We start from the raw sequence: 72,089 nt of genomic DNA, 5'->3' as shown, positions 1-72,089 counted from the left end.
TTCATGAATAGATAAAATAGAATATGGGTTTGTTAATTTTCCCAAGTTTTCTTAATATGTTGTAACTTGTAATAACACTTATAAAATTTATGTGTTTTTCAAGTTACTACTTGAATGTCTATATATGTGATATATAAAGAGGCATGTCTCTTGTTAGTATATTAACTTACATTAGTTGTTGTTATATCCCAAATAATTTAATTTATTTGGCATAATTAGATCATTAACCCTCCCTCTTAATGAAGAAGGATAAAACACATAGATATTACACCATTGGTAATATTTAAAAATAACACATTCAAGAAATCTTTGATCAGAATATTTCCAATCTATGATATCATATAAGTATTGGCCTATCAAAATATCAACGCATGATATTCACTAATTACTATTTGATATCATATTAGGTAACATAAGCATTGGCCTATCAGAACATCAGTCCAATGATATTCACCAAATACTCTAAGTAATGACCTAAATGATATTCACCAACTAAATGATATTCACCTAACTAAATGATATTCACCAAACATCAACTAAATGATATTCACCAACTACTCAATGCAATAATGTCCTATCAGAATATCAAGGCAAGATATTCACCAAGTACCTATCATATATCTAAACAAACAACTTATAGACAGTCACCTTAGTTTTTGATTTACAGGATAAAGTCTTTCATGATCTATTTCAACATTTACAAAAAAAAATGTATGTCATGATTTAAGTTATTGTAAGATCATCACCTTCCAATAACTTATATAAATACAAGTGATGATCATTTAAAAGTAGTTACTCTCTCATGATGTACATAGGGGGCAGGCATGTCATCAAAATTTCACATGAAGTCTCCATGGATATTATAATGTGGCATTATCATAACATCCATCATGAAACATATCCCAGAGAATAAGGTTTTCACCTCAAACTTATCTCTCATAGAAAAGAATGTAATATAAAGGATTGCACTTGGAAATTCTTCTTCATGAAGAAACACTAACCTTTTGACCTCCTTGTCAAGGTTACTAATAAAGTGTCAAAACTCTCTTTGAGTTTGATATCAACTTTTCTGACCTCTTAGTACAAGGTTATCTCTAATGAACTGCAAACTACCTCTGAATTTGTTATCATCCTTTTAACCTCCTGGTAGCAAGTCATGCCATGCTTCCCTGGTTCAATAGGTATCCAAATAGCATAAGGCCTTCCAACTTACATACATGAAACTTTATCCCATGAATCATAGTCCTTTAATTGGTATAGTTTCTTATTATTGGAGATTAATCCATCTTGACATGGTCTATCCCTCTGAACTAAGATCATAAAAAGTTTGACTGGAAAATATTTTTTATCTACTCGCTCTCTTTGTCCAAGGTTTCCTTTAATGAACTATCAGACCCCCTCTTGATATAGAAGGATACTTCATAGTTTTAATCATCAAGAATATTTTCGTCAAGATCCTCACATTATCCAACATGCTCATTAAATGACTAATGAATCCTAGATTCAAAACCATTTTGGATAAGTGATCTTCCCTTAATCCATTCCAACTATTCCTATCATAAGCATCTCATTGTCCTCGAAGCCCTCGATGCCCTCCTTGCTCCACTATTAAAAAATAGAATCCAACTCTTTTTACATACACCTCCTTTGTTGATTACATGCTCATATAAGATCTAATATTAAAAGTAAGGAATGACCCAACAATAGATTGAAGAATCTATTTAAAGTTTGAACCTTGGTTGTGAGCTCTACATGTAAGAAGCCCCACCCTACTTATTCACCAAGGATTAACGTAAGGGCTCTTAATTGTTAATACACTAAAGAGTGATCCCATCAAGATTTAAACCTCAGTTGTTGGCTCTATAAGCAAGAAGCCCCACTATTTCACCTAAGGGTCGTATGCAATTCGGTAACATGTTGTTTAACTAAGAAAAATGTTATGGATTTTACTAATTGAGAGGAACTAGATAAAATGCTTCTTTTGTTTACTTACCAAGGAAAACATTCTATGTTTTGACATTTAAATGTAAATAATTCACAATTAATTTTTTTCTTATTGTTTTTTGTCAAGATCACAATTCACCTTCTAATGTAGGTCCTATTAACACAAGATAGAGTATCAATTTTTAACCTATTCAAAAGATGTGAATAACTTGGAATTACTTCTCCCTCATTTATACAAAGAGAGAGTTTTATGCAATACAAATCTAAATCTAAAGGAATTGAAATATGTATTGAAATAGAGAAAGGAAGAAAACTCACTTTGAGGAATACAAACCTATAAATATGTTGTTAGATGATGTTGGAAACTACTAGAACTCAAATTCTAGACTTGAAATTATGAGATCTACAAAACCTATAAATCATTTAACTATAGGATAGAGTCAACCTGCAAGGAAGATGTCAATCTACAAGGATGGGGATGAAATGTGTCCTTATCCTTTTGTATCTGATTGTAAAATTGATTTTCGATCTCATAGGTTCGAGAAAGTGGGTATGTGGATCCGCACTCTATTCCACTTTTTGAGATAAGTAACTTGCAAGAAAACACATTTCCTTATTGATGGGGATGGGGGGAGGGGTTGCCTTGGTTAAACCCCAATTTAGGAATTAACATTGAAAAAGAAAAAGAAATGCTAGCAAGTAATATAAGTAGATCTAAATAAAGCAATGTAAATCTATGGTTATGCTCTTGAATTTGAAGTGCAATCAAATATGTTGATGCAATAGCCTTGACTCAACGTTAACACCATAGGAAAGGAAATAAAAACCTTCATGGGTGAATGTGCTTGAAATTTTCCTTAGGAATGAATGTAGATCTTGGAGAGATGAATATAGAAGATGCAACAAAGGATCAAGAATGTACGAAGGGAGATCTTAAATGTTGAAAATTCTATGAAAGACCTTGTGTAAATTCCTTCAATAGCTTGAATGCTTGATCATCAATGGAGAATTCACTTGATCACCTATAGTGCTTGAATGCTTGATGTGTGTGGATGAAATCTTGGTTATGGAGAATGATTGAGAATATGGAGATGTGTACATGGATGCAAAATGAGGCAAATGAGTGTTCTTATAAAGGATTCAAAATAGACTTTCTCCCATTGACCAATTAGGCAAAGAAATAATGCCTTAGATCAACCCTGACATAAGGGTCAAGAAGGGGACCCAAAATAGATCTCGGGATAGGGACACATGTGTCCTAATCCTATGATAGGGACACACTACATCCCTATTATGGGTCAAGGACATATTACGTCCCTATCCCAAGGCCTAGAAAACTCTAGGATTCCCCCAAGATCCGAAAACATGCACTATTTTGAGAGATACAGTGCAAATTTCAAGAAAAGCCCTATTTCAGTGTGGAAAAGGGAATTTTATGCTTGGAAGATGGAAAAGGATGAAACCATATGGATAGTCCTACCTCAAGATTCGCACCATAGAATAGGAATACCAAGGAAGATTCATTAGATCCCACCCTAATTCCATCTAGGAAGAATAAAAAAAGGTGAGGAAATTTGTGCAAATGCAAATTAAATACTATTTATGATGAAAGCAACTAAACCATCATTAAATTGAAGTGTTTCCACTTGAAGATGACACAACTATATTATTACTAAAATTATTATTCAAAAACTCTAATTTATATGTTAACGATATCAAAAATTCTAATATTGTTACTACAATTTACAATAGTTTCAAGTTTAATAAAAAAACATTATGACAGATCTGTGTCCTCTCATTTTTTACTTAAATTTATATGTGTGTGTGTGTGTGTGTGTTTGAGAGAGAGAGAGAGAGAGAGAGAGAGAGAGAGAGAGAGAGAGAGAGAGAGAGAGAGAGAGAGAGAGAGAGAGAGAGAGAGAGAGAGAGAGAGAGAGAGAGAGAAACATTGTCTATTTAGTTTTATCAAATGAGTAAATCCTTGCCATCAAATTCAAGCAATGTCTAAACATCAAATTCAAGAAAGGTCTAAATATCAAACTAAAAAGTACATCTTACCAAGGGGAGTGCTTTGTTTTACTATTTAGCCAATTCCTCAAATTTTATTTTTAATATGTTTGCTTAAATATAGCATTTTATTTTATTTTAGCTAATTAGGCTATTTACTACGGGATTCTCCATCGAAAAGCCATAAAATATATCGCATCAGTAAATACATCATACTGTTCATCAAAATTTCTTTACGGCAAATGGGACACCAAGCTACTTGTAGAGCAAAGGGTTGCCATTGCCATGTTTCGACACTGAGCTATTTGTTGAAGAATATTGACACTATGCTGCTTGGTGGTAAATTGTGTTTCTTTTATGGGACATTATTGTGGCTCACCATGAGAATATGGGTTAAGAGATAAGCATCATAATTGTTGGGGATTTACCACAACCAAGGTAAAGGAAAATTTGCAACAATACAATACTCATCATTGTTGATCTGAACATGTGTGAGCTATTATAATTTGGAACAACATTCAATTGTATAATTTGGTCAAACTACTATTTCAATTAATTGTGGTATGCAGTTGGGCCTTTGCGAGTTAGTCTATGGTGGTCAGATATGTAAGGATGAAATATTTGTAGATAGTTGTCATAAACTTGATTGCTTGGAGATTTTTTGTTTGTCTCAGGGGTTGTGAAAAAGAGTAAAAATTAGCTAAATTACTTTTCTTCCTGATTGTGTGTTGTAAATGTTGTGTTATTTCAATTCTTTGGTTGAAGTGTGGATAGAGGGAATAAAATGGATTGTCAAGAGTGCAGGGCAATATCATTATAGAGCTACTTTTTTCTTTCCTTTTCAATTTTCAAAGTTTTGTGCATCTTTTTTTTTCTTTAGTAATTTTTCCAGGGAACAATTACCTATTTATTGATTATGGTGAAATACCAATCAACAATTGTCTCTGTAGGTTTTTCCTGTTAAAGGAGTGTTGTTTAAATTCTCTTGGGAAATGATCTTAATGTTTTCCCTTCTATTCCAAGGTAATTGGGTCTAAGTATTTAGAACATATTTACGAGTGGCTTGCCCTCTGTATACCAAATGTTTCTTTCTATGATCATGCAAATTTCATTTTTTAAACATGCATTTGCACTCTTTCGATGTGGCTATTTTGATGGTCATGCAGTTTTAGGCATCTATTTTTTTATGCTCTATGGTTTTGGAATTAGATTTTGTTGGAGAATTTTCAGACTTTCCTTTGCAATTTGAGACATTTGGATTTGCATACTACATAAGACCTATTTTATTGTAAAGTTTGGTGAGGGATTCATTATCCTCATTTTAATCTATATTTAGGCTTTGAATTTGGTATTTAAGATCTTGTATATGCAACAGACCCTGATAAATCTTGTAAATCCTACATAGCCTACGAAAAAATAACATTATATGGATATTATGATAATATTAAGAAGTTCTCTGTAATTTAGTGTCGTGTCACTTGACTTCTAGATTTTTTTGTCATCACCAGTATTGCATTGCCTCTGCCTTCCACCTGTCTTTCCATTATTGTCTTGGCCAGACAAAAGTTGTATGTAAAACAAAGGATCATTATTGTCTTCTAGCTATAAAGATTGTTAGATCCCAAATTTGATTAAAAAGACAAAAAAAAAATTTGGAAAGGCAAGATGAGGTAGCTTTATACTATGATAGGCTAAGACCCTATGCCTGCAAAAGGTGAGGATGAACATAAGTACCAACATGATCAAAGTGGTGTTATCTAAATTAAATGTATAGGAGGTTTAACTAACCTATGGCTGTCTAACTTTGTCTCTTTCTTTTAAGGCAAGAAGAGATTTTAGTGCACCCTAACACTGAAATGAATACATGAATGGGGAAAACTGGAGTACAAGAGATATGTCTTTTCCGTCCTATGGTAATCCAAGATAAACCATTTTCATTGTGTTGCAAAAATTATGTGTTTCAAGTTCCAAATAAACTTTAAGACCTCTAATTTGTTTTTATTGAGAAATTCAAGTGGCTTAGTAAAGTACGCATGCACTTTTTATATTTCTACTATAGATTAGATGAAGCAACATATACCGAGCTTTGATATGATGATAGACCTTGCATGATTTAGAGTTAGACAATGTCAAAGATGTGAAATGGGGAAAACAGTAGTAGAGGTTGGGGTAGAATGATTATTGCATCTCAGTATTATCACAAGAAGAAGAAGCTTACAAGTCTCTTTGATAAACTTGCAGAGCATGTTTTCCTGATTCTTTATATAGCATAATATGTAGATGAAGAGCACATGAGTCCTCACTAATATGCTTAAACTTTGTAAAGAATTTGCAAGTCAAATGCTGTGAAACTAACATATTTTTAGGATTAAAATAACCTTAGCAATCGTACAAACTATGTAAGGTTATGATTAGTAATAGAGCACACCTTTCTCCAAACACATCTCCTCTCTTCAAATCTAATGATTTGAAATGGTAACATCAACATTTCTATTTTAATTAATTCCTCCACCAAATTTGGAAATTTAAGATTGTATGTGAAGAGTTATCCACTCTTAGACTCTCGAATATCTCTTTTGTTGTTACTTTTATAACAATGCTTCTAGCTTTTAAATAACTATTAAAGATCCTTACTTAATAGTTGCAGTGCAAACTATTTAAGATGAAACAAATTAGACAATGATGTTTGAATTTGAGCCTTTTAGTGTGAAGCCGACTATTTGGGTTTTAGTTGTTCTTTTGCAATCTTTGTCTATATGTATAGTGTTAGTAAAATTATACAACCAGAAATGCATCTTATTTTGCTCCAACATTGCTGGAAGCCTATGGTTAGGTGAACATGATTTGCAATCATATCGAGATGTGTGACAACTTAGGCAATGTAAGTCTATGTTATAGAGACCTTTTAGGAAGATGATTATGAAGTACATATTGGATACAAAAGTAGGGAAGCACACATTTCTAGGATGCTTAGTCATTAGATTGACTTCAACATTTAAGTCATAGAAAAATGGTAAATTACTGAAACATCTTCCACAGTTAATGTCATGAATTGAAAGATGACCTCATTTCCCAGTGATGGGATAATTTTATTACAAAATCTATTGTGCATCGATAACTCTATTCTTCTCATTTTTGGGCTAGAAAACAAGCATGAATATGTCACTTTCCTTCTAGGATCACTTTTCATTTATAAATATTAAAGAATTCTAGGAGTTTATTAGTATCAAGGTTTGAATATAAGTATTCTAAGGGCATAAAAAACACTTTGAACTTAGAATGCCTCATAAACTAGAAGAATTTCTACACATTGATCCTTTGACAAAGGGATGTAACACTTTTAGATAAACTCAACCTAAATGTAATACATATTTCATAGACATGAATTTTCCCACACAAGGAAGTGATGTATACAATTGATTAAATGTATAATGAACGAAAGAAGGCGTCTCTAGGTCAATTGTCAACTTCTTAGTGGTCGACTATTACAACAACATCACAAATAATGTTGATTACCCATCTCAGGGAAGTTGTTCATTTTATGGTGATTATCTATGATAGTTGACATTTTTTGCAGATTTCTACTTCTATGCTTTCAACTGCCCTTTTCTGATATGATGCATAACACATAGTAAGATGGATATGAAATTTCATCCATTTGTCAGTTCCTCTTTGTTGTGCTTCCTACAAATTTTGAGCTCAAACTACTCTAAATCCTTTGATACTCTACCTCTTGAATGCATCTTCTTTAGAAAATATTTTGCAATTACTTTTATGGATTTCTTCCTATTACCCATGTGTTCAAAGTTTGTTGCCCATGCAGCTTATTTTGTTTAATATTTACATTTTATTCTATCAGATGGTGAATTATTCTGAAAGATTATGCTTCTTTGTATTGGCTAGTATTAGCTTAGATTAAAGGTTTTTAGGAAGTCTTATTTTCACTCAGAAATAATCCTAAGATTATTATAATTTATAAACTATTCTTTTTGCCTTCATAAGGAACTATCTAGCTTTAGCTAAAGATTATCTTGCCAACTGAGGAGCACACATTTACTCCTCTTTAAATCTTCATGATGCCAAAATAAATTCTAGAACTAACACACAATGCTATTACCCACATTCTGTCTCACTCCTTCCAAGTTCCTTGCTAATGACCATAGCTCCCGTATTGTAGCTGAAGCATATGCACACTAGAAATTTAGAAACAAATGAAATGTAAGCTCAAGATTGGCTATTTCAAATGCATGTCTCATTCTCTTTGACATTGTCAATTTATTATATTAGTCATTCACAGTTGCAAGATCATAATAGGACTACTATTTGGTTAGTAAATTAGGAGTTTTTCCCCTTTTCTTTTTGGCACTAGTGCTTTGTTCTATTTAGCTTGGATTAATGAATTTTGAGAACTTTTATTTTCTATCTCAGCTTGAGAAATAATTGTTAATTAGCATAGCTAAATTAGGAGCACATGATACTAAAATATGCTTTTATTGAAGAGAAAGTCACTTTCATGAGGATGTTCTCACTCACAAATAATCATGGAAATGGGTAAACATGTGTTTATTGGAGAGAAAGTCACTTTCATGAGGATGTTCTCACTCACAAACAATCCTTGGAATGGGTGAATTGGATTGAGACCATTTGCCCATAAACAATCTTGTACATTTTCTAATGAATATATCGCCTCTGCTTTCAATCATGGATGATTTCTTCTTATGATGCAACAATCTCTATACAATTTTTGATGCTTTATTCACATTCATAAATGTATTCAAATTTAATATGAAGAAATATCACTTACGAAACAAATTATTATTGTTACTTTAAAATTTCCTATTAGATATTTATGTTGTTGACATCTTTTATTTCAAATTGGATAAATATTTCAATTTGAAAATCTAAGTTTTGTCATCATTTAATAACATTTCAAATTAGATTTCTGACAATTTTTATATAACCAACAACTTCTAAACTAATTAAAAAACTGTATAAAATTATAGATTATGTCAATTTCATTTTCTTCCAAGTAATGTTGATATAAAATAACATTTATATCTGTGGCACCTAGAATATCCATGCCTAAGGCTGCTTCATCACAAAAATGATACTAGGATCTATTGCATCACATGTGCAAAACTCTCATTACTACTTTTAGTGTTAGATGCCTATGAGGGATCCTTTTTTAATATAGACATCCTTAAACAATACCTTTATGAGTTTTCTGCTACAATGACTCACCCTTTTGTCAGATTAGTGGATGGTTCATGGATTGGAACATTGGTTTCTGTTTTCATTCTAGCTTTTCCTCTTTCTTCACAAACTCTCTACTTTCTCTTTTTTAGCCTCTCTTAAATTTACTTTCACTTCATCAAAAGATTTAGTCACACATTCAATAGAATGTTCCATAATAGATGAATTGGTGGTACATTTGGACCCACTTTTCGACCAAGGTTCGTCACTATTTTTCTCGTCGAAATTTCAACCAAATTGCAGGTTGGTCGAAATTTCGACGAATGTATTCATCAAAATTTTGACTAACTTGCAATTTATTTGTCAAAATTTTAACCAACCTACAATTTGGTCAAAATTTTGATGAGAAAAATAGCGACGAACCTTGGTCGAAAATTGGGTCCAAATTTACTAGTGGTACCTCTCATAAATTATGTGCCAAGAAACATAAAATATTACTCAAAATTACCTCAAAAATAGTTGGGATTCTTCCATGCTATTTACCACTTTGATGATTATTTCAAACTCCATGTTCACATTTATAGTTATTTATTTTGAAGATTATCACAACAACTTTAAACATGGACATGGATTAGACCTATACCAAAAATATATAACCTAGTGGGAAATTAATGATTTTTATTGTATCAGCAATATGGTTATACCATTCAGTTAATTAATTTTCTAAATGTACAACAAAAAGGCTACTCTAGCTAGAGCTTATCCATCTTATACATGAAATTAATTACTATGCACCTGTAGTGACCATTGAGATTAAAATTTTTCTCCATATTGATGAGAAATATTCAAGGTCCTTTGAGTCCATTGCCCAAAATTCAAAATAGGGAAAAATGATTAAAGAAAAATACAAATCCTTCTAATTTAACAATGGACCAACTTGACAATTCTTTGCAACTTCATGCTATTTACAACTTTTATTGCATTCATGTGACATTATAATATGCCTTAAAACTATTAATTTTTCACAAACAACTACTTCTCAAGGTATAAATTGGTCAAACAAAGTAAAAATCTGAAAAGTTTTGCATGAAAGGGGCTAATCATAGCCTCATGAGGACTGTGAGTGTGATCCTTCTTTGCATAACATTGGTGGGAGTTGTGTATTTGGCCATTGACGAAAACCATCACCCTTCCTTCACTCAAATTTTTCTCACCTCTTTCTCCATAACACAGATGCTCTTTCATTCAAGGATGAAAATTCTACATTGAATCCAGATTATGTAAGAAATTCTTGCCTTTTTAAATCATTCATAGATATAACTATCAATAGTTTTTCACAAGATTATTTTTAAAATTATGTGCACATAACCTTTGGAATCAATATAACTATAACAATTAGTGCATTGAGGTTATCCAATATGGTGGATAAAAATATACACAGTGATGTTATTACCATTTCAAGAACCATTTCAGAGGCAACTCTGCTCCTCTCATTTGCACTTGAGCGAGAGACCTCCATAGTGGGTTGTGCTTCCATAAGCTAGAGGGAATCACGAGCAAGATAGATCTAATAGCTTGCCAAAAGTGTCATTGTTGATAGTGAGAAAATAATAAGGGGTCTAGGTCAAGAAATACCTCTACATGGAACCTACGGGATAATGTGATAGAGGAAATAGAAGCAAGGACTTGACAAAACATATGGAGCATTAGAAAAATATTGCACTTTAGAATGAGGAATAAGATATGACGAATATTACAAAATGGAAAATGTTGATGCACTCTCAATTTTTTTTTTTTGAAACATGTATGGAACACCACCTTTGCATAGATGAACTAAATCAATGTAGAAAGCGAAGACCTACAAAATTTGATTGCCATATGTTATTGCAAAAAAATTAGGCATTACACACTCCTTTTCAAATTTTTTAGATAGAAGCCGAAATTTTGGGATCCAAATCTAAGTTGCTTACCAACTACTTCTATTGGTTCAAACCTTTTGAGGTATTACATGATCATATTTTTTCAAATATATTTATGCATTAAATGAATGCTTTCGTGTTTCTATTAATTTGCCTTCATTGTAACTCTGCTCGTAAAATGCAACTCATCATTTTTTAAAGTTATGTAGACACATTCTTAATTCACTTGCTATGAAAAATAATAGGGCATAGGAGCATTACTATGAAATACTATGCACACAATTCGATATTAGTTGTTTACTTATTCTCAATCCAAAAACCAAACTCCACTAGATTATTGTGCCAATCGTAACAAAATATGCTACTACACATTAAAACAATACTACTTATAAAAGTGTTGTGCTTTTGTCTTGTCTGGAACTAGGTCTTTTTTTCTCAAAGATGATAATAATTTGATATACTATGTATTATTTAGTATACTTATAAAAGTATGTAATTACATTGTGCAATGTCTTATGACTGACAAATCAACATTGAATTTCTTTTCGGTTATTCAATATGCAAAACAACACTGAATATAATGCAACTCCCATATATAATTTCTTTAAATCAAAGAAAGGTGGCCTTTTGGGTGACAAAAATAAGTGGTACTTCACCAAATTTTTGATGGATAAAGGTGGAAAGGTGGTTGATAGATATGCTCCAACTACATATCCATTGAATATTGAAGTACTTAACAATCCCTGTTTTATAGTTTTATGTCATTCTCTATATACTTTCTTTGATGATTTATTGTTTTGTCTTTTTGCTGCATGTCTATCACATTAACACAAAGAACCTATTTTCTAAATAATGAATGGTTGATGTGTCAGTAAGTTACACTTTTTGTTTGGAGAAACATATTAAGAAGCTCCTAGTAACTGCCTAATACTTTAGAATAAAATATGGTACATCATTTCTACAATGCCTACATAGTGCTAAGGAATAAGATGTAGAATCCATTAAGATGTCATTGTAAGGAAAAAGATGAAAAAATCCATTAGGATGTTGCTCTATTACATAATAGGATTACAGCTGGAGAGCTTAGTATGATTCAAGATGCCGAAGTTTTCTTCTTTAATGTGAACGCGATCTTGTAATCTTTGCAATCAAATGTTTACATTCATTGTTTCCTTATGGAAATGATTTTACTAAGAGAGGTTTCTTATATTCATAGATGAAAGGCAATCTAGGATATCTAGCACTTGGTATGTGGCAAGGAAGAGTTCAGACCTGGTCAATGCATGCCTATTGTGTGGGATGAGAGAGAATGGTTGATTATAAGAATTATTTTCATATAAAATGACTGGATTGTACTAAAATAGATGTTTATGTTGAACTGGATGCCATAATACTTTCGATATTATTTCACCCATCTTGATATTAGCTAAGATACTATGGATTTAACATGAGCATCAACAACATGTAGTGTCTTAACCTTTGCTAAGAATATCCAACTATAGTATAACATATTTTTACATAAATGTCTTAAGCTTCGCTAAGCATATCCAGCTATAGTAGACAAAAATATATTCTATCGAGATAGGTAGCAAATCAGAATTTTGTCAAGCTACTATATAAAGGATTTGATTAAGTGATTTATAGGTATTTTGGTAAATTCCTTACACTATGCTAGATACTACATATGATTCTTATTCTCGAGATATATATATATATATGTGTGTGTGTGTGTGTGTGTGTGTGTGTGTGTGTGTGTGTGTGTGTGTTTGTTCTAATAAAATTCAACATCAAGACAAGTTTAGCATGATTAAGTTTAAACCTATGCTCCATGATTTTTTTTGGGACGGGGACATGTTTCCAGTACGAGTACGGGTATAAGTACAAGTTGAGGCCAAAATTTAGGGGACAAGACCTTAGGAGACAATGATTTAAAACATAAGAGATTTTTTAATATAGAGAGATAGTTAAAATATGCATATAATAACATTGCTAAACTATTCACCATAGGTTTTAGAAGATCAATACATAGAAAATTATCAAATAACAAATACTAAGTACTTCCATTATAACAATATGACATACATATATAACAAAAATCAAAATGACTAAAGACTCCAAGTATCATGCATGAAATTAGAATGAAATCCAACTAAAATAATAAGTAGTAAATACTAAATGCAATCTTTCCTAATTGCTATTGTTGTTCTATATTTTCTTCTTCCTCTTAACAAATATGTCAAATCTAAAAATGACTAGAAGAGTTAATATTTTACAGTTTTAGTATTTTAATGGACCAAATATCTATTTTTTATATTTTTATTATGTCTTTAAGACAGTTAGGGACCCACGCAAAAAATAAAAAATTTTAAAAAATGGGGATGTTTTGCCTTTACCTGAATGGCTGGAAAAAGGGGACGATCAAGAGTTTTGGGGATGACAAAACCTTCCTGATACTATTAGCTACAAAAAAAAAAAAAAAATTCGACGTTTTGCAAACGTTTCCAAAATTGACAAAAAGGGGATGACTCTAGGGATGACAAAAATTTGTCCCCACGTCCTTGGGATGGGCACGACCCCAAAATCACAGTGGATGTGTCCCTATGGACTAATGGTTTAAACTATAGAATATAGCGAGAACAATGAGGCAAAGTTAAATATGGAAGTTAGGTTACAATAGCGTGTAGAACATAACACAGTAAAATCGAAATCTATGTTTACATAATCATTTATTTTTTGGTATATTTGTGAAATTATGAAATTAATATATTTTGTGTTGCTACCAATATGCCTTCACTACGATGTGCATACATTTGAGTCACAAAATCCTACATTGAACTTTTTTAAAAAATCGGTAAAAGGTCAAATCCAAAACTTTTGATTATTAACTTATAAAGTTTATACATTAATCATGCATTAAACTTTGCAACTTGAGACCATAAACTAATTTTCAAGGAATCATTTTTTTGAAATTGTACAAAGTTCTCTCTATCGATCCCTCATTTAGACCCACATGAAATTTGGGATTTCTAATGGTAATTAGATAGGGAAAATTCAAAGCTTCACTTTGTCCTCTAAGTTATTTACTAATTACAAATTATATCATTTTTTATTAACGGAATTCAGGTTAATTCCTAACAGCTAACAAGATCTAACTCCTCTCATGAGAGCTTCGTTGAAGGACTGACACATGTAGTAGATGACAATGAAAAGTTTGGTTGAGTTCTAAGAAGTTGAAGACAAGGATGAAACATTTAGTTTAATTCAAAGAAGTTGTAGATTAAAAGTGAATAAAAATGAATAATCAAAATCAAGATTATGGCTTGTAGAATACAAGTCCTAATTCATATTTAGCTTTAAATATACAATAAATATATATGATGCACGTTTTAGTTTGCTTGTTAACTAATCCCTCATATACATGCATATCCACTTTTAAGATGACTTTAGCTTGTTGAGTGATGAAAAGTGAGGCCTGGTGATGTCTTTTCCATTAAAAATACTAGCAATTGTGCGTTTATGTACGCTTAATGATTAGCCGATAGGAGTCATTTGTTCATATGAATGTGAAAGAAGAAGAGTTCTACTAAGACCTTTAAATTATATATATCAATAAGTAATATATTTAAATATTTTTAATTGTTAAATCTTGGAAAAATTATATAATAGTTTACAAATTCTATTAATAAAAAAATATGATCAATCCTACATTGGATAAATTACCTATCAACCCTAATAAATAAAAATCAAATTGCCACATACTCATAGCTTGAATATATATACATACTATTGATAATGACAATCCATACATAAATGAAGCTCTTGTAAAAGAAGAAGTCAATTTTCAAAATTAGAATATTTTTTTTTGTGAATACATATAATTTTTTTTAATCGTAGATAATAAAATAAAATTTTATATTTATTTATTTTTAAAGATTCTATATGATAGAAATATTTTTTGGTATGATTGATAGAATTGATTTTTTTCTATAAAGTTGAAATTATAATTATTAATGTTTATATATAAAATTTATAGCATTTGACGAGGAGAATTTTAATTGTGACAAATAATAGCACTATAAATACTAAGATTTATACATAATTACTTAGAATAGATATTAAAAACACCATCTAATTAAAAATAAATAAAAAATAAAAATCATTTGTTACACAATTTAAAAAAATATTTTTCTTTAAAAATATGTGAATAATTTTATATTGATATTAATTTTCTATTAATTATAAAAGAAATAATAATTATTTTTAAATTAAATTAATTGAAATCTAATTTTTTTTAATATTAGTGTATTATTGTCTATTTAATCAAAAAATATATTTTATTGATATTTGATGATGCATATTCTACATTATATGAATATTAAATTGAAGTAATTAATAGTAATTTACAATGTTGTTTACATGTTCAAAATATAAATGAAATTGAATGAACAAATATATATAATAGAAAGTAGATGTGAATATAAAAAACTAAAATAGAAACTTGTCAAAATATTAAAACTAAGATTGATAGAATAAAATTTCATTTGTGAAAACTCGAGTTTTCCATCTCGAAGTTGTATCATCTCAATTTCTCAAAATCAAATGCGTTTCAATTTCAGTGTCGGCGTGTTTGGGAGAGGAGAAGCTCAATCCTACGTTGACCAATAAGAGCAGAAGAGTGAATCTGGATGGAGGAAAGGGTCAGAGAAATGCAGTGGGATTACAGAGGAAGAAGAAGCAGCATGATGAGGTACCCTTTGGAAACAAAGCATTATCCTACCTCTGCACCCGTGCCTCTGGAACCATGGGACCGTCAAGCTATTCTCGACTACCGAAACAGAGTCAATGCTAATTCAAATGCTCGCTTGAGATCTGATGAACATTACCCTCGCATGAGAGATGGAGCCCCGGCCGAGGATGCAGATCGCTCAAGGTGGCCCAGGCTGAGAGATGTTTCGTCCTCTCCTCCAAGAATTCGCAGAAATCAAGATTGGCGCTTTAGAGAGCAGGAGCCGCCGTTTTACTACCATCAGGTATGTGCTCCCCCAAACCCTAACCATGCTCTGGATCAAGGAAGACTATTTCGATTGAGTGGGGAGAAAAGAGCTAGGCTAGAACTCAATAATGACGAGGAGTTTCAGATGCGTAGGAGGCCGAAATTTCTACAGCATGAGCATTTGCGCTTTCCACCATCGCCTCCGCCTCCTCCTCCGCCTCCACCGCTTCCTCCATCGCTCCCCCTTCCGCCACCTTTCCCTCTCCCCCTTCCTCACCGAGATGTCTATTTGCCGTCTCCCAGGGTTAAATGGCAGCATGATTTATTTGAACACGCCCCCAACGTGACGAACAAGCAAATGAAGGATAGGGATGCTGTTTCATTTGGTTCTTCCATTGTAGGAGGAAGAGGTTTTGATGGCTTTATTGCAGTGGAAGATGACTTGTCCAAAGGGGTGGAGGTGGATGAGGAGGTGGATGATGAAGACAGTAGGCGCAACCTTACATCTCTTTTATCTGACTTGAAAGATCAAGTATTAGCTTCTACACCTGGTACAAGGGGCCCGGAGCTTTCGGAAACAGGGAAAGGAAAACCTCATATCAGAGGGAGAAATCAAAATGTGAATGAGAGCGTGGGTACTATGCATTCGAAGAAATTAAAAAACAAAAATCCACCATCCACTCAGTCAAGCCAGAAGAAAGTGAAGACAAGAAAGAATCCAATTCAATCTTCATCTGCTTCTGCATTTGTCCAACAAGGAAAAATGTCCCAAAATGGATCATTCTCTCATCTACTAGAGGCAACCCCACAGGGTGAGGAGTCTTCTGAAACTAAGTATGAGAGGAGTACAGCAGATCTTTCTGTTGTTTTCAGACGCAGTGGTATGGTTGCACAGGAGGTTGTCAGTACTATAGACAATAATTGGCATGATTTCGCGCTAACAAAGTCTTTTGCTTCTAAAGTATCAATTCCGCAGGAAGACCTTGAGGAGGAAGAAGGCGAGATTAAAAGTGCAGAGAGTTACGATGCATTGTATGAAGGGAAGAGGTTGAGAGACCATCAGAACAGAGATTCTCAATTAAAGACCAAGTCTATGAATCTGCCTTCAGAAACCATTTCATCTGAAAAGGATTTGATTGTACAAGGAGATTCAACTCAGCCAACTTGTTATTTAGAGGGAATAGACATTGGGACTACATCGGCAGTACAGTCCGAGGAAAGATTTGTTCCTGAATGCAACTATTTTGCATTGGGTGGCAGGGGAAGTGATAGTCCAGCCACTTTAATGTCTAATCCTGCTGATTGTGGAGAACCCACTGCAGAATCTATATCGACCTGCATGGCACACTTAAAGCAACAGAATAACTTGGCTATTAATGCTCCCTCCGGGCCCAACCTCACTCCGAGAGTCATGCAGGAGGGTAGCTACCAAGATACATCTTTGACATCATTAGCTTGCGATGCTATTGATAAATTGGATTATAAGGAAAGACTGCAGAAGAAGTTGAAATTTGAGCAAAGAGAAAAGCCACCATTAAATGATAATGTAAGACCAGAAGAACCTCTTTTGACGTCTTCTCTTTTGCAAGCTCACACTGACGTGATGGAATCACAAGGAACTATGACTGCGGATCAAGTGTTGACAAATATGACATTGAGATCAAATTTATCTCATCAGTCATCAGGGGCATATCAGTTTCAAAGCTCACAGCTGGAAAAGAAATTCTCTCAAAGCACTATATCATTACCCATTTTGCCTCAAAGCAAGCTTTCTATTTCTAGCCAGCCTACTAAAACCAAAGTGGTGGCTAGTTCAGTTCTTGCTGGAAGGTCTCGATCGTGGCATCGGACCGATAATGTAACAAGTTCTTCTTCATTGGTTAAACCTCAAGTTATTCAGAATGATACTACTTCAGTAGTCCAGAAAGTAGTGAAGAGGGAGAAATTCCATTCTGCTGCCTATGTTCGCAAGGGAAATAGTCTTGTAAGGGCTCCTTGTCCTCCCATGGGTTTGTCATGTACAAAATCAAGTTTTGCCGGTTCTTTGACTACTGATAAGACAACAACACTGAACTCGTCCTCTTTGAAAATTATATCAGCAACAGGAGACATAGACAATGTTTTAACTGGTTTGGGCAGTAATATTGGGTCCAGTGGGTTGTCTTCTACAACAGCATATAGGGTTCCCACTCCTGCTTTCGAGAGATCTACAACTCCACCTGTAGTTGCAGCTGCTAAATCACCAGTCTGCGTTTCTGCCTCTCCTGAGTCTTTAGTTCCCACATCGATGTCTGGCACTCTGACTGAAGTACACGTTTTGACCACTGGTGCACAAGTTGAAGATTGCAAGATTAATAGTAAAATTGATGTAAGTGTGACCAACAATTTATTTGAAAGCCTAATGGGCGATCCATCACTGCTAAAAAGAAATCAGAATGAAGGTCACATTGAGAATGCCCTAGCAGGTCAGATGACGAATTTGAAGTGGAAGTCAAACCGGGCAATTGCAGATTCAATTTATAGAAAACAAGGTTCAGTAGCATCTATTGGTGAAGGTGTCCATTTGCCACCAAATTGCCTGTTGCAGGATCGATACTATAAGAGAAAGAAGAATCAGCTTGTTAGAAGCAATTTGCCAATGGACAGAAAAATGACCAAGCCACTAGAGGTTCCTAATGTAAGTTCTTTGGAAACAGAGTTGAATGTTCAAACACTGAAAGATCAAAGGCGAAGGACATTTATTCAAACAAAGCTTGGCAGAGGTATGCAATCTTGATTGGCTGACGTGGTTTTCTGATCTCCCTCCAAACAGAAAGTGATTTAGCTAATGAAATTCTGTGGTTTAGTATTTAACATCATTAGTGGGAGATACTGCTACAGATGCAGGGGTGACATTTTAAAATTTAGATTTTGGGGGTTTCATGGGTATGTGTTGTGATTGTAAATGTGGAAACTTAAATTAAACATATAAGATGCAGCAGAGGTTGAAAGATCTAAAGCACGCCTTTTAGATTTTTTTTGCCATGTTTAAAATTAACAGTGAATTGTGAAATTTCTGGAAATACAAGCAAGGCCTGGAAAAGCTTGGATACAAATGTATTAAAACTTAGAATTCAAAATGGTATTTGGAAGATAATCTGAGAGAAATATGTGTGCTGCACTTATACACAAATCTTCTAGTCTAAAAAGGCACTAGTATAGATGATCTCAGATAACACTGGTGTTTTGCTTACTATCACTTCATAACTGGTGGGTGACTGATCGTATGCCAATCAGGACATAACAGTCATACACCTGCATGACTGACATTTTCCTCTGAAATGGATCTATTTTTCATAGCCAGTTTACTCCCATAAAACTATGGGAGGCAATGTAGCAGCTGCGCACCCAATTTGACAGGTCTGCTACACCTATTTAGAGCCATGTAAGCCTACCAAATTCATGTAATAAAATATTTTGTATGTCTCATAGCTAGTATTTTCATTTCAGTTCTTCAAATTATTGGGAAAGCCATTTTAAATCTATTTGTTAGAAGAGATTTAAACTGCAAAGAAGCTAATGCTGATCCGTAGCTTGTGGATTAAGTCATTTATTATGAAACAATGTGTCATGATATGATTTGATATTTTCTGACATGAATTGTTTCATTGATTACTTTGTATCCCATTATTGAATAGCTCTCCTCACATTTAAAATCTCCCCAAAATTGTATAGGAAGCTGAGCTGGTGGTACCTCCCAAAAGCTGCATCTATTTAGGAAATCACTACCATCCCAGTTAAGGATCTTACTGGATGCTATTAAATAATGTCATGAATCTTGAGGGAATATGGTGGATACGTAGCAACAATCTTCCCCTCAACATTATTCGAGGGGATTTGAACCTTTGACTCTGCTCTGATACCACTTGTAGGGAGTTAAGCTGCCCATTTATTCTATAAGATGCATATATTTAGGAAGCCGCTACCATCCCAGTTAAGGATCTCGCAAGAGGCCATTAAACCATGTCACGTATCCCGAGGGGATATCCTTGACACTTACTAACAAACTTCTGGAGCCCAATTAAGTATTTCTAGTGTTAAATTGAGTTTTGAGGATAGAGGGGACATGTGAATGCAGTTTCGATAGGGAAATTATTTTTTGGGTTTTGGAGATGGTGGAGGACAGCTATTAAAATAAGTTAAAAGTAACTTAAAACCAAGATATTCTGTAGTTTTAAAATGTAAACATGTTATATTATATCTGTAATTACAATCCTGCACTTTTTGGCATTTTAGGCCTTCTTAGCCATTTTTCTCCTAAAACTTTGCGCATCAAATGGTGCTGTCTGCCGGTCTCAAGGAAGGAGACATTGGTCACCTGAACCCTCAGGCACGTGTGGCAAGTGAACACTTTATATTTTCTCCTTTATCCTATATGTGAATTGTAATGCTCTGTGGTATCTTTTTGAAGCTTGCTGAATGCTGAAAAATTTACATGTCTTATTAAGAACACCAGATTGTTCTTTCTTCTTTAGCATCCTGCCCTTATCTGAGATGCCATTTTTAGTGTTTCCAGCCTATTTTGTTTCTTTTTTAGATTACTATAATATCACAAGTTTTCTCTATTTTCCCATTTTTGATAGATGTATGTTCATGCTTGACTGAAATAAAATCATTTAGGTTATAGGTCTTACTATCCTGTTAGGTGTTTAACTTGTTTAGCTAATTCACCGATCTTGATGAGCACAGTTTTGAAGCAGAAGAATCATTGGACATCACAATCTTCATGGGTATGGACACTTGATGAAGCAGAAACATCTAATATACCTCTTTTGCAGTCAAGGAGGGTGGCACCTTTGCTCTGCCCTTGGAAAAGACCATCTTATGGAAAGTCAGGTCTTGTGGGAAAACTCAAAGCTGTACCAAGTATCAGTAAAGGTTCTCCTCTTTCATTAATAAGGTGCTGACATCAGCTATACCAAATTCTTTTGTTTTCATGACTTTTTAGAGTTTTTACAATGAATTATTTAGTTGATTACCAAAATATTTATTAAACAAAGCAATTGCATCATTTGTGTGATGGCAGGAAGAAGTTGAAGCGTCTCCAGAAGAGGGATACTGTTTACACAAAATCACTGAATGGTTTCTCGTTACATAGATCAGGTGTTTTAAGTCTTGGAGGATCTAATCTGAAATGGACAAAGTCTATTGAGAAACGCTCTAAAGAGGCTAGTGAGGTGTGTCTTATTCTAACTTCCATTAATTTGTGTTCAGGATGTCACAAGTTTTCAATTTGCAGACTACTGGTTGGTTGAGATGAAATCTGGTTCTTAATGTTTTCTAGGAAATAACAATGGCAGTAGCAGCCACAGAGAAGAAGAAAAGGGAGGCAAAGGCTGTTGGTGATGTTATTACTTCTGTTTCCAAGGAAAATGCAGTTAGACGGTCTTTTAAACCATCTCAAGGAATCAAATCACGTGCCCGCAAGTCAAAACAGGCAACAGGTATGGATTTTTGTAGGAACGTCATTCGTTTTTGGGCATGCCCTTGGCTTGTACTTACATTGCGGGCAGATTTAACTCTTAAAACAGTAAGTTATTAAATCAATCTCCGAATTTGTATACTAAGTGCAGATGAATTTATGTGCAGTAGAGCATATTGTACAAGTTGGTTTGTTTCGCTATAAGATGGATCCATCCAAGCGGACACTTCAGATGATACCTGGTGATGTTTATGTTTTTCCTCATACTGTGGGAGTAACTTAGCTATTCAGATTAACTTTCAAATCTGTTCCATAACTTGTACTTTTGTTGTTGATATTATAGCTGAAGAGCCGCCTTCTAATTTCAATACATCATTGGCAAGACAAAGAATGGATACATCAAAACGTTTTACTCTGAAGGGTGTAACCATTGGCGATGATGCGTATGTTGCCTTATTTTATTTCCATATTAAATATTCAGAATTTATCTTTAATTGTTTTATATAATGTTACGGTTTCAAAGCTGGAATCACTTTTGTTTTTCATTTGGTTTGACATGTTCCAAATTTGCAAATGGAACAGATATCTTAGGGTAGGGAATGGAAATAAACTAGTTAGGGATCCAAAGAAAGTATGCCGTGTTCTGGCCAGTGAGAAAGTTAGGTGGAGTTTGCACACTGCAAGGCGTCGTTTAGCTAAGAAACAACAATATTGCCAATTTTTTACACGCTTTGGTAAATGCAATAAGGAGGATGGAAAATGCCCTTATATTCATGATCGAGAAAAGATAGCAGTATGCACGAAATTCCTGAAGGGCAATTGCTCTAATGGAAGCTGTGAGTTGACTCATAAGGTATTGTCAGATCCTAACTTCCTATTGGCTAGCTAAGGAGATGTCTGGAGACATAAATAGATAGTTGCTATCAATAGTATATACGTCTATTTACCACATGACTTCACAAGTCTTTTGTATCTTTTTTTTTTTGTGCAGATCATTCCAGAGCGCATGGAAGATTGCTCCTTTTTTCTCCAAGGTACATATAAATGACACTATTTTTATAGATAACATATATTGAAACTGTGTGAACCCATTATATTTGTTGACAGGTTTTTGCACGAATGAGAATTGCCCTTACAGACATGTAAATGTCAATCCTAAGGCATCTGTTTGTGATGGATTTCTTAAAGGTTACTGTGCTGAAGGAGATAAGGTATATCGTTCGTTAAATTTAATCTTCAGCTTCTGATTGTGGCAGTGTGTTTTCTGTACTGTAATAAAATGCTTAGTTTGAATGCCATGGTTTATAACTGTCTGCATCTTTCTTCCAGTTGAAGTTTGTAATAACCCCAAACACATGAGAGATTTTTTTTTTCTTAAACGTACTGAAGCATATAAACTTGAGAAGAAATAGCTTAAATAACTGTCACAGTTGAAGCAACTTCCTGAAATTATCAGAGTATATCATAAAGTTTTCACAGGTATATCATAAAGTTTTCTCCCTATTTACAATTTGTCCTTTTAGGACCAATCCAAAATCATTTCAAATCTCAAAACATCTCTCATTATTGTAGGGATTACCTATTTTCAAATGAAGTCTCTTCACCTTAGCTTAAGGGTCTTTTGGAACAAGCCCTAAAATAATAGTTTTTGAAATAGAACACTGAAATAGAGACTAGAGAAACTTATTAAATCCTAATTTCTATTAGGAATCATATGATACCAAATTCGAATTTATTTTCAATTCTTGTTCAGATTATTGTTTACAGTAAACTTCCAGCCACATATTAGTATGACAAAACTGAAATCTTTTCCATTCCACTGTTCCCTTTTACATTAAATGAATAGATGATAGGCCTGTTAAAATGTCTCATTTTTACTGAATACTCCTAGTTACACCTAGTAAGAACAGTTCACTGAAACAATTTAACTTTCACCATACTTAAGACTAATTTTTAATAAAATAACATAATTATATTATAAATCATAACTTCTTTTGGTCAAATCAATTTCCAAGTATAAATGTACATCTCTTTACAACACATAACAGGGCCCAATATCTCTTAGTTTTAATTTTAATACATTTCAAAATAGTTAAATACTACATAATACCTAAGTTACCGATTCGGATGCGGATTCCGGAAGCGGATACGGGATGCGGGGATTTTTTTTTTTTTTGGATGCGGATGCGGGAGGAAACGTATATATATATATATATATATATATATATATATATATATATATATATATATATATATATATATATATAATATTATAATATTAACATATGCAAAGAAATGCAAGAAATATACAAAAACAAATCATTTGATAAAGCATAATATGACTATGAATCTATGATACTTAACAGTTAACTGAACCCTTAAACAAAATTCAAGATATTTCAAAATTTATATGATATTCACATATCAATATCAATATGTGCTTGTCCAACATTAGCGTTTAGTCTTGACTCTTAAACAATAAGTTCAAATAGGTCATGTTCAAGATTCCAACAAAATAAAATTTAAGAACATGGTAAATGATTGTCAATCAAAGTCTGACTCTGAATCATAGGGATTTGCAAGAAAATCCACATTCTCATTGTCATCTCCAATTGCTGAAAGATCATTTGAACCAAGCATGGTTCCACTTATGCTAGATGCAGCACGTGCCACACTAACATCATCACCGTCTCCAACTGTAACAAGATCACGAAGTGTTGCATCCAAATCTGCACACTCAGGGGCTACATCCCAAAGCTTTGTTGCCTCTTCCTTGTAATGATCATTCTTACGTGACAAAAGACGCAAGTTGGTGTGGACAAAGACCAAGTCCTCAGCTTTCTTGGAGCCTAACCGGTTGCGCTTCACCGAATGGATAAAGGAGTATGTACTCCAATTCCTTTCAGCAGCAGAAGAACTAGCAACCTATATATTTGTCACAAAACATACAAATGAAAAGCAAATTAATTTTATAGAATGTGTGAAATACTAAATTCTACAATGCAAGTGTAAACATAAAATTTTAAAACAAATTTACAAAACAAAATAAAAAACTTACTTGTGATAGGACTTTGATTGCAAGAGGTTGAAGATGCTTGAAAGGTTGACCATACATGTACCACCATGTGATATCTCCCATTCTATTTTGGTCCTTTAGTGCAAATGGAGAATGCTTTAACCCCGAAGCAAACAACCCAAATTCTTCCCTCACTTTTTCATACATTTCTTCCAGTGGGAAGAGTCTTGAAAGGGTTTTGTGGCACCCCTCAGCAACCTCCTCATCCGCAAATGGTGCAACTCTACTCGGCATACCAGCTATCTCCTCACTATAGTACCTAGGAGATAAGGCATATGCAAGGAGGTGCAATGGGGTAGTCATCTTATTCCAGCGATGGTTGATAATTGCTTGCACTTGTTTGCATAAGGCTTCACATTGTGTGGGGTCACTCTCATGTGCTTGTATAGAATGTTTTACCTTCTCAACCATGGTGTCCATGCCATCATACACATCCCCTAAGCAAGGTGTATTTGTATCAGCAAAACGGAGCATAGTCATGGTGGGCTCGGTGAAATCCAATACATATGCTACACGAGCCCACCAACTCTCATTCAAGATCAAATTCCTGATCTTTTGTGCTCTTTCTGAATTTGAGATCTTCCATACACCCCATTGATGACCGATGACCATTTGACTTAATGCATCTTTTACCTTGAGAGGAGTTGTCTCATAACGATTGTATGAGATGCAAAACGGGTCTCAGCAACCTAAGCAAGTTAACAATATGTTAATTGACAATATAATTATAAATTTTAATTTTTAACTAAATTACAAAACCATGAAACTTAGTAATTTAAAAAAATTAATTTACCTTCAGCAACTTCAATTTGGAGTATGTTCTAAAAATGGATTGTGACATGTGGTGGTTGGTCACAAACATTTGTATGTCCTCCCCCTCTTCATATATTTTCTTCATCCAATCTACTTCAGTGCCAATCCTCTGCATGATCAAGTTAAGGGAGTGAACAGTGCATGGAGTCCAAAAAAATGGTCATACCGACTCTCAACTAAAGCACCCGCACCCCTGCAATTTTTGGCATTGTCAGTGACCACTTGTACCACATTCTCACTACCCACCATCTCGATGGCCTCAATGAGAATTCTAGAAATGAATTCCAAATCCTTCACTTGCCCTTCACAATCAATGGCCTTCAAAAACATTGCCCCTTTGGGGGAAATTGCAATCACATTAATTAGTGGCCAATTTCTTGTATCCTTCCAACCATCTGACACAATAGTTAGACCCGAAGTTTTCCAAGATTTTTGGATTGGTTGAAGGTCTCTCTCTATATGTGCCCTCTCTTGTTGCAATAAAGTTGTATGCACCTTTTCATAGCCCAGGCTTGTGTAGTCAGCTGGTGATTCTTTGATTGTTGCCACCATTTCCTTCCAATATGTTGATCTCACCAAGTTGAAAGAAAGCCCATTCACATAGAGGCAACGTGCAATAGCTTCATCAGCGTGGTCTCTTGCCCCCATTTTAAATGTGGTGTCCAATGGGCCTCATTTACGGGTTGAAATTTTCACTTCTTCCTCATCCTCTTTTGGCACAGGTACCTGCAAGAATGGGTGTTGGGAGGATGCCATTGGTTCAGTGGGTGTCTTTGGCTTGCTCTTTGAGGAAGGACCTTGATAGTAGCTTTTTTTTGATCTATTGATCAATGCATCAGCAGCTTCTTGTTCTCTTACAAATGGAAGTATTTCCACGCTAGTCATCCCAGTACCATTTTTGCCTTTGCACATTCCAAATCCTTTGCCAGCAGGGCCCATAAAATGAAGCTTCACTCGAGAATATGAGCAATTGAAAGGTTTTCCTTTGTTACTTTGACAATAATTGCACTTCCAATAGTATGAGCCACCTCCTGAAACCTGTGATATCCGTGTTGTATGTCTCCACAAAGGAGAACCTACATCAATTTTGAAATTATCAGTCCCTTCCCCTCCTTGGCCCCCCACTGAATTTCTAGCACTACCACTGGTATCCATTCTTGCCTAGTTTTTTGCAACCTATTTTATAAGAAAATAAATAAATTTAATTAGTTCCTAACAACGATGAACATCAATGATCATGCATACAAGTGGAAAGAAGTGAGAAAAACTACTAAAATAGATACCCAAAGTTGCTTCTACATATCTTTCAAAAAAAAAAAATTGAAAAAAAACTTATAAAAAATCTTCAAGAACTTAAAAAATTTATCAAAAACTCAAAAAAATTCATCTAAATACTCAAGAAAAGGATTGATCACTTACCTTGAATGGTTTAAACTTTTTTGAGAAAGCTATCTCTCCCTCTTTGATCGATCCTCTTCGAAAATGCTGAACTTAGCTTCACAATGAAGGAGTGGCTGTAGGTGCAAACAAAATTCTAAAATGACTCTTGTGAATGCTTCTATGTTGTCTTCTAGGGTCGTTTTAGGTTTTTATTGTGAAAAAATGCTTTAAAAAATGCTTTTTGTCACATGCTGTTTCATAGTTTTAAGTTAAAATATACATTATTTTATTGGTTTTCCGCCTAACTCCCGCAGATGCGTCTGGATGCTCTCGGATTCCCTGCGGATGCTGCCCGGAAGCCACCTGCAGGCATTCGAAGGCTTCCCGCTTCCATCCGTATTGGATGCGGAAGCCAGGCACTAGGGCCACGCATCGGTATCTAAGCATAATACAGTAGATCTTGTACACCATATACAGCTGCAACCAATACTATCCATTTGTTGCTTGGAAGGATTGGTGTTGGATTGGTCTCATCTGTTAGTGTCCCTTACGGCACCCCAACTATTAGGCAACATGAAGCAATTCAGGATGATTCAAGTTGTTACGACCATGATTGAAATACATGGTATGACAACCAAATCGGTATCACACAATCATACTGCAAAAACACTATGCAAGTTGCTCAACCCACTATACATGCATGACATATACAATAGATAAATTATGACGTATGCCCTAACAGGAAACCAGAAAATATCATCTTGCTTGCGCACATATTCCATAATTAAGTAAATAACAATGGATCATTGATCATTTTCATCACCAAACAGAAGCTATCATAATAAAACATTTATCGTTTCTTTGTATATGCTGTAGAAAACTAAGAAAAGCAACATGAACATATGTCATAGATTGTTTTTAAATTATCAGCTGGGCACTTAACACTTGTTAGTCACTCATATTATACATGTGTGCACTCGACATAATTTGATTCTGTAATGTCCCCTAATTTGGGTTTAGTCTCAGTCAGTTATTACCAAATTAAAACAGAATTGATATTTATGTCTCTAGCAAAGGGATATAAGGTATTTGAAGTTAAAAGAACTATGTATTTATTTAATCAGACTAAGTTATCTGTATATTCATTAACAGTCCTTTACAACCTTATTACTATTCCAGCTCAAAGGCAGAAGGAGTAGGTGTTATCCAAGTTGCCTAGATAGCCACTGCAATGAACTCCTTCAGAGTTTACAGATCCAAGCCCTTTAGCCTTTCTTGGGACCATGCTTGCAAGATGCTCGAGGTTGCTGATCCCTACCCTATCTTGGGACTGATAGCCATTGCTTGGATTTATACAAGCCCCTCCTTGGAAACATTTTAGCTTCTTTCTTCTTGGGCCATGATAGTAATAAGTTCTGTTGCATATTTTGAAAATAACATAGATATTTGTTTGATTTTTTATTCTTGGTTACAGTTTTGATTATATTAATAGATAATAGAACATTACAATTTGCATAGATTGATTGTTCTTTGGCCAAAAACAACCCAACCCTAAGAGACTTTCCTTGGTTGTTACAGAGCAACCCTACTCCATTATAGAATGATTTTACAATTCATATCAGTACATTGCCTTTAAAACTGGGCTTTCAACCAATCCCTCACCACCCCCCAAACCCAGACCATGGAGCATGCTGTTTTTACCAACAAAAAGGCATTTGCAGTTATGTTGTAGAAGAAAGTAGTGTCTTTATAGCACAAACCTATCCCACAAACCTTCATCGATCATTGCAGAATGATTTTGCATTTCGCCTCAGTACAATGACATAAAAATTGGGCTTCAAACTTGCCCTAACCATTCCTCAAACCAGATCATAATCCATCTGTGCTTGTAAACAAAATTGGCAATTACAATTATGCAGCTAAGATTACAAGTCTTCAAAAACCAGACCCATTCTTACCACCATCTACAAAGCATTCAGATCGGGTTTTAACTTTATTACAAAGTTTTTACAAAAACTACAGGAAACATTGCCTGTGCACGAAGAACATAAACTAGAGCACCAAAGGGAAGTAGAGGATCACCCAAAATTCATCAAAGGGCTTGTGGGACAAAGCCTTGAATTCCTGCTCTCAACATTGTAGTAATGCAAACCTTGGACATATTTTCGTCCTCTCTGTTTACTTCCGCCCTTGCATGCATCAATTCTTGCAACTATTCTTCGTCCTCAGCAGTCGAACCACTTGGGCCTTCATTTTTTGAATTTCTTCATCTATAATTTGTTGCATAACCTGTAATTTGAGGGTGTACCTTCCTAGCTTCCCTGAATATTTTGTTCCTCAACTTTTTCTCAAATCTCCAAATAAATGGGGTTTACTTTGTCCCTGGAATTTTTTCCAGTGCACTCTGCTTGATACCCAAATATATCTGAATCCCTGGGATGGATGCCTCCAAAATTTCATCCATGCCCAACAAAGCTTCTTTTGGAACCAGCATTACCATCATGAATCTCACTATGTCTTTGCTTTCTTCAAGTTGTAAAGCCCACGCCAATGATCATCAAGGAGATGTCTGTATTTGTTCGATGAAAATTTTCTACTTTATAAAACATCTCACCCAACAACTACTCGACCACCATGAAGAGTCTGTGATGAACAAAATTGTACATTTTGTCCATGCAAACCTTCTTGCTATGCACATGAAATGAATTTTGTTGCTATTGACATTGGAGTGCGAATGCTGTTTCCATCTTGCTCAAACCAGAACGAGCACTGCACTGGTTTTTCTCTGCAGATTGCAAATGCTTTTTGGCTTTGAGGGTACACACCTTAACCTATTAACATGTTTATCAACGGAGAGGTTATTAGAAGTCTGTCACATCCACTGTTGTACTTCACATGAAAGCCATCACCTCAAAACCATGCACACTGCATTTATGGGAAGGAGAATGGTGGCATTCACAACGTGTTTGAGAATAAATGATGGAATGATTTCATTCCTGCAACCTGACATCTTGGAAATTCTTGATAACAACTTCAAACATGTTGAGTCTTAATGCCAAGTTGGACATGATGTCAACCTCTTTATTCCCCTGCCATTTGATATGTGATAAAAGGATGCCAACTCATCATTGATTTTGATAATGAAGTTGTGTAGGTGCCAAGCCTCCATGTCACCTTTTATAATAGCTTTAATGATAATCGGGGAGTCACCTTCAACATGTAAATTCCTAGCTCCTAGCTTTTTGGATGCTCTGATTTCCAAGAGAGCCGCTTCAACTTCCGCTACATTGTTTGTTCCACCCAGTAGACACTTTCCTCCGCAAGCAAAGAGATCCCCATTTGAATCTCTGATTATGAATCTTGCTGTGGAAGGGCCAAGGTTCCCTTTTGAGGCAACATCAAAATTACATTTCTACCAACATTCTCTAGGTCTTTCCCATCAGACAGAATGAAGCTGAGGGGGAGAGGGATTAATCCCAAGACAACCATTCATGGTTTACATATCTGTACAATTATGAGTGCATTATCAACATGTTTATATATATATATATATATATATATATATATATATATATATATATATATATATATAAACAATGATAATTTTAACTTCGAAGCATATCACTGTATGAGATGGGAGCAATTAGTGCAAATTAATCTGCATGCCTACAGTCATGGATAAACTCAGTGTTATATCCACACAGGGAATTGCTCATACCAGATGTGTCTGAGTCTATTTATGTAGATTGCTGGATATAAGACTGTGCTTAAGTAAGTATTTTTCTTATTGATGCTTTTTTCTATCTTCCTTCTTTCTCCCCTTGAGAATGAGAACTGACTTTTAATATAGTTCACCCAAGCCCAAGAGTGACGTCCCTTCTTTCCTAACAGTTCACAACTTTTGAATTAGTAATGAGATTTGTAGTCTTAATCAAACAGCTCTCAGCAATATTACTAATTGTTGTCATAGTATGGTTTGGTTTGTTATAATCTCAGCAGCTTTTGGTATTCATCAAGATTCATTATCATACTTGATTAAATAATACCTTTATATAATAATAATAATTTAATTCAACGGGAGCCAATGCTTCATGTATTCACGTATTTATTAAGTAATTAAATAATAATATAATTTATAAGTCAAGAATAATAATTAACTTTGTTAATTAATAATAATAAGAATGGTAATTAACTTATTAATTAAGAATGATAATTAACTTTGTTAACTAATATTTATTGATTGATAGTTGTTAATAAATATTAATAAAAAATATTATTCAATTATTTATTAATAATAGTACATTCAATTATTAATGTTTTATATATATATATCTAACAAACAAGGGCTATGACGCATGACACATGCAATATATATTCAACGCACTACACATGCATGACACATACAATGGATAAGTTATGATGTATGCGCTAACAGGAAACCATAATATATCATCTTGCTTGCACACATATTCCATGTACAAATAAATAACCATGAACCATAGATCATTTTCATCACAGAACACAAGCTATCATAATAAAACATTTATCATTTTTTTGTAGCTGTCCTAGAAAAGCAACTTGAACGTATGCCATAGATTGTTTTCAAATTACCATCTTGGCATTTAGTGCTTGTTAGTCACTCATATTATACATGTCTACACTTGACATAATTAAAGTCTCTAGTTGGTTAGGCATAAGTTTTGTTGAACCATACCATGCCTGCAAACTGTTAAGCAGTCTCATTAACTAGATCTCAGTCATAACTGATGTGTGCCAAATATAGATCTTGTCTCTGCCACAAATTTTCATAGATTGCTGAAAAAGATTAGAGTGAAATGTCTAGAAATAAGCTCATTGATAACTCAAGGCATGTATTGATAACACTATCAACAACATTCTCATCTGACAAACCATAGAAAGTTTGAGTTAAATAACACTGTAGTTTTCATACAACCAAGCCAGCTGAGGTTGAATACCACTGCTCTCTCTCTCTCTCTCTCTCAAACCTGTGAATTGTTTTTCTGTTCAAACAAATTTTCATGTAATGTCTCTTTCTGGGATCACCTGATATTTTGTCCTAAATCCACCATTTCAAAAAAATAAATAAAGAGAAAAATATAGTTAGAGATATAAACATCACCTGAGAATAAGACGAGAACAGTCTGTTTTGGAAACCTGCAACCAAATTAGATAACTATGTAGATACAACTCGTGAAAACCTGAGAATAAGACGAGAACAGTCTGTTTTGGAAACCTGCAACCAAATTAGATAACTATGTAGATACAACTTGTGAAATACATCTAATTCTAGTGAGGGAAAACACACACAACAAATCTCAATGGTTACATGGGAGCTCAACCATAATGAGGGCTGTGTTGGGAGACATGATGAGGTGTCCAGGTATCTCTCTCCCTTAGGCCCAACAACAGGGCCCTATCCTTTGTGGTCTCATATGGTCAGATAGTGTACCCAATGAGAGCTTTACACTGTTCCCCACTGTTGAAATTTTCATGGAAGATGTAAATGTACTAACACTGTTGTAATTTCTGTGTGTTCCAAATTACATTCTCAAGGCATATGTATATGACATTTAGGAGGCATGTCTCCATAAAGACATGTCTCTTCAACCCTCATTAGTTATCAATAACATATGTTTATTATGATTAAGAATGTGATAATGACTCATATATATATTCAATAAGTTTTATCCGAAAGAAGCTATAAAACATTAACAATCCCTCTTAGCTACAGAGGATAAACACACATATTGCCTCAAAGTAATATAAGGATATCTTTCATAAGAAGATATTCAACATTTTGATATCACATTTTATATCATGAGTATTAGTCTTCCAGAATATCAACATATGATATTCACTAAGTATATCATGAGTATTAGTCTTCTAGAATATCAACATATGATATTCACTAAGTACTCAATAAGGTTTCATATCACATCTGATGTTGTGAATATTGGTGTCCCAAATTATTGACATTCAATATTCACGAAGTACTCAAAAAGTTTTATATTGCATCTAATATCAAGAGTATTGGCCTCCCAGAATATTAATGATATTAACCAAGTACTCAAAATAAGGTTTGATATACATTTGATATCGAGAGTATTGGCATTTTAGAATATCAATGATATTCTCTAAGTACTCTGAGTAATGGCCTCCCAGAATGTTGAGATGCAAGACATTCACCATGTGCTCATTTTGTTTGATTTCATAATACAAATTATTGTAAGATCGTCACCTTATAGTAACTTCTGCAAATACAAGTGACATCATTTGGAAGTCGTCACTTCCTCATTATGTACACAAGGGGTAGGCCCATTAAAATCATAGTCACTAGGTATATTCATGAATTACAATCCTCTTGACTGCTACAATTTATTGATCATTAGAGAATCCATCTCAACATGGTTAACTCACTCTGAATCAATATGACTGAGATTACCAAAGGTTGACCGAATCACATCCTCTATCTGCTCCCTTTCTTGTAAGGTTGTTTCTAACAAAATATCAGGCTACCTTTGAATCTCAATCTTCTGAGCTCCTCATCCAAAGTTGCTTTTTGTTGGTGTAAATAGGTATTTACTATTTAAACTTAAGTTTACTTAGGTTAATGCATATTCATATTAGTTGTCATGTACACACCTAGGACTTTGCATTTTCATATGAGTTGTCATGTTGACAACACAATAGTTCGCATCTTGTTTGAGCACATGTTGTCTACTACATCTCTTTATGAGATACACCTTTGCATTCTTATCCTCTCATTGTTGCACGTACATTCATGCACAATGGAGGATAATCCTCTCTTGGTGGACATGTGCTTAGTTGTTATGCTCATCTCATTATGACTCCTAGACATATCACTTGCCATTCTAGACATATCACTTGCCTTCATATACAGGCACCCTCAATGATTTATTCATTTAAAATCCATTATTATGTGATCGTTATTGAGAGTCTCATTTGATCATCTCTCATCTCTCTTGTGCTATCTCTTGTGTTTCTAGATCTTGGCGTTGCATTGTTGCCTTAGGCAAATTCTTACATGGTATCAGAGCCATAGGAGCATTGCACAGCCATTGGAGAACATCATTTTGTCTCATTTCTTGGAGGGTCACGATTCAAATTCGGGCTATCTGCAGTTATTGGGAGCGATTTGAGCAAGAGTTGACCTCACCATTGCGTCCGAGTGGTCGTTCCAAAGAATTTTGACTATAAATTTTCCTATATCGGGTAAAAGTCAAATTTGAGGCAATTTTATTTACAAATCAGACTTGAAGCCCGATTTGTCAATTTAGTAGATGACAAGTATTTGAGCCGCGGTACGATAACCCATCCACCGCAGATAACCAATCTACGATTTGGCAAGCATTGATTCTTCTTATGATAGAATAATTATAGACCATGCAAATCTGCCCAATCGACACATTTCAAGGATCACGTAATTGATCCAACACTAGCATGCGGTCTATAATACCAACATCATTGATCTGGCATTCATCCGATCCACTCTTATTTGTGCACAATTCGCCTTTGGATATCTCATCGAGTGAGCCTGACCATAGTGACAAGCAGTGTATTTGACATTCTACCACCAAGTTGAACCCAATCCCACGTGAGTTGCATAGATAGGAACTTTCCACATGGGCCTTCTACATGCAGTTGATCTGAATCCTCATCTCGTAAGTCAAACCATATCTCAAATCTGCATAATGACATTGACGCTTCTTCCATTCAAAATACGATATTGTGAGATCATTGGCATAGATCATCTATTCTTTGCGTGCTCCATCTACGGTTTCAATAGCTCCGATCAAAAGTTAGAGAGTGAATTGTATTCTCGCGATCACAAACTGGCGGGCCCTCCCGTCCCCACAAAACCATTGCATTGGAAACCTTTGAACACAGGGCTCATGGTGCAAGCCCTGTCAATCTTCACTATCAATCCCTGTGATCGTCAATCTTCCTGCACTTGAGATTTGCACATACTTGTGATTAGGAGTGTCCGACGACATTGGTATTGGATAGTGACTTGATCCTCAACTTCTAACAGTGACACTTGGCAAACTTGCGATTAGGAGTGTCTAGCGACATTGGTATTGGATAGTGGCCTGATCCTCAACTTCCAACAATGACACTTGGCAGAGCTTTGGATTCAAGCATTGGCCCGCCTGTGACTCAATCTTTCCAAGCTCATCGTGCAGATCCAATCCTCGAAGTCTATAGTGATATGACCATTCTACGCCCACGCACATTGAAGTTGGTCAAACATCTTAGATCCAACATTGAATTGCGAGCTTCCTTGCCACATCTCAATATTGGTAAATTTCATTAAATTTTTTTGCTTTTTTGATATAGTTTCACGAAGTTAAAATGGAGAGGTTTATAAGTGTCACTGGGTGCATCTTCTTATTTGCATTGATGGGACCCAAACTGTCAAATTGAGTCTCATGATTTGATGACATCAATAGGCATTTCAATTTGAACCCCTTCACCATATTGATTTTCAGTTTGGTCGTTTGACTTTAAGAGGACATAACTCACTCTTTCGGGCTCCAAATTGAGCTCATTTTTCAGTTTTGCTCTACATTTCCTAAATTGTCCTTTGGTGCTTGTTCTTGTCCAATCCTTAGTTTTGCAACTTCAGAGGCTTCATTTGAGCTCATACAAAGACATTTTCAGGTGCCGTTTTTTTCAAAGTGCATGATTTTTTGTCTACTTTCCAGATTTGTTATCACTGGTCAACATCTCAGATCCAACATTGAATTGCGAGCTTCCTTGCCACATCTAAATACTGGTAAATTTCATTAAATTTTTCGCTTTTTTTGATATAGTTTCACGAAGTTAAAATGGAGAGGTGTATAAGTGTCACTGGGTGCATCTTTTTATTTGCATTTGTAGAAGTTGATGAAAGCCAACTTCACAGTGCACCAAGAGCACTTGCATGCAAATAATCTGTTGAAGGGAAACCAAAGAAGGAAGAGTTGGAGCTTGGAAAAACTAAATGGACTGAGAGAGAAGATATTGCAAACAAAGAAAATGTATTGCTATACAATATGCCTTGAAAAGATATGAAATTACAATAGGAGAGCTCGAATATAAAAGCCTCAAGGAAGCTTGTAGAACAAGCTGAAAAGCGCTACTAGATAAGTGTGACAACTTAGCATTCGTCCACAAAAAGTGAGATATCCTCGATCAAAGTGAGAGGATAAGTATGACTAAATAGGACAAACTCCGGTGTTGTCAACAACTCCTAGACTACAACTAATAAATAAATGCATTAACCTAAGTAAATTTAAGTAAAAGAATAAATAATTATTTATTCTAACACCCCCCCTTAAGTGCAACTTAGGGGAATGCACTTAAGCTTACAACAACTAAGATGAAATGCAGAATGGGTCCCAGCAGCGAGGCCATGTTAGGTACCCATGCACAATGCAAAGAAATGTAACCTCTGAAAACGGGGAAAGAGAGAAAACCGCATGGGAAAAACCCTCTCCCAAAAAGAGGTAAAAACATGCTGAAAAAATGAAGGAAGGAAGGAAGGCCTCAACAAGGCCCCCCAAGGACAACTTCCACCGGAAATGTTTCAAGAGACTCTCTCAAAACCATAAGTGCAACCAGCCCCTCTATGAGAGATAGAAAAGACAACAAAGCCCACCCAAAATAATGGAGCCCTTGGAGAAATAACCGAACCAATGAACTCCAATGTGGCGGAAACAAGGGAACAAAACAAGGGAACCCCTGAATGAGAGGGAAAACTGGAAGGCCTAGCTGATGCTCAAAGGAGAAAATATGAGGATCTTGAAAAGGAATCCCCAAGGCAGGTGTGATGACACTGTCATGAATGCCCATTGTAGAATCTGCAACAGGTGCACCTGGAGGCTCGATGAATGGAGTTGGAGGATTAGGCAGAGTAGAAGAAGAATCCTGCTGAAGAGAAAAAACCTTAACTGGATGTGGTGTGGAAGTCAAAACAAGGATCTCAGGAACAATACAAAGGTTCAAGTATCCTGACTGCACCACATGATGCTCCTGCGAAAGAGAAGTGTGCTCCGACAATGGAGATGGTGGACCAAAGTGTGAGAAGGTGTAGAGACGAGTGGAAGGATCAATTGCCCCTGTAGCAATAAGACCTCTTGTTGCACAATCCCGAATGAAGACTAAATCAGCAGTGAACTCAACTGTCTTCCCTGATCCACTACGTGTAATCTGAGAAATCGAGAGAAGGTTTGCAGACAGAGATGGAATATACATTACATCATTGAATATACCATCTTGGATGCGAACTGAACCTTTCCCGCAGATTGGTAGGGCAGTGTTATTCCCCATGAGAATATGAGGAATGGGAGAAGCCTCAATAGTGGAGAAGACACCTTGAGAAGATGTCATATGGTGAGAAGCACTTGAATCCAGTATCCAAGGGACCTGTGAAGGGGATGTAATGGAAGCTCGTAATGCATGACCCTTTCCAAGATCCGGTGTAGATGTCGAAGAGGTGGAAGAAGCCTGAAAAGAAGACCCTTGTGAGGTAGAAGAGGATGGAGAGGAAATAGTGCTCTTCTAAAGGAGAACTTGCAACTCGGCAATTGGTTTCTCATAGCCATCAAATCTCTTCTGAAAACAATGTGACTCATCATGATCTTTTTTGATAATAGGAACAGGTAGGAGTCTCAGTTTTCTTTTTCTCCTTCTTCTTAGAAGAAGAGGATGTACCAGTAGAGTGTTGAGAGGAGGAATTAGATATTTGCTTCGGCTTCTGCTCCCGTGTATCCTTGGCAAGCAATGCTTGTGACTGTGAACTTATAAGTGAATCCATCTAAGTAATCTTGGACTGTTTCGGTGTCAACTGATCACAAAATGTCTCAAAAGAAGGCATTTGATGTCTGGTACCCAAGGCATCCATAGTGGAGTAGAAAGTAAAAGAAAAGATCTGATATTGTCCTCGCAACTTGAAGAGTATCAAAAAGATACACTCATCATCTGTCTTGTTTTTCCCATATCCCTGCAAAATTGCACGGAGAGATTTGAACTTCATTAGGAAGTCTTCAATGGTGGGAAAGTTGTCAGGTGTCAAAGATGTCAACTTTGCATCAAGCTGAAGTGCCCGAAACTCATTCATTGTGCCAAACAAAGTCTGGAACTTTAGCCAAGTAGCCCTCAAAGTGGTTAAACCATCCAAGTGAAACATAAGACTATCTGAGATGTTCAGTGCAATCAATCCCATGGCCTCATCCATTTTATTCTTGTGTTGAAGAACCTCAAAAGGGCACGTTATGATAGGTTGGTTCTCATCTAGACATGACCATAAGTCTAGTCATTTGTGCCTTCCAGGTGTGATAGTTGTGTGGCATGAGCCGGGTCACAGATGGATCCGACATTGAGAGAAGACGGAAGCAGAAGGGTCTTATTCTGAAGTAAATTACAAAAAAGAAAATGCACCCCCCCCCAAAACAACATATAAAGATATCCCTCAAGTACCAAAAAAAAAACTATAAAAAGCATGAAAACTGAGAAAAGAACCTGGATTCTGGATGTAGAGAAGGAGGAAACAAAAGCCTCTACTTTGATGCCAAAAATGGGAGCTCAAATGAATTTGGAATGTGATAAAACCAACATCATTGTAATGGACACCCCTGGATGTCCCATAAAACTAAACCAATTTGCTGAAATGAATTTTGTCAAACAGTTTGCATGCAACCTCTTAAAACCCCTTATAACTCTGGAAATCAAACGTTTATTTGTTTGTTGTGTTTCGTGCATGGAATTGGTATCATACAACATAAACAAGAGAGAAACTACAACAATATGCAAAGTGGAAATGAACTGCTGCTAATAAAATGTTATTTTCAGAATTCATAAAACCAAATACATGGCAGATTTATCAACTCACTAATTACTTCAGCAATATTGTCATAATACTCCAGCCCATGCTTACGAACTTGCTGCTACAATACTTTGTCCTCCAATCAGTCCACTACCTTCATAATACCATTCCCTCCAAGCGGCATAAGCGTCGGACAAGTAGTGAAGAAGATATGAGCAAAATATCAAATCTGCCTGTAGCCGGAAATGCAACTAAACTGCCTGATACTAAAGCCAATAAGAAAGAATTCCAAAGGCCAAACCCCAAGGGAATGACGTCTAGAATGTTACAAGAGAGGATAGACGTCCTCAAATGCCAAGAACAAAACTGCAACTCACACACCAATTTCTTCTGATATTCAACCTGTCTAATGAAGCCACAAATGCTTCCTTTTATTCTATTTCCACGGGTCCCCTCAACTCATATGGGCAATGTGGGATAAAAGATGTGTAATATAAAACATATATTAAAATACCCCTTATGTCTCCCTTGGGTACACATCACCATAAAATAAATATTAAAGTAACACTTTAATATTTTACAATTAAATTAGACGTTACTTTAATAAAACTTCAGGCATTAAAATGTATTAGCAATCGGACTCCGAATAATGCGAGTGATAGCTCATCGGAAAGCTCTCACCGAGGAGTATCGAATCCAATCCCCAAAATTGACCTGCACTGTGTTCTGCCGACTTACTAAAAATAGTAAGTATGCCTGAAACTGAGTAAATCAACTTTGTTTTGGCCCAAACTGGAAATGACTAGGCCAAAACACTCCAAGATCCCATTAAACCCTTCGTTAGCCCTCGGGACCATGTAGAACAAGGCTAACGCGCACACACTTGGTCAACTGCTAAAATGGGGACATTACAGTCCGCCCCCCTTGAAATTGCTTGTCCTCAAGCAATCTCAGTCCAGCCTGCTGAATAACCTGCTCACTCTCCCATGTAGAATCTTCCTCCGGCAGGTCTTTCCATTTGACCAAATACTCCTTCACTATCCTGTTTCTAAGCTTCCTCTCTCTGGTATCCACAATAGCCTCAGGTACTAACACAAGCTTCCCCTCCTCATCCAAAGGGGGTAAATCTGCAGAAGGCACTACACTCTGACCAATGGCTTTCTTAAGCCTAGACACATGAAACACATTGTGCACTCGATTGCCCTCTGGAAGCTCAAGCTCATAGGCGACTTTGCCCACTTTGCGAATCACCCTGTAGGGACCATAAAATCTAGGTTTCAACTTTTCAGCTCCGCTCTTCTTGAGCGATGACTGTCTATATGGTTGTAGCCTCAAGTAAACCATATCCCCTACCTCGAAGCTACGCTCTATTCGGTGCTGATCAGCATACAATTTCTGTTGATTCTGGGCCTGTTGTATATTCTCTTTGAGCACTTTCAGGATGTCCTGACTATCCTGCAATAAGTTTTTGGCTTTGGGCACTCTACTGTCCCCCAAAACTAAATCCATGAAGCTAGGTGCTTCATAACCATAGAGTTCCATGAAAGGAGTCATCTTGATGGACATATGATAAGTGGTGTTATAACAATACTCTCCCATATGCAACCATCTGATCCAAGCCTTTTGTTGTGTAGTTACATAGTTCCTCAAATATCCTTTCGCCCATTTATTCACAATCTCTGTTTGCCCATCTGTTTGCGGATGATAACTAGTGCTAGGTGTAAGACCTGTACCACACAACCTAAACAACTCTTGCCAAAAAACACTCATAAACTTACTATCCCGGTCGCTGACAATGAATCTGGGCAGCCCATGTAACCTGAATATCTCTTTAAAGAAAAGATCTGCCACCTGTGCTGCTGTGTAAGTGGACGGAATAGCAAAGAAGTGAGCAAACTTCGTCAAGCGGTCCACCACCACATAGATGCAATCCCTTCCCTGCACTCGTGGTAAACCAGTGATGAAGTCCATCGAAATACTTTCCCATTTCCTATCAGGAATGGGCAAGGGCTGTAATAAACTTGCAGGAAATGTGTGTTCTCCCTTATTCTGTTGACAAACCATACACTCCCTGACATACCTCTGAACATCATCCTTGAGCCCTTTCCATGAAAACCGCTCTCGGATCTGCCTGTAGGTCTTGAAGACCCCCGGATGTCCTGCTGTGGGTGCATCATGAAATGCCTTCAATATCGCCTCTCTCAAATGTGATGACGGAATCAAATAAACCCTGTCCTGAACTCTGATCAATCCATCTATCACCTCATAGCGATCATCCTGTATGGTACCTGAAATCAATCCAGAAGCCCAAGCATCTCCGACATACTCTGCTATAATCCGATCTCTCCAATCTCCTGAAATCTCTGCCAGAGCACATAAGTGAGGTCTCCGAGATAAGGCATCAACCACCACATTTTTCTTACCTTTGACAAACTCTATGTCAAAGTCATAAGCCTGCAATTTAGTCACCCATTTTTGTTGCCGGTCATTAAGATCACGCTGGCTCATGAAGTATTTAATACTGTTGTGATCAGTCTTGATCACAAAACGTCCACCTACCAAATATGATCGAAATTTGGCCAATGCATGCATTATGGCCAACATCTCCCGGTCATAGACAGAATAACTTTTCTCAACTCCTCGGAGCTTCCTACTCTCGAATGCAATGGGATGCTTCTCCTGCATCAATACTGCTCCAATCCCATCACCTGATGCATCACAATGAAGCTCAAAAGGCTTTGTGAACTCCGGTAGAGCTAGAACTGGACATGAAGACATTACCTGCTTGAAATGCTCAAAACACCTCTGTGCTGCCCCTGTCCACACAAAGGCTCCTTTCCTGGTAAGATCTGTCAAGGGTGTAGCAATCTGTGAGAATCCCTTAACAAACCTTCTATAAAAACCACATAAACCAAAGAATCCCTTAAGCTGTGTAAGGTTTGTGGGAGTAGGCCACTCTACAATAGCTCTAATCTTTTCGGGATCAACCCGAACGCCATCTGCACTAATGATATGCCCCAGGTAAAGGAGCTCAGTCATGCCAAACTCACATTTAGATTCCTTGGCATACAATGACTCTCTCTCCAGAATAGATAACACCTCCTCCAGATGATGTAAGTGCTCCTCCCAGGTCTTACTGAAGACCAAGATGTCATCAAAGAAGATCAAGACAAATCTCCTCAGCTGCTTCCTGAATACCTGGTTCATACAACTTTGAAATGTAGCAGGTGCATTGGTTAGACCAAATGGCATAACCATGAACTCAAAGTGGCCATAGTGACATCGGAAGGCTGTTTTCTCAATGTCCTTTGCTCTCATCCTGATCTGATGGTATTCGGATCGCAAATCAATTTTGGTGAAGAAGCATGCCCCATGCAACTCATCAATCAGCTCATCAATCCTAGGAATGGGATACCTATTTTTAATTGTTTTCTTATTCAGTGCCCTGTAATCGATGCACATGCGCATTGTCCCATCCTTCTTCTTTACCAATACTACTGCTGAAGCAAAAGGGCTCTTACTGGGCCTGATATGCCCCATCTCTAACAAATCCTTAATCGCCTTCTCTATCTCATCCTTGTGTTTCTTAGGATGACGATAGGGAGTAATCATAACTGGTTTGGCTCCCTCCTCGAGCTCAATAACATGTTCCATCCCTCTGTCAGGAGGAACCCCATGAGGAATATCGCTAAATACTTTAGCGTGTCTATCAAGTATCTTTTGGACATCTAGTGGATGACTTTTTTCTTGTGGCTCTGGTGAAGTTGGCATAATGTGGCACTCTGCTGCCCACTCTATGTCATCATGACGAAAAAGTCTCTGCATTCTCCTCAAGGACACTATTCTGCAACCTCCATCTGAAAGCCCTCTAAGTACCACAGTTCTCCCCTCATGCTGGAATCTCATCTCCAATTTCGCTAGATTGAGTGTGAACTCAACTAGTGAAGCCATCCATGTCATGCCGAGGATGACATCATAATCTCTCATGTCCACAACATAGAACTCATCTTCCAACTCGTAGCCATCTCCAAACCTGATGCGAAGATTAGATATCTTCCGAGTGCATAATAACTTATCACCGTTAGCCACCATGACTCTAAACCCATCATGCTCCTCTGTCTGTAACCCTCTCCTGGCTACCAACTGTGCATCTATGAAGTTATGTGTAGCCCCAGTGTCAATAAGAGATATCACTTTCTGCCCTTGGATAGTACCCCTGACCTTAAATGTGATTGCCTTTTGGGCCCCTGTCAAGCGTGCCAACAATCTATCATCCTTAGGAATGTTGCTCTCCTCTATAGTGTTACCCTCATCTGAATCGGAGTGCTGATCCTCCCCTTCTGACTCTGACTCTTTTGCTGAAAAATACTCCATTTGATTTGCCTTAGCCTTGAGAGAGCATTTATGAGATAAGTCCCAAGGCTCTCTACAATGGAAGCACAGCTTCTTCTTTCGAAGTTCATTCAAGGTTTCATTGTCTAGTCCTTTTGATCCTTCTTTGGGTTTGCTATACTCTTTCTGAAATGATTTTTTGTCTTTGTCCTTGCGGTAGGAAGAATCTGTTGAATGGTTTTTTCCTTTGTATACCGAAGGGGCTAAATCTCGTGCCCTTTTAGTTGCTTCAGCTAACGTGAGTGGATCATGTCCCTTCACCCAACCTCGTAATGGATCAGCAAGACCATCACAAAATAACACCACCAATCTCCTAGGAGAGATATCAGTAACAAGTACAGACAAGCGCTGAAACTCGGCAATGTAAGCATCCACAGAACCTGACTGTTTTAACTGTGCTAGCTCCTTGAAATGTAACTCGGGATCCTTAGTGTCAAATCTCCCAATCAATGTTTCGGTGAATTCCTCATAGGATGTAATCTGATTATGCCCCAAAGTCACCATGCCATGATGCCACCATTCATGTGCAACGCCATCCAAGTGCATAGCCGCATACTTGATAGCCTCCTCCTCAGGCATAGGATTAAGCTGCAAGTATGTATCTACCTTTTGCACCCAAGCTCGTGCAGTCATCTTCCCTGAAGCATCATAATAAGGTAAAGAAAGTTTTCCAACTTTCTTCCTCAGCTCAAAGTTTTGGTTCCTCCCTCCTGCTTTAGGCATGTGTCTCATCCTCAAGTCCATATAATCTCTAAGAGAAATATCTGCCTGAAACTCTGGTCCACTAGCCTCCCAGTCCCTCCTGAACTGATCCTGTAACTCGGTAATCTGCGGTTCGTTTACTGGATGAACCGGATCTCTGGGTGGAAAAGTGGGTAGAAGAGGTCTCGAGCTCACAGTCCGTGCTGGGCGTGCAACGTGTCTAAAGTTATCAGCCTCATTCCCATTGTTGCCGTGTCCATTATTACCATTAATGTTATTCTCAGGACCATTGTTGTTGCCTTGGCCTTCATGGTTATTGTTTCCCCCGTTGTTATTGTTTCCCTCGTTGTTATTGTTTCTGTTGTTGGCATCACCTGAATTAATATTGACACCCATCTGTCTAGCCATGAGCTGCAACATCATGTCCATTCGCCTATTCTGCTCCTGCTGCATACGCTGCCCCTGTTGCATACGCTGCCCCTGCTCTAATGTATCCAGTAACTGTCAGAACAGTACCTCCCCTTGATCTGGACCAGCATTTCTGCCTCCGCCTAATCCTGTATTCCTGTCATCTCGATCACCCATATTATTGTCCTGATCACAGAATATCTCCTCTGTGTCTGTATGGTTGAATTCAATGTCCCCCTGCACGGATGTACTAGACTGTTTGCTTTGCAAGTCTGAAATCCTATTTTGTCTTGCTCTGGTATCGCGAAAATTATAAGACCCCTGTCGCATGCTCAAACATAAATGCTTAGCCTGTGTTTTTTTTACTTACTTTTTCCCTCTATCCGGCTGTTCCAAATTCCCTATAAGACCTCCACAGGATGGCAGGACTTATAGCTCTGATACCACTGTAATGGACACCCCTGGATGTCCCATAAAACTAAACCAATTTGCTGAAATGAATTTTGTCAAACAGTTTGCATGCAACCTCTTAAAACCCCTTATAACTCTGGAAATCAAACGTTGATTTGTTTGTTGTGTTTCGTGCATGGAATTGGTATCATACAACATAAACAAGAGAGAAACTACAACAATATGCAAAGTGGAAATGAACTGCTGCTAATAAAATGTTATTTTCAGAATTCATAAAACCAAATACATGGCAGATTTATCAACTCACTAATTACTTCAGCAATATTGTCATAATACTCCAGCCCATGCTTACGAACTTGCTGCTACAATACTTTGTCCTCCAATCAGTCCACTACCTTCATAATACCATTCCCTCCAAGCGGCATAAGCGTCGGACAAGTAGTGAAGAAGATATGAGCAAAATATCAAATCTGCCTATAGCCGGAAATGCAACTAAACTGCCTGATACTAAAGCCAATAAGAAAGAATTCCAAAGGCCAAACCCCAAGGGAATGACGTCTAGAATGTTACAAGAGAGGATAGACGTCCTCAAATGCCAAGAACAAAACTGCAACTCACACACCAATTTCTTCTGATATTCAACCTGTCTAATGAAGCCACAAATGCTTCCTTTTATTCTATTCCCACGGGTCCCCTCAACTCATATGGGCAATGTGGGATAAAAGATGTGTAATATAAAACATATATTAAAATACCCCTTATGTCTCCCTTGGGTACACATCACCATAAAATAAATATTAAAGTAACACTTTAATATTTTACAATTAAATTAGACGTTACTTTAATAAAACTTCAGGCATTAAAATGTATTAGCAATCGGACTCCGAATAATACGAATGATAGCTCATCGGAAAGCTCTCACCGAGGAGTATCGAATCCAATCCCCAAAATTGACCTGCACTGTGTCCTGCCGACTTACTAAAAATAGTAAGTATGCCTGAAACTGAGTAAATCAACTTCGTTTTGGCCCAAACTGGAAATGACTAGGCCAAAACACTCCAAGATCCCATTAAACCCTTCGTTAGCCCTCGGGACCATGTAGAACAAGGCTAACGCGCACACACTTGGTCAACTGCTAAAATGGGGACATTACAATCATTGTCTCCGTCTCTGAGCCAGCTTTCCATCGCTTCTTTCGGATCAAAGAAAGACATCTGTATGCTCAAGTTATGGCCAAAAAATCAATTGCTGCTCCAAAAGACTAGCTCACTGAAAAAATACAGTCAAGGCAAAAAATTTGACGGCTATACGGCCGTGAACTAGATGTTGCTGGGAAAAAATTCTAGCTGCCGGTTTGCTGACGTCAGCAGCTTGGAAATGACATCATTAGGCCAGAAAATGATGCCAGCAAGTGGGGCAAGGGTGATGATATCAGCTTGACGTCACGCCGGAAAATGCTGACGTGTGGCCGGAAAACTTTGATGTGGATGCCGGGAAATGACGTCACTAGCCGGATTGCTGACGTAATGTTACTGCAGAGTGGCGTCAGCACGTGGGGTTTGCAGGCAGTGGCGGTGGTGGTGCTTGGGAGGAAAACATGGCGGCGCTGCTGGTTGTTAGTTGGCGGGGGTGGTGGGTTGGTGGCCTGTTGACAATGGTGTCGCCGCGGTGGTGCGGTCGATTGCAGCAGTGCTTGCGTTGTGCATGGGTGGCTCAGCGGTGGCGCGGTGGCATTGTTGCTGCGTTTATTTTTATTTTTTATTTTTTTTGCACAAAAATTCCGTACAATCCGTATGACTGGCTTGTGAGGGGTTAAAAAAAATATCTAGATGCCATGGAAGCCAAAATCGAAAAGTTTTATATGAATTTTGACTATAATCAGTCTTCTGAACTCAATGGTAGTGTCCGTTTAGGCCCAAAGTGCTCCAAAAAGTCGCTCTTCCCCTGGATTGAAGAAAAAAAATCACAAATAAACTAGGGTTTGTGTCTCCGAATCGCAACTTCAAAAATCCTTCAACTAAGCAGCAGTAGGGAGGCTCTGATACCATGTAAAAGTTGATGAAAACCAACTTCACAGTGCGCCAAGATCACTTGCATGCAAATAACCTGCTGAAGGGAAACCAAAGAAGGAAGAGGTGGAGCTTGGAAAAACTAAACGGACTGAGAGAGAAGATATTGCAAACAAAGAAAATGTATTGCTATACAATATGCCTTAAAAAGATATGAAATTACAATAGGAGAGCCCAAATATAAAGGCCTCAAGGAAGCTTGTAGAACAAGCTGGAAAGTGCTAGGAGATAAGTGTGACAACTCAATGTACGTCCACAAAAGGTGGGATATCCTCGACCAAAATGAGGATAAGTATGACTAGATAGGAACAAACTCCTGTGTTGTCAACAACTCCTAGACTACAACTAATAAATAGATGCATTAACCTAAAGTAAAAGAATAAATAATTATTTATTCTAACAGCATTGATGGGACCCAAATTGTCAAATTGAATCTCATGATTTGATGACATCAACGGGCATTTCAATTTGAACCCCCTCACCATATTGATTTTCAATTTGGTCGTTTGACTTTAAGAGAACATAACTCACTCTTTCGAGCTCCAAATGGAGCTCATTTTTCAGTTTTTCCCTACATTTCCTAAATTGTCCTTTGGTGCTTGTTCTTGTCCAATCCTTAGTTTTGTAACTTCAGAGGCTTCATTCGAGCTCATACAAAGACATTTTCAGATGCTGTTTTTTTTTTTTAAAGTGCATGATTTTTTGTCTACTTTCCAGATTTGTTATCAGTGTGGAGCCATTGTAAGTGGATATTGTACATTTGGTCTTTTTTGGCCTATTTTGGCACTTGTAATTGATTAGATCCTTGATAGATTTGGTGTCTTATGTACTCAAGTCTTCTACAGCTTCATCATTTCTGTTGTAACCATCAAAATCAAAAGTCCACTTTGGTTCATTTTGACAAGTGAATATTGTACATGTACTAAATATAAAGTACCAAATAATTCTGGGGGGGATTCTTTGATTGAGTGAAAAGGGGAGGGGGTGGCTTGTGTTCTTCTGTCTCTTTTGATATTGTGCTCTTTCTTTTGCATTATGGGTTTTGCAAATATAACATCTCATAACTATGCTACTTGGAAAGTAAAAATGGAAGAAAAATTGATGGGATTAGGGTTATTTATCCATGTAAATGACAATGCAATAAAACCTGCTGATGATGTTGATAGTCAAACACAAAATGATTGGCTTGAAAAGCGAGATAGGGCTTTGGGAACCTTGTTTCAACATGTCTCAGATCCTGTCAAATATCCCATCAGAAACAATGAGAATGCAGAAGAAGCTTGGGATAAATTAGAATCCTTGTATGGGAAAGTAGATGAAGAAAGGGCCTACATCATTGAGAATAGCCTTCTCCAATTAGAACATAGAAACTTTGACACCATATAGGAGCATCTTGCTCAAGTAGAAGTGTATAGGGCACAACTTAATTATTGTGGTGAACCCATTAAGCATGCGAAGTTGATCACACACATCATGACTCATCTTCCTCCCGAGTATGCTGCCTTTGTTTCAAGTTATAATACCCACAAGTTGACAAGGGATGATGCCTTCACTAAGCCTTCATTTGATTCATTAAGAATGTTGGTCTTAGAACAAGAAAAGGTGGTATGTATGGGATTTCTCCAGTCTTCTAAGTCCAAGGCCTTGGTAGCTAATAAAGGAAATCAAGGAAATCAAGGAGACCAAAGGGGTAAGAATTCCAATAAGAAGCAAAAGCAGTGGAAGCCTAAGCCACAAGATGAGACTCAAGGCAAGACTTCTTCTAACAATAATAAGAATGGGCAAAACTTCAACAAGAAGGAAAATAAAACTTGTGCATATTGCAAGAAGAATGGACATGAAGAACATTATTGCTATAAGAAAGAAATTGATGAACTCAAGGATCTTCTCAAGAAGAATAAAATAAGTCTATCCTTGAGAATGACTACTACATCCTGTTCTTCATTTTTAGATTATGATAATGAAAAGGATCACAAGGCAAAAAGATCAAGCATTACTTGCTACTACGACTCATGATTTAGGGAGATGGCTTCTAGATTCAAAAGCTTCTCATCATATGGCATCTTCACAGTCTATGTTTTCATCATTTGATCCTTGTCATACTCCACCTATTTTTGACGGGCACTCATAACATACATGAATCTGATTGGGAAAGGAACTATTGATAAGGGGGAGGGATACTTCAAAGATGTGTTGTGTGTACCTCACCTAAGTCACAACCTTCTTTCCATCTATTAGCTCACTCATGGGGATACAAGGAGTGTGGAATTCACACCTGATTCCATGTTCATCAGAGACTTGAAGACTAAGGAGGTCATTGCTACAGGGGGTGGTTGATCATGCATCTCAGCTATACTACTCAGATTTTGCTCATGATGATGACATTGATTCTTAAACAGATTTTGATCACATTTCCACTGCTGATTCAGACTTTGAGGAGGATTTTGGCTACTTGGAATTGGGTATTCTCACATGTGATCAAGTTCTTGAGCCATCCATTGTTTCTCCTCCTATTGATATTGCATTGTTGTTCTTGATGATGCTTGCATTCACATAGTGATAGATTTAGGTGATTCAGTGCAACAACATATTCATTGCCTTCAAGACTCAGTTCCATGGGATGACTACTTGCCAAACATTTCTAGTTTGTTTGTGGAGTACTACATTGCAGATTTGGGAGACACTATTGGTGATAGTCATCTTCTCTTTGGTGAAGATGATCCTTCTTCAGTTGTTGTGAGTGCTGACCCTCATCTTTATTCTCTACTTGATCAGTCTTTCAAAGTTGACATGATGGTGGATACTTTGATACAACATTTGGAGGAGGTCACTTTCTCTTTAGAGGAGACATTTGAGTCTTTGATACATGTTCAACATTCATCCTCAGTTGATCCTAATTTGTCTTTTTCAGCAGAGTGGCATAGTACACATGATTTGGAGGAGGCACCTTTCAGTATTGACATGGGGGCACTTGAGCAAGTTTCAGAGATTTCATACATTTTGAGGTTTCTTCCTAGAGATGGGGGAAGTTTCATTGATACACCTTTGGTTATGTTTCTTCCTAAGGGGAGGAATGTTGTTCTACACTCATAGAGCAGTTTCTACATCGAGCTTGGAGCATCTACAATAGGTGTACATTCTACATTGAGGGGGGGCTACTTGGTCTTTCTTCCACTAATTCTATCTTATGGGTGGGGGGAGATATTTTCCTACATGAGGTCTTCTCTCTCATTTTCTCTTATTGTACTTATCTCTCCTTTTGGGGGACGGTTTTTCCTCTTTCTCCGCTTTATGAGAGATTGCATCGCATCTTTTTTTTGCACTTGCAGTTTTTGCATAGGTACCTAACATGCCCTAGTAGCTGGGACCCATATTGCATTATTATCTAGCTCTTGTGAGCTTAAGGGGGGGTGTTGGTGTGAATAAGTATTTACTATTTACACTTTATTTAGGTTAATGCATATTCATATTAGTTGTCATGTAGACACCTAGGAGTTGGCATATTCATATGAGTTGTCATGTTGACAATACAATAGTTCACATCTTATTTGAGCACATGTTGTCTACTACATCTCTTTATGAGATAAACTTTTCTATTCTTATCCTCTCATTGTTGCATGTACATTCATGTACCATGGAGGATAATCCAATCTTAGTGGACATGTGCTTAGTTGTTATGTTTATCTCTTGTATGATTCTTGTACATATCAATTGCCTTTATATACAGGCACCCACTCTCTATGATGTATTCATCTAAAATCCATTATTATTTGATCATTATTGAGATTCTCATTTGATCATCTCTGGTCTCTCTTGTGCTTCTAGATCTTGGCGTTGCATTATTGCCTTAGGGAAATTCTTACACTATTGAAGAAATGTTAGACTCCCTCTGAATTGGATATCAATCTCCCTTTTCTTGTAATAAGATTCTCGGAGGAAAAGATCAAGGAAAATGGCTCAAATAGAAATACAAATAAATATTTGTCTACAACATCAATTAGACTTTATTGTAGCCGAAAACAATTATTTATTTCATTAGAAGTGATTATATGTTTGTGTTAGTTGGAGATTATCAATCTCCTCTCATACCAACACCATCGACTATTCCCCTTGTGAAATATTCTTTTGTTTTAATAATATCAAATTCAGATAACCATTTACATTATCCTCTTAACTATTTTCCATAAATGTACATTAATATCTTTCTATATAAATGGATTAATAAAGAGTCATAAGCATGAATAATGATGATCACACATCTGTTGATTAATGTTATTTAGATAATATATCATACCTTTAGATGATTGATCAACAACTCCAATTCCTCGGTAATTCATTTAAATGAAACTATATGCCATGTAATACGATACCTTTATTCCTTTTGTCCCGTCCATGTATAAATACGTTGGCATTTAGGAATTTTAACTCCCGTTTGGTCCATGTACCTTTTCAAAATCTGCATGTATGGACTATTGCTGTTTATTCGGTTTGTCCTACACGTTTATATCCTTTCACGTGTACATCTCGTCCACCTTTCAATAATGATATAATTTGCCATGCAGATGCGAAGGAATAATCCCAGTGCCCCCTTAAAGCAGCAACCACCTATTCAGCATTTGTAGACTAACATGAATCCCTTTAGATTTTCTGAGCATCTCAAGTATTCCTGTTCAGAAAAACCTTTCTCCAGTTTTATGATCACTGCACCTTTGCGTATTATTTAATTCCAATAACCTAGTATAATTCTTCAGACCTTCATCGATAAACTTGTGACTCTCAAATGGTTCACTATTCATACTTGACGTGTCTCAATCGGCAGTCCATATTGTGAGAATGAATCATCTCTTACTTCCCAAAGTTAATTCACATCTTAATCAACCATCATAATCACAAATGCTTATTACCGCTTAAATGAATTTATTGAATAGATGATATTTCTTGTGGTTTACTTCGCGCTCCTTAAATAATATAAATTTATTGAACTCCTTCTGTTCCACTATGACTCGACGACTCTGAATATTGGCAACGTATTTTATTCACTGATTAGGAAATCCTATTCGGTCGAATTGAACTTGGTCTGAAGATGTTAATGCTTGTTTGAAGAGTGAATCAGGTCAAAGAAAGCCTTGGGAATATCGGCTTTATAACTGTACAACCAACCGCCAAGGTCGAGATCCAAATTGTGGAGATGAGCCCAAATCTCGATTAACAAATCTAGGAGACAAGCCACAGCAGAGCGAAGTTCTAAAAAGAAAGCTATCGGATTTGTTAAAATTTTGTATGAATCCGGCCACTTTTTGCTGCTAGGCCAGACCATTCACCTTCATACACGCAAGGTGGAATAATCGTGCCTACTTTACCCACTTAGACCATCTGCAGTATGCCGCAGATGGGACAAATCATTTAGTCATGTCTTGATTTAATGTGGGTGAATACATCCATTGTGGCTCCAATCACATGAGTTCAGGTTAAGAAGATCATTATAGACATTATTTTTTCTGAAATCTTTTATCCCAAGAGATCGAATCTGCTCTGATACCATGTTTAAATTTTCATGGAAGATGTAAATGTACTAATGCTGTTGTAATTTCAAGGCATATATGTATATGACATTTAAGAGGCATGTGTCCATAGAAGCTACAAATATATATAAGCCTTGTAATTTCAAGGCATATATATGAGCTTTATCCGAAAGAAGCTACAAAACATTAACACCCTCCATCTCTTCCTCTCACCGTTTTTAATTGTTTCACTTCATCTGATCGATGTGGGGCTAGTAGGGGAGCTGCAACAGGGTGATATTCATCCTCAACTCTAGGCTGAGGGTCAGGTCTTTATCCTAACCATCAGCAAGAAGTGGCCTTGTGGTCCTTAGCCATATGATTGATTATAACAGAATTTCATAGTGATGAATGTATGGATATGTAGATTCAAGCATATTTCTGATTGCATAAAATCTGAGTGTGTTGCACAACAATACCACTTCTTTATACTACAGTAATCTGAGATTAAAACAGATCACCATGGTATAGATATGATTGCATTTGTTATCCATTTGATTGTTATTGAATGAATTCCTTCGCTTTGATGGTTTGAGGTATTCCCATTTATAATTGTTTCACTTCAACTGATCGATGTGGGGCTAGTAGGGGAGCTGCAACAGGGTGATATTGATCCTCAACCCTAGGCTGAGGGTCAGGTCTTTATCCTAACCATCAGCAAGAAGTGGCCTTGTGGTCCTTAGCCACATGATTGATTATAACAGAATTTCATATTGATGTATGTATGGATATTTAGATTCAAGCATATTTCTGATTGCATATAATCTGACTGCCCCACACAACAATACCGCTGCTTTATACTACAGTAGTCTGAGATTAAAACAGATCACCCTGGTATAGATATGATTGCATTTGTTATCCATTTGATTGGTATTGAATGAATTCCTTCGCTTTGATGGTTCGAGGTATTCGTGAGTTATGATTAAGTAATCATCATTGGAGGATGATATATTGGTGGATGATGGATGAATGTCAATTTGCTGATCTGCAGTGTAGTTTCTCAAATACCCTTCCACCCATTTATTAATTCGCTATTTTGGTCTAACCATCCATCTGCGGGTGATGGCTAGTACTGGGTGTCAACTTGGTACCTGCCAGTCTAAAAACCTCCTGCCAAAAGGTGCTGAGAAACTTGCTGTCTCTATCACTCACGATAGTCCTAGGTAATCCATGAAGACGAAATACCTCTCGAAAAAACAACTCTGCCACCTGAGAGGCTGACCAGTCTATTGCAATAGCAAAGAAGTGCGTGAACTTAGTCAATTTGTCTACTACCACAAAATTGCAGTCCCTGCCCTGGACCCTCGGCAACCTTGTAATAAAATCCATGGAGATACTCTCCCACCTTTGAGTTGGAATAGGGAGAGGCTGAAGTAAACCTACTAGGAAGCTCTGTTCTGACTTGTTCTGTTGGCAAGTTTTTCACTCTCTAACGTGTTGCAATACATCGTCTTTAAGCCCCTTCCATGAGAATCTCTCTCTAATTTGCCGTTAGGTTTTTAAAAACCCTAGGTGACCTGCTGAAGGTGCATCATGTATAGTGTGCATAATATTCATTTTAAGTTTAGATTTTGGTACTAGGTAGATTTTATCCTTATAATATATAATATCATTCATTACCTTGTAGCGATCATCCTGAAGTAGACAATCCTAATTTGACAAGCGTGAGTATTTTTTAGAATACTCAACTAACAGTTGGGACCTCCAATTTGCTGAAATCTCGGAAATGGCGCAACACTCCATCATTGGGGGTCTCGTAGAAAGTGCATCAGCAACTATATTATTTTTCCCCTTGACATATTCAATGTCAAAATCATATGCTTGAACCTTGTTAACCCATTTTTGCTGTCTTTCATTCAACTCCTGTTCTAGAAAGTACTGTAGGTTGTTATGATCAATCTTTACTGTGAACTTACTTCCTACCAATTACTGTCTAAACTTGGCTAAAGCGTGCATTATAGCTAGCATTTCCTTATCATAGGTAGAATATAATAGCTCGCTGCCCCTAAGTTTCCTGCTCTCAAAAGCTATGGGATGTCGGTTTTGCATCAAAACCGCCTCGATTCCACTTCCTGAAGCATCACACTCCAAAACAAAGCGTCTAGAAAAATTAGGAAGTGCCAAAACTGGGCACGTGCTCGTCACCTGTTTCAGTCTATCAATGACCGCCTCTGAATCCTTTGTCTATCTAAATGCCCCTTTCCATGTCAGATTGGTAAGGGGGGGCTGCTACTTGGGAAAAACCTTTAGCGAATCACCTGTAATAAGAACAAAGGACAAGGAAGCTCCGCAACTTAGATACATCTCTCGATGGTGGCCAATCAAGGATTGTTTGTATCTTTTCCTGATGTACCTTAACTCCCTCCGCACCAATCATGTGACCCAAATAAAGAATCTCAGTTAGTCCAAATTTGCACTTAGACTCCTTTGCAAAAGAGTGTTCTTCCATGAGGCTAAGGATCTCATCTAGGTGTTGCAAATGTTCCTCCCAAGTCCTGCTAAAGATCAAGATGTCATCAAAGAAGACCAACACACTCTTTCATAGTTGCCATTTAAAGATGTGGTTCATGCATGATTGAACTGTAGCTGGTGCGTTAGTGAGCCCGAATGGCATCACCAAAAACTCATAGTGTTCGTAGTGGCATCTGAAAGCTGTCTTATGCACATTCTCCTCTCAGACTCGTATTTAATGGTATCCCAATCAAAGATCTATCTTCGAGAAATAAACAGCTCCATGAAGGTCATCCAATAAGTCATTAATGCGGGGAATCGGATACTTGTTTTTAATGGTCCTCTTATTAAGGGCGCAGTAATCGATACACATCCAAAAGTGCCATTCTTTTTAATCAACACCACTGAAGAGGCAAAAGGGTTGGAGCTGGGCCTAATATGTCCCATATCTAGCAGTTCCTTAATCATCTTCTCTATCTCTTCCTTGTAATGCTTGGGTTGACGATAAGGAGTGGTAATGACGGGTTTAGTGCCCTCCTCTAGCTCAATTATATGCTTAAACCCTCTATCTGGTGGAATACCCGGGGTTAATTCTTAAAATCCCTCCTAAGTTTGTCAAGCACTGTCTGGATGTCACAATGGTATTGCTGTCCTGTATCCCGTGTTTTTTGAAAAGAGATGAAACACTATGTCGCCCACTTGATATCATCGTGCCTCAAAATGACTTCCATCTTGTGAGCTGTTATCAACCTGGGCTCCCCTTCTGGCATAGCCTTGAGGATCACCTGTCGGCCATCTTGTAAGAACTCCAACTGTATATTCTCATGGTCAACTGTATATCTGCCTATGGTCTGTAATCACTGTCTCCCCAACATGGCATCTAGTCCATCTAAATCCACCACATAAAAATCTGCCTCAAGAAGGAAATTATCAAAATGAATCGAAAGTCTTGACACCTTCCATGCGCATCTCAATCTCTCACCTCCTACCACCCTAACCTCAAACTTAGGTATGTCATCAATCTGTAAATTCCTCTTGGTAACCCATCGTGAGCTTATGAAGTTATGCGAGGAACTTGTATCCAAGAGACATATAATACGCTGTCCCCTAACAATTCCTTTCAAACGAAAGGGGTGTCCTGTGGAATTGCTAGAAAGTGATGCTATGATAGGAGGCTATGGTTTGTAATCACTGTCTCCCCAACATGGCATCTAGTCCATCTAAATCCACCACATAAAAATCTGCCTCAAGAAGGAAATTATCAAAATGAATCGAAAGTCTTGACACCTTCCATGCGCATCTCAATCTCTCACCTCCTACCACCCTAACCTCAAACTTAGGTATGTCATCAATCTGTAAATTCCTCTTGGTAACCCATCGTGAGCTTATGAAGTTATGCGAGGAACTTGTATCCAAGAGACATATAATACGCTGTCCCCTAACAATTTCTTTCAAACGAAAGGGGTGTCCTGTGGAATTGCTAGAAAGTGATGCTATGATAGGAGGCTGCCCCTGAGTACCTGCCTTATTCTTCCCTCTAGGTGGTTGATCCTCGTTCTTCTCCTCATCATTGCCCTCAACATCGCTGCCCATCTGCTGTTCATCCTCCTTTGAAAGTACCTCTACATAATGTATCTTGCCTTTGCCAAGGCATCTATGATCCGACGTCCATGACTCTCTGGAAGTGAAGCATAACTTCTTCTTCTTGAGTTCATTCCATGTTTCAAAGTCCATCCTAGGAGGTGTAGTATTATGTTGGGTTTTTGTTCCTTGGAAAGAAGAGGTCCCGTTATATGTCTTCTTAGGAGGTTGTAATAACGAAGAGGGTGACTCTAGATCGTGTGCGATCTTAATAGCCTCATCCAAAGTGTTTGGTTTAAGTACCTTAACCAAACTTCTATATCTATCCTGCAAATCCTTAGTGAACAAAATTACTTTACACTGTTCTGTCATGTTAGGAACCATCACTGAGATCTGCTGAAACTAGTCAATGAAATCATCTAGAGATCCGTCCTGTCATAGCTGTGCCAAATCGTTGTAATAGACCTCTATATCCTTCCTGTCAAAGCGAGTAATCAGCTTAGGGCTGAAAGTCTCATATGATGTAATGAGACCATGATCTTATGTAACCAACCTGTGGTGCCACCAATCATATGCCGCTCTCTAAGTGCATCGTAGCAAATCTGATGGCTTCTGTCTCTGACATGGGTTTAAGAGTTAGGTACATGTCTAGCTTGTGAATCCAAGCTCTCGCAGATGTCTTATTGCTGCGATCAAAAGTAGGGAGAAATAATTTGTTCATAGCATGCTTTAGGTCTCTGTTTGGTGCTCTAGGCCTCCTATCTTGCTACTATCTATCTGACTCCCTTTTTTGATTTAGATATTGGACAAAGGACATATTCTGTTTAATAGGATCAGAAAACAAATCCCATTCATCATACATTGCCATAACATTGTCCAGTAGTAAATTTGGTGTTGTTGATGGTGCTGCCTCTTCTTCTGCATTAAACACTGGCATCAAAGGCCTGCCAATGTTATGTGTGGTAGCCCGAACAGCTCGGGGTAATCTAGCTACACTGTTACCTCCACTGTGATGGCTCGAGGCTTTCCTATTAATAGGGGTTAATTGCTGTATATTAATTGCAAGTTGCTGAAGAGCATCAGCTATGTTATTCTGCCCATATCTAATAGCCCACTATGTCTCCCTAACTTCCCTGTCGGTTCAGTTTCATTATGTGTCATTTGAATGCTGTTTACCTGTTCTGCTTGTTCAAAACAATCAGCCTGTTTAGTTTGTTCAGCTTGATCACCTGTTCCAAAAACCAATTCCTCATCCATTGAATAACTTTCTTCAATATCAATTTGTTCAGAAGACCTTGCTTTTTCCAGTTGGAGGTGACTGAAATTATAAGGTTTTTTCTTTGCACCCAGCTGTCATTTTACTTCCTGTTCAGCACACAAGATGGCAGGACCTGTAGCTCTGATACCACTGTAGTATTCCTGCTTATATTTTAACGAAGAAATTTAAAATTTGACTAATGACATTATGACAAACAGTTGGAGTGCAAACTGTAAGAAGGTTCAGGTACCTCTGAAATGTATAACTTCGGGGAAAGGGAAATGATTGATCAGATGCCAACTCAAATTGAAGAATGGAACCAAGGTGTAATCGTTGACAAGAAGGATTTATACCAAAATTACAGAGAACACGTCTCGAGCAAAGTCGAGTTATATATTAAACTCATTTATACATCTACCACTGTTTACAAACAATCAAACATGATCTGTAAATACATACGTTTTTGCTTGCTAAACAATGCCGCAGTAAATACAAATGATTGCAGTAAATCAAGAGAACGATATCAAGACGTGGAAACTGGTTTTGCAGAAGCTCGCGGCAGTAATGCTCAACTGTGATATACCCCTCCTTATTTCCTTCAGAGATATCAACATCAAACACACCACTGTCGGCACTGATTTCATTGGAAGATCATTAACACCAGACGCTCCTCTACCCATCCGATTGGTTAACTCTGCCTTGACGCTAGTGGTTGGAACGACGTCCCTTGACGTGATGCTAATCCCGATATATGTAACTGTCAGTTAGAGAGAGAATGCCGTGTACTGGAGAAGTAACCCACTGATTTATGTGTCGCATTCTACTATCTCTTGCATGCAGACTTACTAGAGTTCATTTGCCATCACTGCCAATATTGATAACAGTACTGCACTGCGGTATAAATTTGAGACACCGTCCTCCAATCTTGCTACCCTTATTCTGCTACTTGTTTGACACCAGCAAACACTAATATCGTATTTTGATACCAAAGGGACAAAACTTACATTAAAGTGAGCCTTCTTACTGCCAATAGAATGAATCCAATGATTGTTGCCAAACTTTATAACTCAACTGGTATTCTGGGCGCTCAATCCATGTACCTGTATGTTGTCTAAAGCTCTTGAGCAACCTTCCAGACCTTTAATTTGAAGCCTTAGTTTTGTAATTATAACGTGAGCCACTAGGTTTTCGTCTTGTCTCTCCACTTTCCTTAGGGGTTTCGTCCTTCGGAAAATATCCAGTCACATTGAAGCAACCTGATTTAGATTTGAATAATAGCATATATTTGTTTGTCTTTCCCAAGACGAAGTCTCTTATCGATAACCTCGAAGTGAGGGAAAAGTGTTGGAATAAGAGATGTGGGATAAAACACCAATTTCGTCTTCTAGTCACTTAAGTCACCTTATAAAGTGAATGCCTTAATAAAACATAAAGTAATTTTATTAAAGTACTTTAATACATTAAATGACAAACTTAAGACAAATCTTCCCTTGTGACTGGCAGGCATCCGTACTAGTAATGCCGTTAATCTATCTAGATGCGGAGATAGATTAATGAGGCGCCAAAAGAACTAGAGCGAAAGAGGGGACATGACACATGGCAAACTACAACATTCACTGCTCAAGGCTTATCTTTATGATTTCCTTTTGGGTTTTTGTGGTGTTCAATTTATTTCATTAACACTAGTGATTACATTAAAAAAGGCATTGCGTCATCAAGGCATGAGGTAATTAACAATTCAGATCTAGCTTCTATTTCATCTTTCCCTTCTATAATTTCATTAAATTTTCAAGGTCAATGCCTAAACAGGGTTTGACCGAGGCAAATCCCTTTGTCTAATCTTCTTCCCCTTTTTCTGTGTGCATGAACAAGTTACAAAGGTACAGTAACTTTTCTGGACAGATCGGGAACAATCAGAGCATCCCTGCAAATTTCAAGTAGAAACCAAGGGTACAATACGTTTCAGCTGCTCTGATCGTAGGTACAAAATGTTCAGCCCCATATACCCTCAAATTCAGGCTTAGAATTGACAGAAAGACAAGTTACAACTTTAAGATCTTAGATCAACACTTACAGGTTTGTTTTATATATTGAAATCGTTTACAAATCTTGTGCTCATCTGAGCAACAACATGAGACTTCCAAGCTTATTCAAGCTCCTTACAAGCAACCACACTACAAACAACAATTGGAAGACTAGGAGTTGCAACTTTAAATTCCACAAAGATGTCCCTCTTGGGATTTGAACCAGGGTCTCCACAATGATAACTCATTGCTTCAACCAAGCTAAACCCCTTGGACACATAGAGGTATTTTCAAGATTATGTCTGTCCGATATTCAGATTTGAATCAGCCAGCCCTTTATCTAGATCCAGGTAATACATAACATATTCTCTAATCTGCATTTCATATCTCATTAGCGTTTCCCATTTCACTTTTACATATTTAACAAAGGGTCATTGCCCCATTTAGTGCTTGGAGCCGTACTAAGCCTATTGGGACATTGTCCTATCAATTGTGCAATTTTATAAGGTGAAGTAATCTACCTCTTTGCATTGCTTCCCATTTCCTACTGTACATTTTGGTGAACCCAACTCATAACATATCCACTTCTGATTTTGTAGTTTTAGATTTGATTTTTGCATGCCATCATCATTCATTTCTAGACAAAAGACATAAAAACTGTGCATTGTTATCTCTTGAATTGTCAAAGTACATCTTTTATTTCCTTTATTGTTGTTACTTTTCCTTGATTTGTATGCATTTCTTTCTTTTGATGTTGTGAAAGTTGTTTAGGACATTGTCACGAAATCATTGCGTTAATTTTGAGATAAAACAACATCCATCAATTTGCCTTTACATAATGTTAGCACTAAAAAAGAATCAATTTAATACGTCTGATGTTACTTTGGCTTCTCATAAGGACACACTAGTGCAAGATTATGTTTTTTTAACCTCTCTCTCATCTTTCTTTGTGGAGAAGGCTTGAGGATTGTTAAATCTTCTCCTAATATGAGCCTCCCCTACAAGGAATACCTTTTGCAAAGATGATGATTCCCCTCATAATACCTCACCTTCTATTCATTTCAATACCTCCCTCTTTCAGGATGATATTGTGGTAGAGGAGTAACTAACATTTCTTCTAATGAGTGGTGCTTGTCCTTCTTTTAAAGTGTCTCCATCATGAAGATATCTTGAAGGAGGAGGATAATGCCCTTGTTGCACTCCCTATTGAGTCATCGAGGTATGAGGTTATTCACGATACAAATCTAGATTCTATTTCATCTTTCCTTTATGCAGTTTCATTACATTTTCAAAACTGATGCATTAACAGGGGTTTGACTGAGGCAAACCCCTATATCCAACCTCCCTTCTCTTTTTTTTTGTGTGCAAGAACAAGTTATAGAGCTACCAAAACTTTTTAAGACAGATCAAGAATAGTTGAATTATACCTGCAACTTTAAGGCAGAACCCTAGTTTACAAAATGTTCCATTCAGTATGACAGAGTTCAGCTGCCCTATACCCTCGTGATCAGGCTCAGATTTGATTGAAAGACAGGTTACAGCTTTGGGATCTCAGATGAAGACTTATAGGTATTTTGGAAACTCCATCTGTTCAATGTTTAGATCTGAATCAGCAAGCCCTTTATCTTGATCTAGGTACTCATTATCATTTCCCATTTCAATTTCACATATTTAGTGAAGGATCATTGTCCCATTCAGTGCTTGGGACCCTACTGAGCCTATTGGGACATCTTCCTTCTGATTGTGCAATTTGAAAAGGTCAAGTGATCTACCAGTTTGCATTGCTTCCCGTTTCCTATTGCACACTTGTTTTTATATCATATTAGATTTATTAGCTATATATTTATTTTAATATTATTTTATCCCAATTCGAGAAGGGGACATTACATTTCACCATAAATACTAGAGTACAACCACCAAGACAATTACTAACAAAAACCTATGAATTGATCGAACAGATCAGGTAATGATCGTTCATGTTGAGCCTGTTTTAGATCGAGTAATGAGCTCTAATATCACTTGCAGATGGGTGACTTGGCATAGGTAATAGTTGACCAAGTCTTAACAAATCAGATTAGAGTAATAACTAATATTTGTTTATGTTAGAAAGTCATGTCATGCGCAGACATGAGACATGTCCCTTCACGATATGTCTTTTGGAAACAATATTAATACCCACCCGATCATCCAAGAGAAGCATCAAAACTAATAAATGCTTTCTCATATACATCTGAACAGTGGCTTCAGAGTTGAAGACAAATAAATTACTCAGATTTGAACACAGATTTTATTGTTATTAAGATATCGATTCCTTAAAGAATATAGGCCTGATTTAAAAGTCATCTGCATCCAAATAAATCTGATATAAATTTAACTGCATTAACAGAAATCAAGATAACAAAGAGGTTCGATGCCCTCTTCTTAAACAGTTTTTTAATTTGGTCCGTTCATCAAATATCCCTGCAATTAGAATTTAAAAATACTTCTTAATTTAAGTTTTAGTTTTAATATAAATTCTTTTATATTTTATTGTGTTTTAAAACACTTTCTCTTAATAAATTTAATTACATTATTTTAACTGCCTCTTAAATTAAAACTTGTCAGGCCTGCGTTAACAAATACTATTTATTAATTTCGTTCGAAATAGGGGACATGTCACCTGTGGGCTTCAAAAACATCATGTGCAGTAATCTAATAATGGTTATCTTGAGCTTTTTGTTGTTTATTGAAGAAATGTTGTAGGTCCTGTACTACGAGGATGGTTACGGGGACAAAAGACGGGAATTTCAGAGACTTCCAAACTAATGGAAGTCTAAAGAGATTTGTATAAACATTGTCTTGTGCATTCCAAATAATCCTGTTTTGTTATGTTGATTTATGCGTTTGGTATCTCCCTTGAGCAGAATAGCAAAGATCGGGATAAAATTTCATTGTTTCAAGACTTAATATTAATTTTCATATTCGTGTCACCATTGTCATATTGTGATCTACATTTCATTTTCCACATTAAGATAATTATTTACCATAAAATCTGGTTTTTTAATTCTTGCATGTGGATTAAACATTACTTTTTCTGTCATTCAATTATAGCAGTCGAAAACTAATGTTCTCTTTGAACAGTGCAATAAAAAGCACACGCATGTATGCCCTCAGTATGCCACAACAGGAGAGTGTCTAGAAAGGTTATCTTGCAAGCTTCATCACCCAAAGAAGAAAGATAAGCCCAAAGGTTCAAGCAGGCGCAAGAGTGGTACTATTGCTAAAAGACGCTACTTTGTAGCAGATGATCTGGGTGTAAGTGAATTGGCATCTAAATTGCTCAGGTTGCTTTCTGAACAGCAAATAGCACTTGAATCGCCACCAAGGATGCCTGAGTGTGCTGAATTTATCAGTTTAGATTTATCAGAGGAAGGTGTCGATGATATTGACTTAGCCAATGGAGCCATGTCTTCGATGAAAAGATCACAAACTGATTTATTTAGTAATGATGGATTCCCTGTTGATGACATTGATATGATGATTAAACCAGTTCGTTTGTTGCGGAAAGAGCAAACAGTTCATACATGTAGAGTCAAGGGTATTGAAAAACAAACAAATGAATTGCACACGAACTAGTACGTATCCTACAGTAAATGGTTTCTGTGATCATCACTTTCCCTGCATTTAATGTATTCTGTATGGGTGATGTCTACACCCAGCTGCTGATGCATGTCTTTTTATGTTGAACAGAAGCTCAGTGTTCTTTCAGTAAATAATGAATTGCAGCTGATTGTTCCCCAGTATGGTTGAACTTCCTATGCAAGTGATTGCCTTTGTTGTGGATTTTCTTTACTTGAAATGAAGTCGGCTTTGATACAATGTCCTTGACAGGTGTTATGCAATTCATTGATTTTTCTAGGAGAAATTTTGGAAGGGCTTCCTCCCAAGTTTAAAATGATTTTTTCTTAAAATTCTGCCATGAATGCTCTCGGTGATTCAACGGGTTTTTGTATTGACTAACTAGACGGGCTGAGAATATATTGAAAAGATAATTGCTCAACATCAGGACTTCCTCCTGTGCTGCTTGATTCCAGTTGCGTTAAATGGGAAAGAACAAAGACTTTGGGATGAAGAGAATGCATATTAATGCTATACTGAAAGGTCTAGACCACCTGCGGAGCAGCATTCCACTGGTCAAATGTAGCAGCGCATGAAATTTTTTCTTGCAGAGTCTTGCAGATTAAGTCAAGGTTCTTTAGTTGTTATGTATGTTTAGAATTATTACATGTCACTGAAGAAAAGTAAAATTATTTTTTAGGTTCATATATGTCTGCCCAAAGCAAAGGTTTTTCCGTTTTTTTTTTAATCATGTAAGTTATCTTTAGAATTTGTACAGTTACTTCTCCTTTGCAATTTTTACTAAGCAAAACACTCAGGTATTTAGTATTGTTGTCACATCACTGAAGAACATCAAATGCGTGACAAAATGGCTATTGTTTGAGGTGAATAGCAAACGGAATCAAATCTTATATAAAAAACATACGGGCCTCCTTGATTGAGCTAGAGGGTAAGGATGCACATGCTAGATTCTTATGGGTATTGTTGAGTAGAGGGTTTTAGTGTGCTTGTTATTTATTTCCATTCTCTTCCCTTCTGCAATTTCAATCATATGTAACTCTCTATGTATGAATCTACAATCAGAAATAACAAGATTTTCTCTATTGGTTATACCATTTTGATTGGTGATAATGGTATTCACATTTATGACCTTTTAACACAATTATTGTTCTAGCATGAACTATGTTAAATAATTTGGATTTATTATAATTTGTTACAAGGTTGTATTTTATGAATTGAGTAGGTTACTGATAAAAACACAGCGGAGAGACAGAGTCAGTTCAGGATCAAATACAGATTGACAAAATCACATTCAAGTGAAAGAGTAATATTTAGAATCCTAAGACAGTCTAAATATTGCAGCTTTCACCGTGTTACAGAACCCAATGGATGCACAGCTTTCAGATAGATTATCATGGTTTCTATTGATCTCCAGGTCTTGATCACACTCAACAACTCTGTGTTTTCTTCGAACGCCATGTTCTCAAGTAGCTTATCATAGATATAGCTCTTATGTCTTTCTTGAAACTCACATAGCAAATTATTCCTCTTACCCTTTCTATTATAGAGCCAAAACATTTTTTGACTTAAGATCTTTTTTATTCACTTACCTGTACAATGAAGCTACCAAAACTTCTCTCTAGTCACCCCCAACTTAAGGTGAATTTGCATGGCAATGAAATGAAAAAATAAGTCTTTTATAAGAAAATGTACACTGCCTCTTTCTACCTTGGAAATTGCTCCTTTCTCACTCCACTAAAATCAAAGAATATCAATAGTCAAGACTAACGAAAAAAGGTTGGAGTTTTTGTTTGAGATTTGACATAGTTAAACAAGTTTTTTCCCAAATCCCAAAATGTTATAACAAAACAGAAGTCATTTTAACCAAAGAATAATAATTGCTATCTCTAGGATTCAGCAAATAGAACCATTAACAAGGAGATTTTAAAGAGGAGCAATCATTTGAAATGAGTTTTTTCGTTTCAGATTACGTAAGATGGAGCGTAATTAAGGGTTTAATATAATTAGTTATGACCAGATTAAGATGCCAATTGAGGTATTTGAAGTTAGGCCAGAGTGGGTGAGGATTATAAATCATTTTAGAGCCCATACTGTTGAAAGTAGAACTATCATTTCATTTCAAATTATCATTAATCTGTCTCCAACATAACCATGCAAGAAAATAAAAGATAATACAAGCTATCCTAGGTTATGAAATATTTGTATGAGGTAGATTAATTATAACAGTAAGATGTATATGAAAATTTTTAATGGTTAGTAAATTTAAAATAATTTAAAAAATTATGCATAAATTAGCCAAAAATAACTCATACCTCCAACTGAGCTAAATAGAGGCACTCAACTGATTTGTTCATGTAGTTTTTGAATGAGGATATGCTTTCCCAACACAATGATATCAAGATAAAATAGTTTTCTAATGGATGATGGATGAACTAGGATGTTATCTAAACAAGAATTTAAAGAATAGAATGTAAGCTAATGAATATTAGTATGCCAACACTATGCAAACTATGAGATGAAATTGTGCTAAGATGAGTGCAATACTAAATGATCAATATGAAATTAAAGATGCTAGCAAAATGACTAAGAGCTCTAGAAAATATTTAGCATGATTACAATGCACAATTAATGGATGAAAACACATGAAAAGACATGAGAGGCTCTGATCATTCTTAGATTAGATTTTAAGTGCATTTATTAGGACAAATAGGGAAACATGATTTCAAATCAGAGGCACCAATCGATCGATGGGCGTATTTGAATCTACTAATTGGGAGGTTAACATCCCCATAAATGCTTGTTGTGGGATATACATCAACAAAAGCACTGATCATGGGATTGACATCTCTAAGGGTTGGATAAAAAAGAGGGTTAGGGTAGGGCAATTGACATTTATGTCAACCAATGTATAGGCACACTGATGTCTATGCCTTGCTTGAGGGTTAAGAGGGAAAGGGTGGGAAAAGCCAAATGAGAGTAGTAAAAAACTTTCGGTAAACATGATAAGGTTAAGATGGAAATGTAGGCACAATTTTATACAGAATGAGCTAGTTGGGATTGAGGGAGTCAAACTAGGTTGGGTACATGGATGATCCCAACCATTCACCCATAATGGGTTGATGCCAATTTTAATGTAGTGGCACGATGACACTTTATTTCATCTACTTACAAGAGAGGTGACCATTAGTTTACTAGATATATGGAGGATCTTGCAAATACTGATTTGACATGTCATCCCTACCTATTAGCTAGAGGATGCATATTATTGAACATAGAGGGTATTTTAGTGATGAATGCAAAGACTAATCTTTGCCCTTCTACTTTTGCTCTTAATTAAACATACTAGAAGCTTTACAATTTTGATCACCAATAATCCTGTTTCTCAAATGGTAATTACCACTTTGCTTGAGAAACCACATTTGTAGTTATTTGGGCAATCTCTTCATCCGAAGGTCTTCTTAGTGAAAAGGAACACCGCCTTGCTCAACATTACAAAGTCTTATCAAATTCATAATCATCATTAAATTTTTTTTGATGATGGTAGCCCTCAATCCTTTGTCTTGCTCTATGACATAGATCAACAATATTGGTGATAAGACAATATGCCTCATCATGTATCTCATCCTCATCTTCTACTTGTGTTTCTGTTGCATAGATTTGTTGTGCAACTGTACAATACTCTGCATTATGTGGGGATTGACATGCATTAAGGTGCATCCTCATTGAAATTTATTGTGCTCTTTTGCAAAGTATCGGGGATAACCACATCTAGTTTTTCTTTCTATGCTAGATGAACTGGCTTTCCATCGAGTATTATATGGAAACTTTTGTAGTCTTGGCTACCTATTGAAACTATTATAAACTAGTTACTAGCTACTGTAATCACCAAAAAATAGTCACCTAGACTATTAGCCCCCTTATTAGCATTTTGGTTAAATTGATTAATCATTTACCTAGGACAAATTGCTAAAAATCAATTAATTTGATTATAAACTATAGTTTGACTATACTATCCTAAGTTCATTATTTGATTAAAAGAACATGTCCCCTTTTAATTAAATAACAAACCCCATTCTTTTAACCCACTCAATGTGCACACAGTCATTTTTCTATTTTGCAAATTAAAAGGAAAGACTTTTTTTTGTCTCATATGCAAAGTCAACTTTTTGTTTATTGTTTGACTTGTTTGTGCACATGGATCACTCCCATTTTCAAACTCCACCCTTGATCTTGATCTCCACTGTCCGTACATCTTTAAAAGAAAGAGCTCCCCCCTTCTCAAAGGGTCCACAGTCTTGGGTATTGTTATGCTGGAGGTTTATCATTCAAATTCTTGAAGAGCTTAGTGGTGAACTTCTAATTCTTTGTCTCATTCTATCATCCATGACATTCTAATTTAGTTTCATGTAGTTTATCTTTCATTTTGCAATAATCTATCTCACACAGTAGTTAGTTTGGATCTTGTAACACTCTCATTCTTGTTGATATAGCTGCATTTTGCATATTCAAGTTAATTTAATCCATATTTGCATTGCATATTTGAAGAACTCATTGTGGACACTTGCACTATTGCTCGTCTCAAATAACCTCTCATGGCATGGTTTTCTAGAAATGAATGTGTCTCTAAGCCTCAACTGAGAGCCCATTATATGCTTAAAACACACTTCTTACACTCCATGGATAGGGAGCTCTAAGTTGGCATCAAGCATTCCAATCTATGGAATACCTTGGATAGAAGGGTTTAGAGTGTGACACCTTTAGAGTGTACATTTTTGGCGCCCACCATGGGGCTGAATCCTTTAATTTTTCTCCTTGTCTTGTTGCATTTCTCGCATTTTCTGTATTTTGTCAGCACTTTTTTTTTTTTTTTTGATAGTCGCAGGTATCGGGCGATACTTTTTCAGCATCATACAATATTTGTTTGTACTGTTGAGTGATACTTTTCTAGTAAAGTAGTGCACACCCTTACTAAGCTATATCGCCTTGGTATAGTGAGTAATATCACATGGCTTAGGGAGATATATCGCACGAAGGGAAAGTGTCGCACAAGTATACTGAGAAGTATTGTACGCCATTCTTCCAACAAAATAGTATCATTCAGTCTGAAACTACTTGCTGTTTGGGTGATTTGGTGAGTTTCTCAGTTGTTGCTTGCTGTTTGTTCAATATTATAGTTCCATTATAGTCTGACAAAGGTTTATTTACATATTTTTATATTGCTTTTGTTAATTTGTGGTGACTGATCAGGAAAGTACTGTACATACTTCATAAATTCTTTGGGCTGCTATTTGCCATTCGCCAATGGCACAAAATTTTGGGCTACTATTCACTAATTGGCTATTTTTTATATTCACCAATGTATGGCCGACATGTTGTAACTAATTTTAACCCTAAAGTGGGAAAAATACTTGTATAAAAGGGCTTTTAGGGTTAGGAATTGTTCCATAAGGTGATGCCAAAATTGGTTCTTGCAGCGGTATTGAGCTGTAAGAGATTACAGATTGTAATTAGGTTGTAATCATTGGATCGTAATAATATTGGATTTGTTGTTTGGTGGACGTAGCCCAGGGTTTGGGTGAACCACGTTCAATCTTGGTGTCTTGTGTTCTTTTCTGTGTGATCTATTATTTTTTGTAAGAATTTTCCTTAGGGCAAAATTCACCCAAGATCAAAGAACTCAAACACAAGCACAATTGTAGACTAGAAAGAGTATGATCAGAATATCGATATGTATTCGATTCAATGTAATAAAAGTACACTAGGAGTGCCTGTATATAAAGGCCTTTGGAATGCTTCTAGAATGCATAGGAATCAACAACATGATAAGTCATACAACTAGGCACATGTCCACCAGATATGGGTTATCCTCCATTAAGCACAGGAGTAAGTGCGATGATGAGAGGATAAGCCTACAAAGGTGTAGTATGCAAATTTATGTTGTAGACACCATGTGCTAAATTAGGAGTGCGAATAACTATGCTGTCTACATGATAACTCAGTTAATGATGCAAACTCTAGTGTTGTAGACACCATGTGCTGAATTAGAGTTCATACTTATGTGTTGTCAACATGACAACTCATGAAAGTACACAAACTCCTAAGTGTCTCACAGAATAAATAATAAAATAATGCACTAACACAAGTAAACTTAAGTGTAAATAGTAAATACGTATTTACACCAACACCCCCCCCCTTAAGTGCAACTTAGGGGAATGCCCTTAAGCTTACAAAAACTAGGATGAAATGCATGATGGGTCCCGACTACTAGGCCATGTTAGGTACCCATGTACATAATGAAATGCAATCTCTCATAAAGCGAAGAAAGAGGAAAAACCTCATGGGAAAAACCCTTCCCCAAAAAGAGAGATGAAAAAATAAGATGCATGGATGGATGGAGTAATCAAGACCTCCCCATTATGACATACATCAAGTATATACAATAGTGAAGAATGAGAAGAACAAGACCTCATAAGAGGAAAAAGCGCCCCCCCCTTATAAGAAAGAAGAGAAAAAGAGAGACAAGGTAGTCCCCTCACCCCCAAATGAAGAATGCTGATTAGTGAAAGCCGCTCCAATGAAGAAGCTGGTCCAAGAGTGTTGAATGATGTTCCCCCCCTTGGGAAGAAACAATGGTAAAGGTACAATCCTAAATATGTATGGTGGCCTTGAAACCTATTCAAGTGTCCCTGTGGTGATACTGATAGTCGCCCCTTCCAACACTGCTGAAAAGAAAAAATGCAAATCTGACAAGGATGTTTGTTGAACCTATCCCAATGAACCATCTGTCTCCTCAACTGATAAAGAGACCTCTGACAACTACTGTTCATAAGGATCCACAATCATGTCAACCTGTAAAGATCGATCATGTAGAGAATGGACATGAGGGTTAGAGTGAGCCCTCACAAAAACTATAGAAGGATCATCTCCATGAAAGAGAAGATGTAAATCTTCAAGGATGTCTCCCAAATCTGCGATGTATGACTTCACGAACAAACCTAAAATGTCTTCTATGCAGTCATCACTTATTGCTGAAGCTAGAAGACAATATGTACCCTGCCATGCTGGACCTATCACTATGGAAATGTATGCATGTGGACTATATTGATGTTGTGACCTCTTGCTGCAACTATCAATAGAACCCCACGTATTTGAATCTATTGAAGCACTATCGCTGGTGTCACTATCAGTTTCCACAATATATGAAGAGCAGAGAGGAATAGAGGATAAGTTGGGTGAACTTTCTTGAAAGTGTACATCCTTCTCCACAAAGATCTCATGAGTCTCAGGATCCATAAGTCTGTATGCCTTAACACCATCTTCATATCCGATGAAAACACAAGGCCTAGGTGGTGGTGCCTTGAATTCCTTGGAAGATAGGTTTGCCCATGCGGGACAACTGAAGACTCTAAAACGACTCACAACTGGTTTTTTGCTACACCATGCCTCAAAAGGAGTCTTCCCGTCTAGGGCATTATGAGGAGACTTGTTAAGTATGTGAGTAGCACTTTTTATAGCTTTGACTTCAAGTGTAGGATCAAGAGACTTGGCTTGTATTATGCAACTTGCCATGGACTTAAGAATTCGTATCCTCAGTGCTACAACATCTTTATTTTGTGGATTAAATGCTGGTGAATTTTGAAGATCAATTCCCTCAAGTTTGCAAAAGTCTTTATGTCTTCTATCCACATATCTGCTTTCATTGTCCATCTGAAGAACCTTGATGGCTTTCCTTGATTTCTGTTCAATATGAATCTTGAAGGCTTGAAGTTTATCCAACACTTCATTCTTGTGATGAAGGAAGTAGACCCATGTGAAGCGTGAAAAGTCATCAACGAAAGTAAGGATGTAGAGGCCTTGGCTGACTGATGTCACGACAAAAGGTCCTGCTAGTACCATGTAAACCAATAGAAGAACAATGGGTGCTCTTGAAGACTTTCCTTTAGCATACTTCTCCTCGAGATGCATACCCATTGAACATGATGAACACTCACCCTTAGAAAAGTTGATGTTAGGTAGACCTTTGACCATGTGTTTTGAGCAAAGTTGCTGAAGATAGCAAAAGGCAAGATGACCATACCGCTCATGTCATGGTTTGAATTAGATTGAGTTAACAAGGCTTGTGAAGGAGACTTAGGCACAAAGTGGGAGAAGGAATAAAGCCTCTTGTCATGATTGACTTTCCCCACTACAACTAATGAATCATCTTTGAGACTTCGCATCATTACTGAATCTAGAAGGAACTCAACTTTGTTGCCATCTCCAAGGTGAGTGATTTGGTAAATTGAGAGGAGATTAGAGCTTAGGTTAGGAACATAGAGAACGTCTTTGAATTCCCCATTTTCCATTTCCACATGTCCTTTCCCTTCAACTTCCATTTTAGTATCATCTCCCACAAATATGTGTGGTACTTGTGACTGATTCAATGAAGAAAAGTCTCCCTTTGAAGAACCCATATGATAAGAGGCACTTGAGTTAAGAATCCTTTTCGATGAAGAACTTGTATTTGCCATAAGTGCTTTTCATTTTCCCTTTGAAGTGGCTGGAGTTGAATCCTTGGAAGTACTTGGCACTTGAATTTTGTTATTCTTGAGTAGGTTTTCCAACTCATGAATTCTTTTAGTCTTACAATGATGCTCGTCATGATTCAACTTCTTGCAATATGCACAAAAAAGTTTGTCCTTCTTTTCATTGTTTCCCTTCTTGTTCGAAGAAGAATTGCCTTGCTGTGAGGAGGATTGTTGTGTCTCCTATTGTGATTTCTGCTTCTACTGCTTCTTCTTCTTGTTGCTAGAACTTCTTTCTCCTTGACTTGATTAGTTCTCATCACTAGCCACCAATGCTTGGGTCTTTGATGATGTGAGAAGTCCCAAATCTATCAAGTGAGATTGTTCAAGAATCAACATTTTTGCAAATGCATCAAAAGTAGGATTTTGGAAAGCACTTCCCATGGTTAACTTGTGAGTATTATAACTCAAAACAA

General features: G+C 36.7%; 1 protein-coding gene across 2 annotated transcripts; it reads left to right on the top strand.

The window, feature by feature from the left end:
* The first annotated feature begins 15,604 nt into the window (after positions 1-15,604).
* Positions 15,605-63,793, top strand: LOC149562091 (uncharacterized). Of its 2 annotated transcripts, none has more exons than XM_089825629.1 (11): positions 15,605-18,818; positions 20,785-20,995; positions 21,122-21,272; positions 21,380-21,539; positions 21,688-21,759; positions 21,861-21,960; positions 22,100-22,370; positions 22,509-22,551; positions 22,625-22,728; positions 62,612-63,105; positions 63,221-63,793. In XM_089825629.1, coding segments are annotated over exons 1-11 (4,677 nt in total). In that variant the 5' UTR covers positions 15,605-15,748; the 3' UTR covers positions 63,222-63,793. The 2 variants fall into 2 exon arrangements, with proteins under 2 accessions (XP_089681755.1, XP_089681754.1); XM_089825628.1 differs by having other exon boundaries at positions 21,685-21,759.
* Positions 63,794-72,089: the final 8,296 nt, after the last annotated feature.

Source organism: Cupressus sempervirens, chromosome 4, assembly GCF_028749045.1.
Source record: "Cupressus sempervirens isolate cs-2001-9-10 chromosome 4, ASM2874904v1, whole genome shotgun sequence".
Taxonomy (NCBI): Eukaryota; Viridiplantae; Streptophyta; class Pinopsida; order Cupressales; family Cupressaceae; genus Cupressus; species Cupressus sempervirens.
Note: the sequence above shows the minus strand (reverse complement) of the source record. Positions and strands in the feature narration are given on the sequence as shown.

Coding starts and splice junctions, on each gene's coding strand:
- LOC149562091 (XM_089825628.1), top strand. CDS start 15,749: ATGGAGGAAAGGGTCAGAGAAATGCAGTGGGATTACAGAGGAAGAAGA. Junction 21,540..21,684: donor CAAGTCAAAACAGGCAACAG/GTATGGATTTTT, acceptor ATTTATGTGCAG/TAGAGCATATTGTACAAGTT. Junction 22,729..62,611: donor ACTGTGCTGAAGGAGATAAG/GTATATCGTTCG, acceptor CTCTTTGAACAG/TGCAATAAAAAGCACACGCA.